Source organism: Garra rufa, chromosome 2 (assembly GCF_049309525.1).
Source record: "Garra rufa chromosome 2, GarRuf1.0, whole genome shotgun sequence".
Classification (NCBI taxonomy): Eukaryota; Metazoa; Chordata; class Actinopteri; order Cypriniformes; family Cyprinidae; genus Garra; species Garra rufa.
Genome location: NC_133362.1, coordinates 72538768 through 72609318, shown reverse-complemented (window position 1 = coordinate 72609318; position 70551 = coordinate 72538768). Strand labels below are relative to the sequence as shown.

At 39.7% G+C, this 70551-nt stretch overlaps 28 non-coding genes across 28 annotated transcripts; all 28 read left to right on the top strand.

The window, feature by feature from the left end:
• The first annotated feature begins 22483 nt into the window (after positions 1-22483).
• On the top strand, positions 22484-22557 carry trnar-ccu (transfer RNA arginine (anticodon CCU)). The gene has a single exon. It is a non-coding gene; the product is annotated as a tRNA-Arg (tRNA).
• Positions 22558-23148: 591 nt separating this feature from the next.
• On the top strand, positions 23149-23221 carry trnar-ccu (transfer RNA arginine (anticodon CCU)). Its single transcript has one exon. It is a non-coding gene; the product is annotated as a tRNA-Arg (tRNA).
• Positions 23222-23671: 450 nt separating this feature from the next.
• Positions 23672-23743, top strand: trnam-cau (transfer RNA methionine (anticodon CAU)). The gene has a single exon. It is a non-coding gene; the product is annotated as a tRNA-Met (tRNA).
• A 160-nt stretch (positions 23744-23903) lies between these two features.
• trnar-ccu (transfer RNA arginine (anticodon CCU)) lies at positions 23904-23976 on the top strand. The gene has a single exon. It is a non-coding gene; the product is annotated as a tRNA-Arg (tRNA).
• Positions 23977-24162: 186 nt separating this feature from the next.
• On the top strand, positions 24163-24234 carry trnam-cau (transfer RNA methionine (anticodon CAU)). Its single transcript has one exon. It is a non-coding gene; the product is annotated as a tRNA-Met (tRNA).
• Positions 24235-25174: 940 nt separating this feature from the next.
• On the top strand, positions 25175-25247 carry trnar-ccu (transfer RNA arginine (anticodon CCU)). The gene has a single exon. It is a non-coding gene; the product is annotated as a tRNA-Arg (tRNA).
• A 1446-nt stretch (positions 25248-26693) lies between these two features.
• On the top strand, positions 26694-26765 carry trnam-cau (transfer RNA methionine (anticodon CAU)). The gene has a single exon. It is a non-coding gene; the product is annotated as a tRNA-Met (tRNA).
• Positions 26766-26925: 160 nt separating this feature from the next.
• On the top strand, positions 26926-26998 carry trnar-ccu (transfer RNA arginine (anticodon CCU)). Its single transcript has one exon. It is a non-coding gene; the product is annotated as a tRNA-Arg (tRNA).
• Positions 26999-27364: 366 nt separating this feature from the next.
• trnai-aau (transfer RNA isoleucine (anticodon AAU)) lies at positions 27365-27436 on the top strand. The gene has a single exon. It is a non-coding gene; the product is annotated as a tRNA-Ile (tRNA).
• Positions 27437-27836: 400 nt separating this feature from the next.
• trnar-ccu (transfer RNA arginine (anticodon CCU)) lies at positions 27837-27909 on the top strand. The gene has a single exon. It is a non-coding gene; the product is annotated as a tRNA-Arg (tRNA).
• A 598-nt stretch (positions 27910-28507) lies between these two features.
• trnar-ccu (transfer RNA arginine (anticodon CCU)) lies at positions 28508-28580 on the top strand. Its single transcript has one exon. It is a non-coding gene; the product is annotated as a tRNA-Arg (tRNA).
• Positions 28581-29666: 1086 nt separating this feature from the next.
• Positions 29667-29738, top strand: trnam-cau (transfer RNA methionine (anticodon CAU)). Its single transcript has one exon. It is a non-coding gene; the product is annotated as a tRNA-Met (tRNA).
• A 160-nt stretch (positions 29739-29898) lies between these two features.
• Positions 29899-29971, top strand: trnar-ccu (transfer RNA arginine (anticodon CCU)). Its single transcript has one exon. It is a non-coding gene; the product is annotated as a tRNA-Arg (tRNA).
• A 1184-nt stretch (positions 29972-31155) lies between these two features.
• trnam-cau (transfer RNA methionine (anticodon CAU)) lies at positions 31156-31227 on the top strand. Its single transcript has one exon. It is a non-coding gene; the product is annotated as a tRNA-Met (tRNA).
• An 826-nt stretch (positions 31228-32053) lies between these two features.
• On the top strand, positions 32054-32125 carry trnam-cau (transfer RNA methionine (anticodon CAU)). Its single transcript has one exon. It is a non-coding gene; the product is annotated as a tRNA-Met (tRNA).
• Positions 32126-32953: 828 nt separating this feature from the next.
• On the top strand, positions 32954-33025 carry trnam-cau (transfer RNA methionine (anticodon CAU)). The gene has a single exon. It is a non-coding gene; the product is annotated as a tRNA-Met (tRNA).
• Positions 33026-33185: 160 nt separating this feature from the next.
• trnar-ccu (transfer RNA arginine (anticodon CCU)) lies at positions 33186-33258 on the top strand. The gene has a single exon. It is a non-coding gene; the product is annotated as a tRNA-Arg (tRNA).
• Positions 33259-34442: 1184 nt separating this feature from the next.
• trnam-cau (transfer RNA methionine (anticodon CAU)) lies at positions 34443-34514 on the top strand. Its single transcript has one exon. It is a non-coding gene; the product is annotated as a tRNA-Met (tRNA).
• Positions 34515-35160: 646 nt separating this feature from the next.
• trnai-aau (transfer RNA isoleucine (anticodon AAU)) lies at positions 35161-35232 on the top strand. Its single transcript has one exon. It is a non-coding gene; the product is annotated as a tRNA-Ile (tRNA).
• Positions 35233-35632: 400 nt separating this feature from the next.
• trnar-ccu (transfer RNA arginine (anticodon CCU)) lies at positions 35633-35705 on the top strand. Its single transcript has one exon. It is a non-coding gene; the product is annotated as a tRNA-Arg (tRNA).
• A 598-nt stretch (positions 35706-36303) lies between these two features.
• On the top strand, positions 36304-36376 carry trnar-ccu (transfer RNA arginine (anticodon CCU)). Its single transcript has one exon. It is a non-coding gene; the product is annotated as a tRNA-Arg (tRNA).
• Positions 36377-37462: 1086 nt separating this feature from the next.
• Positions 37463-37534, top strand: trnam-cau (transfer RNA methionine (anticodon CAU)). Its single transcript has one exon. It is a non-coding gene; the product is annotated as a tRNA-Met (tRNA).
• Positions 37535-37694: 160 nt separating this feature from the next.
• trnar-ccu (transfer RNA arginine (anticodon CCU)) lies at positions 37695-37767 on the top strand. The gene has a single exon. It is a non-coding gene; the product is annotated as a tRNA-Arg (tRNA).
• A 1184-nt stretch (positions 37768-38951) lies between these two features.
• Positions 38952-39023, top strand: trnam-cau (transfer RNA methionine (anticodon CAU)). The gene has a single exon. It is a non-coding gene; the product is annotated as a tRNA-Met (tRNA).
• Positions 39024-39479: 456 nt separating this feature from the next.
• On the top strand, positions 39480-39551 carry trnam-cau (transfer RNA methionine (anticodon CAU)). The gene has a single exon. It is a non-coding gene; the product is annotated as a tRNA-Met (tRNA).
• Positions 39552-39951: 400 nt separating this feature from the next.
• Positions 39952-40024, top strand: trnar-ccu (transfer RNA arginine (anticodon CCU)). The gene has a single exon. It is a non-coding gene; the product is annotated as a tRNA-Arg (tRNA).
• Positions 40025-40622: 598 nt separating this feature from the next.
• On the top strand, positions 40623-40695 carry trnar-ccu (transfer RNA arginine (anticodon CCU)). The gene has a single exon. It is a non-coding gene; the product is annotated as a tRNA-Arg (tRNA).
• Positions 40696-43112: 2417 nt separating this feature from the next.
• trnaw-cca (transfer RNA tryptophan (anticodon CCA)) lies at positions 43113-43185 on the top strand. Its single transcript has one exon. It is a non-coding gene; the product is annotated as a tRNA-Trp (tRNA).
• The last annotated feature ends 27366 nt before the right edge of the window (positions 43186-70551 follow it).

Genomic DNA, 70551 nt, shown 5'->3' with positions numbered 1-70551 from the left:
CATCCTGACGGCGGTGTCCGGGGTAGCGGTCACCTTGACCGGAAGATCAGGATCTGTGGCCAGCGGTGTTAGGCTGAGGAAGCCTATGGAGCTCTGGATGGTTGCCGGATGTTGAGGGCGAGGCAGGCGGTCTGAACGGTTGGACCGGTATGTAGAGGCACTTGGCGTTGGGTGAGCCGGTGCGCGGTACTGTGTTTCTGAGGGGGTTGGACTTCGGATCGGATCGTTATTTTCTATTGGCTCCACCTCGAAAAAGGAGCCATTTAAACAGAGAATAATATTCACCAACTCGACAAACGAAAGATCATGGACAGAGAGATCACAACGAATTGTATCCTCATCCAACCCCAACAGAAACACAATGCCAATGGAGGCGTCGGGCCAGCTCACCCGATGATAAAGCTCAAGAAAATCCTCCACATACCGTTCCAACTCCCGACTGCTCTGCCTCAAGCTCCACAGGCGTTCCTCAGTGCTGCAGTTTAGGTCGGTCATCTTGTTATAGCCCGGTGCTGGTTAGACGAGACGAGAGTCAAACTTAAATGATAGATACTTTTAATCTTGATTTTCAAGGAACAAGACAGGGGTTTTCCACACACTTGCTACATTTAATGACCGACAAAGACAAAACTCAAAAGACAGACTTATAAAGCCGAACTAATCAAGAAACACAGGTGATACAGATAATGAATAGACAAGGACTAATCACAGGGCTAAACCAAATCATTACAAACAGAGGGGGGAAGACAGAGGGAGAAACCAAATGACAAACAGTGTAAAACAAAGGCAAAAGGCAAAAAACATAAGGCTACATATGACACTTACAGCAGTGGCATAAACACGAGTTTAATGCATAAACAAACCTACGTGACCATAGTAACCCAGGATTATCAGAGATAGGTTTATTAATATTTTATTTTGAGTTAAGAAATTATTATATTAATTGTTATAGAAATTAATACAATATTAAATAATTATATAGGCGATGCTGTATATGCCAATGCTGTCTGTGCGCGATTTAGACAGCATTCACAAGTGTATCATGAATAAATATTACCTACTTCAAATTAAATAGAAGAAACAAGAAACATTTCATGCATCCCACACAGTCTTGTCCTTTAACTTAACCTCTTTTTTTCCGTATTATTCGTTTATATTCGTTATTTTCACCTTCATTTTGATCTCTTTACATAACATTCTGGGCTGCATTTCCCGATAACGATTAATCTTAGCGCTTAAGAGCGTTTTCTACGAGTCATTTTGCGAACATTCGTTATTGTTTCATGTGCGTTTCCCAAAAGTGCACTTAACACAATTGCAAATTGCAATTAATAGACAAATCATTGAAGAGTGAATTATTCACGTAGTTTCATTTGGAAATAATTTAATCTTCACATAAAATAGGCCTACATTCCTTCTATTAACTGAAAGTCTTTTTTCTGTGTTTGTATTATAATTATCATTATTATTACTATTAATAATATTATTTTTATTAGCCTGTTATTTTTGTATATATTTTTATTTTCGTTTATATTCGTTTCCCCCCCTTAATTTGGCTCTCTAACGTTCATGTAAATGATTCTGTAAATGCTTGACATATGCTATGAGACAGATTTTCCTGGAATGTAGTTTAAAGGTTGAATTGAACATATTTTATTTTGTTTCGTCTAATTAATAGACTAGACTATATAAATACTAAACTGTTTTACTGAGGAATGAATCATTCACGTAGTCTCATTTGTAAATGAAAACATGCTCATTTATCGTCACACACGGGCATAAATACAATCAAAAACTTTATTGGCATAATTGTCAGGCGTTAAAAATAAATAGCCCTAACCAGTTATTTAAATAATAATAACCTAATAATAATAATAATAATAATAATAATAATAATAATAATAATAACTAAGTGAAATAGAGATAGAGAACTCTACTTTTTTCTTTATTGTGAATCGCTTAACCTAAATAACTTTCTGTATATGCTATTTGCCATATATTTAGCAAATATTGTAAACGACAATTATGCCAATAAAGTTTTGACTTTATGATTGTATTAATGCCCCTGTGTGACCATAAACGATTTACAAATGGAACGTGAATGATTCACTCGACAATGAAACACTATATAGGTTTTAATTAGACAAAAAAAAATGAATATATATATATATATATGTTAAATTCAACCTATAAACTGCATTCCAGTAAAAAGTAAAAATCCCAGCCATATAGGATAATCAAAGCTTTAATGGCATGTCAGTATTTATCATTTAGATTCAGAATGTTAAGAGATCGAAATTAAGGGGGAAATAATGAATATAAACGAATAATAAATTTATTACAGAAAAAAAAGAGGATCAATTAATGGATAAGACTTTAGGATGCATAAAATGTTTCTTGCAGGGCTATTTAATTTGAAGTACTTTATGTAATATTTATTCAGGATAAACTTTTGAATGCTGTCTACATCGCGCACAGACAGCATTCGCATATACAGCATTGCCTATTGTTAATATAATAACTTAATATTGCATTAATTTCTATAACAATTAATTTAATCATTTCTTAACTCAAAATAAAAAATATTAATAAACCTATCTCTGATAATCCTGGGTTATGGTCACGCAGGTTTGTTTATGCATTAAACATAAGGATTTCGTTACCTCGACAAAATGATCTTGTGGCCACGACATAATATGACGTTCCCACGAGTTAATATGGCATTCCCAAGAATTAATATCTTGTGGCAACGACAAAAAGTAATATGACGTTCCCACGAGTTCATATGTCGTGGCCACGACAAACATAAGAGAACTGAAGGTATCCCCTCCAGGTTACCGTACAAAAGAGTCTTTGCAGCGATGTTTGCTGCCGCTCCAGTTCAGTGCGTTACATGACTGCCCCCTACTGATCATGTCTTTCCTGTGTCAGAGCATTTTCTAGGATCCCTCACAATACACCAGCGTCACGCGTGACCACTTTACTTCCCGCGCGCATTTTAAATGGCCAGATCTGTAACTAGCACATCATTTACTGAAACTTAAGCTTAATCATTAAATTCTGTGCTTTAAATGTCCAGTCTGTAGGATGAAGGTTGTAGATTGCAGCCAACTCCCCTCACATCTCCCGTTCCAAATTGTAGTAGAACTACTGTGGCAGACTAGAAAAAGTGAGCAGTCCTATCTAGAGCCAGTGTTTGTTTGTCTGTTGTGGGCTACCTTAGGAACATGGCGGCTTTCGTGAAAGGGGACCATATTTAGATAAGAAACTGCCCATTCCAAAGTAATTAAAGCACAGCATTCTTATTTTCAGGATTGTATGTTATCCCCTAAATGTTACTCAATGGATCTCTGAGTTTCCCGTTTGTAAATCTAAATTGAAATTTTCACATACTTCAATTATCTTTTTTAACATTCATCAAAAAAATTTTTGGGGTGCAGTATATATATATTTTGTATTTATTGAAGAGTGCTGTCTCAAACCTCTACACCTGTACCTCCTGTCCTTCTAGACAGCAGCAAGCTTCGCCACCGCCTACGAAGGAAGACAAAAGGCAGAAGACAAAAGGCTCCTTCTTCAAGAGATAGATAAATACAATGGTCTTGTACTAGACTCTGCCACTAACATTGATGTAGCTGTGGTGGAGCATTCCCTGACTGGAGAGAGCACTGTGTCTCAAATATGGCCGTGGGAGGTTCATAGCAATGGTAGGTCAGTTTTTGACATTAGATGCTTAACAAAAAATTTTTAAGTTCTACTTTATAGAGTACACTGAACGAAGACATGCATGTAACGTATTGAGTGTTGTAATTTTAGTTTGATTTTGAAAAGTACATGTTTGTAGTTACAAAACATTTAAAAGCTATTATGCTCATAAATAGATTGTCTCATGAATACATATAACTGTTTTTGATTCTTAGCAAACATTTCAATGAAGAAAAACTGCATGACCAAGTGATGTTGACAACGAGACTGCAAGAGGAAAAAACATTTTGGTGTTTGAGATGGCACAACACTGCACGTGGTTGTAGAGCCTGGCAGTGGTTATACAAGATAATAAAAGCTCATAGTGGGCGGGATTCGGCCGTCACCATCTTGGTATCATGTCGTTCCTGGATAATCAAAAAATTGCCCTGCTGAAAAAAAAAATAGATAAAACCAGTCTAGGCTAGTTGGCTGGTCAGCAGGCTGGTTTCAGAGGGGTTTTGGACACTTTTCCAGGCTGGTCAGGCTTGGAAACCACCAGCTAAAACAGCTATTTCCAGTTTAAACCAGCTGAGACCAGCCTAGTCTGGTTTTTGCTGGTTTTACATACATTCTAATTCATAAACATCTTAAAGACATCTAATAGATAGGAAAGGTCTAATAGACATATTGCAGATGAGCAAACTACGTCTTACAGATGTAAATGCAGACGTCAAATAGACATCTCTGAGATGTACGTGTGGTATCAGGGTAACGACTTAAATTTAAAAACTTATTTTGGGGTATTTATTTATTTATTTTTTAAAGTATGACATAGGCTGTTTTTTATTATTTAAAATTAACTAGTACTACAATGTGTGGGACAGCAAATGTTCTTTAGTTCATGCAGGCTAATTTGTTACATAAGATCATACAGTCTATAGCGAGCACATGCATTCATTTTTTCTCATATAAACTATATATATTTGAATTGATTGTTGGTTTAATTTTTATCTTTATTTTAGGAGTAGAAATGGCATCACCAAGTATCTCAGCCATTTTAAGCATGCCAGCTTACCTTAACAAGACCTTTGAATCCTGGGGCATTTCAGTGTTTAATGTACATTAGAGCTCATCACTTCAAAATGAAGTACCAATAAACATGGCAATGAAAACGGTGTGCTTAAAAATCAGTGGATGGAAAACTATGTGTTTGTTCTTCATGAAAGAATCACCAAGAACGTGTGCTTCTGTGCTCAAGTTGCAGCAAAGAAAACTACATTAAATCTTCCGAACTTTGAAACAAACACTTGACGAAATAAAACTTTGAGGTATTCCTAACATAAAGCACACCATAGCTTTGTAAATTATAAAAAAATAACATTTAAAAATAAACAACACATCATAAAGTTTCTTAGAAAGGTGATACTGTTAATATTATTATTTTACAATTAGACGGTGGGCCGAGTGGAGATTTCGTGTTTTCAAACGATCTGTGGTGAGGGATAACCCAGTTTTTTATATGTAACCACTACGCTTTTCAACAAAGTAAATAAAAATTGTTGCCACTCACACACTTTGTCCATTACTATAATATCGATAACTTTCTCCAGGTTATTTTCCCGGCGAATAGAGCAAGCAACTACGTGCGGGGTCCGACCTGCATGACGTATTTGATGCCTTCATCCAATAGCGTGCATGGAAAGTGTCGGTGTTGGTGACGCGTTTCTGAACACACTGGCGCGCTTCGCGCCCAGGATTTAAGTTGTGTTATTTAAGATGAGAAATAGTTTGCCTAATTTTGCTACATATTCAGTTTGACACAAAATGAGTACGTAGAGGTAACGTTATCCATTTGTACTGTTTTTATTTTATGTAATCACCTTTTGTCATACGAGGTCCTGTCATTTCTTTGTAATCTTTAATAAATACATCCTTCTGATTTAACACATTTGACAATGGTATTGCTTGGAAACGAGACAGACAATACTCTTTTTCCCGCCCATGTTTACTTGGAAGAAATGGCAAAACATGAAGTGCTGTATGCATATATTTGAGGGAAGTGGTGGACCCACCATTCCCTTCACAGACATAAGTTGGGAGAAATGTATTAAATCAGTGTTTCTGTGGAAAGACCTTGAGGGCAGAGAAGGTATCATTGCAGAAGAGGCAGTACAGGCGTACAAGTTACAAAGCCATGAACCTACAAACCAGTTAGTCAAACCAGCTAACACTGGCTACCACAGGGAGTGCTACAGCCATTTCACAAATATCACGAAGATAAAACGAGCACAAAGGAGAAGAGAGAAGGCAGTATTAGTTGAAGAAACTGCAAAGGAAGGTTGGTATTATATTGTATAGACAGGCGGTGCAATATTAGACATACAGTACAGGTCTAAAGTTTGGAAACATAACTATTTTTAATGTTTTTGAAAGAAGTTTCTTCTGCTCATCAAGCCTGCATTTATTTGTAAAAAAAAATACAGAAAAAATGTAACATTGTTATATATTATTAATATTACAATTTAAAATGATTGATTTTCAATTTATTATACTTTAAATTATTTCTGTGATTTAAAGCTGAATTTTTAGGATCATTATCACATGATCATTTAGAAATCATTCTAATATGATTCATTATCAAAGTTGGGAACAGTTCTGCTGCTATAAAATCAATACTTTTATTCAGCAAGGATGTGTTCAATTGATAAAAAGTGATAGTAAAGATTTATATTATTAGAATTGTTTTATTTATTATTTTGAATAAATGCAGTTCTTTTTAACCTTTTATTCATCAAATATATTAGGCAGCAGAACTGTTTCCAACACTCATAATAAATCAGAATATTATAATGTTTTGTAAAGGATCATGTGATAGACTGGATGTCACATGTGACACTGAAGACTGGAGTAATGATGCTGAAAATTCAGCTTTGCATCACAGAAATAACTTTTTAAAGTATATTCAAATAGAAAACTATTCTAATAATATTTCACACTATTACTGTTTTTTCTGTATTTTTGATCAAATATATGCAGGCTTGATGAGCAGAAGAGACTTCTTTCAAAAACATTAAAAATAGTAATGTTTCCAAACTTTTGACCTGTACTGTACAGTGCAGTATGGACAGTAGTATACAGTTAAGATAGTATGGTTTACAATAATATAAATTAAATATATTATATATAAGAGCAAAATAGATATACAGTATGAACAACATATACAGATATGTGCAGTGTAGTTGCAGTAACAATATAAGATTAGTACAAAAAACTACACAAAATTTGTTGGCAAACTTTTACATTGGCTTGAAAAGGCCTAGCCCGAAAGTAAAATATGATAGTAAATATTAAATAGATATTAAATATGATATTCTACAACGGCTATGGCTACTACTAGTTCGCCAACTGAAACGTTACCGTACTAAAACGACACTAACGAGACGCTTACACACGTTTGAACAACACAGTGTACAAAACAAACATTTTATATAGATATCATATTCTAATTAAATGAATACTTCCAATCACACAAAGAATGTCCTTGACGATGATCAATGCGCTGCTGCTCGTGTCTGATAGCTAAATCATCCGTGTAACAGCTGTTCTAAATAAACTACATCTGATTGGTTAATAATAATCCCGTGTCAATATCTTGCCGCGCTATTGGCTCAACTGATATAGTAGGCAACCGCGTTTGCCTGCATATTTACGGGTCGCGAATTATGATTTCGTGGAAAATGTGCAATAAATGGGAGTGGCAACACTTTTCATATCGTTTAGAATAAAACAACTGTCCCAACTTTACAAATCCAGGTTCTCCCTCCATGGGGATCATCCATTTCGAAAAGTAAAGCAGATACGGACCCTCGGCCCACCGTCTAATAACAAGTCAGCATCTAATCTCAGTCTCACTGTACATTTTCAGTATGCAAACGTCCTAAGCATGTGAACGGTTATTTGTTTAATGTTGGGAATTCCCTGTGCTTATTAAAATGTAGTCTATCTACATTACAGTCACATATATCAGATGAACATGATAAACATTGGACATTAACAAATGTTTACAAAGTGCTCGTTCAGAAATCTGAATCAAGATTTATGCTTTGTATACACTTTGTACAGTTATTCACTGTTTATGTTATTGTGTTATAGTGTTTTTTATTCGTGCAGTAGGCTAACTGCATGTTTCAACAATAATTTCTTTAACGGTGTTCATTTTGAAGCAGGTAATGATTTGTTCGTTAAATTAATCATTAATTGACCATATGCACGGATTATAATTTCAGTAATTTCCGGTCAACTGTTTTGTGCTCTAATAGGAGTGTACTTTGCTCATTTTCTCCACATAATCCATTCACAATCGAAGAGAAGTTTTGTTTGTGAGGACCAAATGTCCATGTATACCGTTTCAAGAATGGCAAACGCAAGTTTTAAAAAATAGGCAAGTTAAACCTGCTGAATATGCACAAGTCCTTGCTATGATCGACAGTAATAACCAGATAAACGTCTGACAAGCTGAAGTCAAAAAAGAGCTGTGCATTAAATGATTCAGACTTAATTCAGAATAACACACCTACAGCAGGAACAAGTTTGTATTGGTTGAATATAGGCTATTTAATAGCTTTTACAGTTCAAGATAAAACTTAAAAGATGTAGTTATTAAATTATATAAAATATTTCAAATTCATATAGATTCATATTGAGTGCATTATTTAATTCTTAAACCATTAATATTTAACTTATTTAATTTGTAGTGAACTATATACTTTATATACAAATAATTCACCCTAATAGGCTGTTTGTGTCTGAGCTTATTTATTTATGTATTTATTTTAATGACTTTCTGCGCTTGCTATACTATATACTTCAGTGCGGTGAAAGTACTACAATTGATTATACTAGTCATTTGATAATAAATCGAAAAGCAAGGGAGAAAAAAGTAAAAAAAACTTGAAAAAACTAGGGAGTTGAAATGGCAGCTTCAGCCAGTGAGTGATCCTCTGCTGCCATCTTCTGGTTATATGAGTAATTTCATGTCATTTTCATTTTAAAAAGACGTTGTTTTCTGTGAAAAGACTTTTTTTTCTGCGTGTTATTGTTATGAATGAATAGTTAATCTTTGAAGTGAATTTTATTGCACAGCTGTAGAGTTTAAAAATAATACAGGCTTTAAAATATTTCTAAATTTTAAAAACTAAAATCAGTTACTGATTATCAAAAATATGATTAAGATGTCCTTGAAGAGAAGTATCGCTAGCTAGCTAACATTAGCCTAAGCACGTTATGATAGTGTTCAGCTGTCAGCATTTAAATGTACAACTATGCAGGTACTCTCCTGGAATTGCCAGACTCTGCATTTAAATGATATGTTGTTAAATAATATGAAACTAAATGTTCATGTCGCTATCATTATTTACTATGTTGCAATTATTATTTTTCTCAGTTTCTGATAAGAACGAGGCAGTGGAGGAGTCTGAAGAGTGTCCACCTGTATATAACACATATAAAATGAGTTTCAGCTAAAGTTTACGAGCTGCTTATCATTATGCGGAAGTTCGAAAGAATGCTCCGTGCATGAGGTCAATTTAACATATATACATTACATTTTACTCACATGGAAACGGTAATGTTAGTAAATCATTAGAATTTGAGTAATCTTTAAGAGTCTGGAATAGATGTTGCTCAATCAGGCACATTAAAAAATACACATCATAACCCTTAGGAATAACGCTGACTACATACAGTATGGACTTAATAACATAAAGCCTCATTTAAAAGATTTGAATTTCAATACAATGAGTAATATCAACGGGGAAATCGCGTGGCGGTGGGACGTGCTTTTACATCAACGAAAGGTGGTGTACAGATGTAACAGTATTAAAGAAGATGTGCTGTTCTGATCTAGAAGCTCTCTTCATTAACTGTAAGCCGTTCTATTCGCCACGGGAGTTTTGCTCGTTCATTCTCGTGAGCGTCTACATTCCTCCGCAAGCGCACGTGAGCCTGGCTTTGCAGAAACTCACTGATCAGATCACCGTGACGGAACAACAACACCCGGACTCTGTTTTAATCATTCTTGGGGATTTTAACAAAGCAAATCTCTCCCGTGAACTGCCAAAATACAGTCAACATGTTACATGTTCAACCAGAGACAGTAATATATTGGACCACTGTTACACCACAATACGGAATGCATATCACTCTGTCCCACGTGCAGCTTTGGGACTCTCTGATCACTGCCTGGTTCATCTTATACCAACCTACAGACAAAAACTTAAATCTGCTAAACCTGTAGCAAAGTCTGTGAAGAGATGGACCAACGAAACAGAGCGGGTTTTACAAGCCTGTTTCGATTGTACTGATTGGAGTGTTTTCGAAGCTGCTGCTACCGATCTGGACGAGCTCACAGACACTGTTACTTCATATATCAGTTTCTGTGAGGATATGTGCATTCCTACCAGGACTCATTTAACTTTCAACAATGACAAACCATGGTTCACTGCAAAACTCAGACAGCTTCGTCACGCCAAAGAGGATGCTTACAGGAAAGGGGACAGTGTCTTGTATAAGCAGGCCAAATACACACTGGAAAAGGAGATCAAAGTGGCAAAGAAGAATTATTCCGAAAAGATAAGGAATCAATTCTCTTCCGGTGACTCTTCATCAGTGTGGGACAGCCTGAAAGCCATCACTAACTACAAGACACCATCCCCCTGCATGTCAGAGAATCAGCAACTGGCAGACGATCTGAACGAGTTCTATTGCAGGTTTGAAAAAACTCCATTCACACCTCCAACAACAGCCCTAACAACACCGCTCTCCCCCACTCTGACAATCCACTTCAGTGAAAGAGATGTTCGCCAGGTCTTCAGACAGAACAAAAGAAGGAAGGCACCAGGCCCTGATGGTGTTACACCAGCCTGTTTGAAAACCTGTGCTGACCAGCTGGCCCCCATTTTCTCACTAATCTTCAATTGGTCTCTGGAGATGTGTGAAGTACCGAACTGCCTCAAACGTTCGACAATCATTCCCATTCCAAAGAAACCCAAAATAACAGGACTCAACGACTACAGACCTGTGGCGCTAACATCTGTCGTCATGAAGTCGTTTGAAAAACTGGTTTTGGCTCATCTGAAGGACATTACCGGACCCTTACTGGACCCCCTGCAGTTTGCTTATCGAGCAAACAGGTCTGTAGATGATGCAGTGAACATGGGTTTACACTTCATCCTGCAGCATCTGGATAAATCAGGGACTTATGTGAGGATCCTGTTTGTGGACTTTAGTTCAGCCTTTAACACAATCATCCCAAACCTCCTTCTTCCCAAACTATCTCAGCTCTCCGTGCCCTTCGCTCTCTGTCAGTGGATTAACAGCTTCCTGACGAACAGACAGCAGCTAGTGAGGCTGGGAAAATTCTCATCCAGCACCCGGACTATCAGCACTGGCGCCCCTCAGGGTTGTGTTCTCTCCCCACTGCTCTTCTCCCTGTATACGAATGACTGTACCTCCAAAGACCCCTCTGTCAAGCTCCTGAAGTTCGCAGATGACACCACACTCATCGGCCTCATTCAAGACGGCGATGAGTCTGCTTACAGACAGGAAGTTAAAGAGCTGGCTGTCTGGTGCAGTCATAACAACCTGGAGCTCAACACGCTCAAGACTGTGGAGATGATCATTGACTTCAGGAGAAACCCCCCTGCTCTCCCCCCACTCACCATCATGAACAGCACTGTTAACACAGTGGAGTCATTCAGGTTCCTTGGCAATACCATCTCCCAGGACCTGAAGTGGAATGTTCACATAGACTCCATTGTGAAAAAGGCCCAGCAAAGACTGTACTTCCTCCGCCAGCTGAGGAAGCTCAACCTGCCAGCGGAACTGCTGAAAGAGTTCTACTCTGCCATCATTGAATCCGTCCTCTGCACTTCAATTACCGTCTGGTTCAGCTCAGCAACCAATTCTGATCTCAGAAGACTACGTCGCATAGTCCGGACTGCTGAGCGAATCATTGGTACAACCCTTCCTACCCTTCAAGATCTCTACTTATCCAGAGTGCGCAAAAGGGCTGGCAAAATCACTCTGGACCCCTCACATCCAGCACACTCGCTCTTTGAACTGCTTCCATCTGGTCGGCGCTACAGAGCACTGAGCACCAAGACGACCAGACACCGGAACAGTTTTTTCCCCCAGGCAATCCATCTCATGAACACTTGTCAGTAAACGTGGAACCTGCAGCACTATTATACACCTTATTAATATATTCAGTATTTATTAATACCTACTTACATCCAAATTTGCACCTAATATACCAAATTTGCACCTAATATACCTGTACATAGTAATGGCATACTCTGTATATTGTGTTTTTGCTATTTTGCACTTTGTCTTGTGTACTTATATATTGTTCTTTTTTATAATCTATGGTTCGTCTTGTCACTGTCACTCTGTTGCACTGTGGAGCTGCTGTCACTAAAACAAATTCCTAGTATGTGTAAACATACCTGGCAATAAAGCTCATTCTGATTCTGATTCTGATATAGTAAAAGAGGCTTGTGTCGTATTATTTATTGTATATTCGAATCAATACCAGATATATGGTTATGGTTATTATTTCCTGAATAATTAGGTACATAAGGAAATATATTTTATGTTAGATCAATTACCTGTGTCTGCAAGTGCACAACAATTCGGGCAGGATAAGCAATAAAGACCATAAACATTCCAGATAACATCTTAAGTAAAAAATGAATGTACATACACATATCCTAAAAATGAATCCTGTGTGAATGATAAGCTTTAAATCGGATAATTTTAAAGTCCCCCTGAAATCAAAATTAGAGTTTTTTTTTTACTTTTAGTATGAATTTATTAGCCTTAGGGTTATCTATAAGCTGTGCTTCAAATCAACGACAAAATTCGGGTTTACAAGATATGGGCATTCAAAACTTACAGTCTCGTCACTTCCGCCAATATGAATGAACGATTTTGATGATATCATCATGCACTTCAGCTTCTCATCAAACGTTCTGTCCAATCAAATGCTCTCTAGAGTCCGTAGTGTCCCGCCCCCTACACAATAAATAGACGCTGAATCTGTGGCTGAGACTGTTCACTTGTTCACAGTGTAAGTGTTTTCTGTTTGGTGAATGGCATGTATTGCGCAATGTAGGCAATAGAGAACGATTCAGACAGTGTGAATGTGCTTTCCATTGGGGAAAATAAGGTCTGGTTTCACTTTGTGTCACGTGAACCGCAGCAGTGCGCAAAGTCTACTCCGGGCTTGGCTCCGGTCCAGAGACTCAATAACACGGAGCAGATCATATGCGCTCATATGTGCGATCTGAATGTATTAAACTACACAGCCTCAGCATGATTATGATCACTATTTTGTTTTAGCAAGTTTCATATTGAATCTGTGGGGTAATTTATTAGTCTTTGGCTGTCATAAGCTTACAAATGCGGCTTTACTGAGCTCAACAGCTCTGGCCTGAGCAGATATTAATGGAACGCTATTGGCTTTTCAAAATAAGTGGGCGGGGCTGGGCAATATGTTTCTGTTTCAGTTAAAAGTACGTCACCACATAGAATAATGCTGCGTGTTTCAAGGCACTTCAGTGGACCTTTAAGTCAGTGGTTTGCATGTGAGACAATGGTGCTCTCTGCTGGTAGGGAATAGTAAGATGGCGGAACGAACACTTCCGGTGGCTTCATGGCATTATATAGATCAGATATAGTGATTTGACCCCTTTGCAAAACATGACTTAGTACTTGGTGGCAAAACCCTTGTTGGCAGTTACAGAAGTCAGACATTTCTTGTAGACGGTCACCAGGTTTGCACACATCTCAGGAGGGATTTTCTCCCACTCCTCTTTGCAGATCCTCTCCACATCATTAAGATTTCGAGGCTGACGTTTGGCGACTCGAACCTTCAGCTCCCTCCACAGATTTTCTATGGGATTAAGGTCTAGAGACTGGCTAGGCCACTCCACTCTCATTTTAATGTGCTTCTTCTTGAGCCACTCCTTTGTTTCCTTGGCCCATGTGTTTTGGGTCATTGTCAAGCTAGAATACCCATCCATGACCCATTTTCAATGCCCTGGCTGAGGGAAGGAGGTTCTCACCCAAGATTTGACGGTACATGGCCTCGTCCATTGTTCTTTTGATGCAGTGCAGTTGTCCTGTCCCCTAGCAGAAAAACACCCCCAAAGCATAATGTTTCCAGCTCCATGTTTGACGTGGGGATGATGTTGTTGGAGTCATAGGCAGCATTCCTCTTCCTCCAAACACAGCGAGTTGAGTTGATGCCAAAGAGCTTGATTTTGGTCTCATCTGACCACCACACTTTCTCCCAGTTCTCTTCTGAATCATTCTGATGTTCATTGGCAAACTTCAAATGGGCCTGTTGAGATCCTCCTGTGTAGTTTTGGGCTGATTCCTCACCGTTTTCATGATCATTTAAACTCCACGAGGTGAGATCTTGCATGGAGTCCCAGACCGAGGGAGATTGACAGTTATTTCGTGTTTCTTCCATTTCTTCCATCTTCCATTCTTCCAACTGTTGTCACCTTCTCACCAAGCTGCTTGGCGATGGTCTTGTAGCCCATTTCAGCCTTGTGTAGGTCTACAATCTTGTCCCTGACATCCTTGGACATCTCTTTGGTCTTGGCCATGGTGGAGAGTTTGGAATCTGATTGATTGATTGCTTCTGTGGACAGGTGTCTTTTATACAGGTAACAAACTGAGATTAGGAGCAGTCCGTTTAAGAGAGTGCTCCTAATCTCAGCTCGTGACCTGTATAAAAGACACCTGGGAGCCAGAAACTTTTTTGAAATGCATTTTTCTGGATATTTTGTTGCTGTTGTTGTTTGTTATTCTGTCTCTCGCTGCTCAAATAAACCTACCATTAAAATTATAGACTGATAATTTCTTTGTCAGTGGACAAACATATAAAATCATACAGATTAGCAGGGGATCAAACATTATCCTCACTGTATGCTGCAAAATCACAGTACAGACTGTTCCTCTCTCAAATTTTCATTTTATTTATTTGATGGTGTGGTGGGAGAGATATTTTTTTAAATAAAGTTATTTTTTTATTTATTTTTAGTAATATGTCAGTGGCTATAAATAAATCAATGCTTTCAGTTAAATAGTTTGTCTTGTTTACATTTTATATTTTCATTCTCTTATTCAAGGTTCATATCAAATGGCTATTTTATTGACACACAGTTGATGTCAGCGTGAAACAGCTGAATTAAACTTACTACTTGAGAACAACAGTACAACAGTAACACAGTATCAGTTTCACTTTGGCTTAAAGTGGCTAAAGTCATAACCAGTCTTGAAGAAGTTAATAAAAAATAGATGACTAACTTGCAAGACTAGAAGCCTTTATGCAACCAACTACAGATTATTACAAGCGGTGCTTAGATTTAAATTTTTTTTTGATTTTTGATTTTGAGTGATTGATTTAAATTGTAGTCAGTCATCGTTTACAGATACTATAAAATAAATAAATAAAACTAAATTCTCTAACAATAAATTTGAATAAAATTCAAAATTAAATTCTTAAAAGACTTCTCTTATAAAAGTTTATTTTAAAGGTCACATATTTTACACATTCCTGGAGGTTCATTTTAGTTGTTGATGTCCTTAAGAATATACATTTGCAGTATAAGTGCCAAAATCCATCTCAGTATATTTTTACAGCTCCTTTCTTAGGAGCTCTATCAAGAACAGGGCTGCGTTTCCGATAACGATTGATCTTAGCACTTAAGAGTGTTTTCTACGAGTCATTTTGCGAACGTTCGTTATTGTTTCACGTGCGTTTCCCAAAAATGCACTTAACACAATTGCACGTAGCCCTGCTTTAAGTGGTACTTAGGAGTCGCTATCCGTTGGTAAAGTGCTGAAATGTCACATGCTGTTATAGCAATCCATCTAATTTTTTACTTCCGATTCTTCTTCTACTTGTGTGAATGTGTATTCAACTTGAATAACATAAAAAGTCCTGTGATTTCTTCTTGAGCTTTGTTTAAAAACATAAATTAACTGGAAATGTACTGTAAAAACACTGTCTTGCTCCAGTCTCGCATAAAACAAATTCAGTCCTTGCCGGAAATGACATCAGCATAATTTTCGATATTTATATGAAACCTTAATTATTTAAGTAGAATTATGTATCAATTTCTTTATCAACAATTGCTTATCTCACATCAAAATAAATAAATAAGTAAATAAATAAGCTCTTACATTTATTTTTGAAAAGTTTAGCCTAATTATCTTTAATTAGGACAAAAAATTAAATTAGCACATACCTAGGAGTGGAGACACTAGCAAAATGGCTGAAACCAAAAAACAAAGAAAAGACATTTTTCAATAAGAAATTAATATTATTTTAGAGGAGGTGGAGCTACAAAAACCTCCTAGGTTTACCTCCTATTGACAGACACTTACCATAAAGATAAGATTTGAAAGTTGATTTTGATGATGCAAGCATTATTATTATTATTATAGTTCTTTAAATTTGTATTTGTCTTATAAAAATTATAAGTTTATTTATTATCATTATTATTTTTATTATTATTAATAGGATTATAGTTCTTTTAAATTAGTATTTATATCTTATAACAATTATAAAAGTTTAGATTATTAGTAGTAGTAGTATTATAGTTCTTTAAATTTGTATTGATGTCTTATAAAAATATAAAGGTTATATAATTATAAAATTGTATATGTCTTTATAAAAGGTAAATTATTATTCAGATTATTATCATTATTTACATTGTTTACATATAACTTTTCCATTGTATAAAGGTCAGATTTAAAGGGTGGTTTTTATTATGCAAGTTGTATTGTAACAGTTCTTTACATTTGTATTCATGTCTTATAAAAAAACAATAGATTTTAGCTTTTGGAATAAATTATTTTTATTTAGTTTTTTATTTTGTTTATAATTTTCATGTGTATATATTTTGTTCTTAATATTAAACTCTTTGTGGTAGTAAGATGCAAGGTTATTTTCGTAAACGAAAACTAAAACTAAGACGAAAACTATTGATCAAAAAACATTTTCGTAAACTGAAATAAAATCAAAATGTCAAAATAAATGAAAAACTAGAACGAAACGAAACTAACAACTTTTATTGAAAAACTAACTGAAATAAAATAATAATTATAAAAAATAAATAATCGTTTTCGTAATCATTATCACCCCATGGCGGAAAAATAAAGACTGCGACATGAACAGCACCTGAATTAAATCTAGGCTACTGCATCAGTTTTTATTGATTTAAGTAACACAAGCGATAAACCAATATACTGGAGCTTCTTAATCGTTAAATGATAGAGATTCAAACATGTCTATTAAACCTTTGAAAAGTCTTACCGGAACATTCAAATCTATATTTGCACTGCCGCTGACAGAGAGAGCGGTCATCATGTTTATGTATAAAAAAAAAACAGCTTCACAAACAGTCTTTTCAAATACCCAGTCATTCATATTATCACAGCAATATTCTGATTAAAGGTCATAGTTTGGATATAAACACTGATGTGATGTCTATGGTAGAGATCAAAACAGAGCATGTAATTTTTTGAAAGTAATTGGCGCTTCAAGTAACATTTGTGTCGATTGCTTTGTTTCGCCACTAGATGGAAACAACTGTTAAAAAATGTATTTGTCATTGACTACTAGAGATTGATTCAAAAACACAGATTCATCCAGTTATGTTTTTGTGAGCAAATCATTTATTCATTCAAACCACTTTTTCATAAATTTAATATAAAAAGTTGGTGTATTAAATATATTCTATTTTAAATATTATGTATTAAATTATTAATAATTCATTCAAATTAATTGAACACTTTTTAATAGACTGAAGCAATTAATGTTTTGTGTTCTGTATTATTTTGCTTAGTTTAGAATTGCTAGGAAATCGGGATCTCTATTTAATCTCTAAAAAACTAAAACTGAAACTAAACTATATAAAAACTAAATAGAAATGTGTTCACAAAATAGAAACTAAACTAAAACTAACAAAATTGTTAATGAAACTAATAAAAACTAAACTAAGTTTTATTGCAAATTTGAAAACTATACTAAAATAAAACGAATTTAAAAAAGCAAAACTAAATTAACCTTGGTAAGATGATTATATATGACGATTTCAGTTTGTTTATATATTCTTATATTCGTATATATATTTCTCCAAATTCTGGGTTTAAGATTTTTGAAAAGGAGCATATAATGCATATATAGAGTACAATTTGTCATATGTCAATATTTGAGCTTTTGAAATAAACCGTATTTGTGGAAATATGTTTTTGTATGTTTTATTATTTCAATTTTACAAAATTGAAGTTATTTTGTGATTAGGTAAAATATGTAGAAATATTGACTTTTCTGTAATTTGTTAAAGTAAGTTAAAGGGTAAAAAAAGAGGGGGTTGGAATTCCAATAAATTTTCCATTTTTTTCACTTCCCCTTTATTTTTTTAATCATTTTCCCCTTGTTTTTTCTCATTTTTTCTTTTCCCCCACCCATAGCAGTCCCTTTTGCCCTGTTTTCTTTCTTTTTTGGACTCTTATGGAAGGCACAGGGCTTGAAATGGTCTCTATCAAGCGACAACAATCTGGCCACTGGGCAAGTGGGGCAGTGTTGGTGAATGTATGCCTCTTCACGCTCTCCAATCCTGAAGTGAACCTGTGTCCAGCCTGCTCTGGTGTCTGGCAGCAAACATCACTCTCTTCTTATCGTAATCCAGCAGGTTCTGCCAACTATATTGCTCACCTAATGCCGAGTTCAGACTGCACGATTTTCAAAGCAATCGCGTCACAGATGTTTTCACACTGCATGACTATCTGGGGTAGCATTCCGTCGCTGCTGTGTTCACACTGCACGATGGATCGGCGACAGGGGGTTTCACACTGCATGACTTTACAATAGGAATAATCGCCGACAACTTTGTCTCGGTCCACAAACAACCAAACAAACGCGAGAAGTGACATGCAAACAACGCGAGGTCAGGCATGCAAGTTCTCACGCGAGACTGGTATTATTATAAAAAAATGGTAGCCCGCAAGAAGCCTGTCATACAAATTGCATGTGCACTCATTTTCAGCGAAAAGAAAAAAAGCCGAAACTATTCTTGTTGATATTGTGGTCTATACCTTCGTAACTCCTCCCCTAACTTCCCGCTGGTCTGGATGTTGCTGTCTCATTGGCTGTAGGTAATCACCGATGTGATTTTCAGTCAGATCACCTTTCACACGGCATGATTTTGAATCGCCGTCAGGTCCAGATATTAAAAAATCATGCAGTCTGAACTCGGCTTAAGCAGAGAGAGCATATAAAACATGGCAAATGAGAAAACAAAACAAGTGGTAGTGTTAACATATGACAGGTCAAGAACAGAAACTGACCTGATGGTTGGTGAGAGCCAGAGCTCCACAAGATACTCTGCAAGGCTGTCCACTTTGTCCAGCACACCAGCACTATCCGAAGCCTGGGAGAAAAATACTAAAAAAAAAAAAAAAAAAAAAAAAAAAATGAAATGAACGACATTATGAGTACAGTGAAGTGGGACAAAAAAAAATAAAATAAATATATATATTTCTTTCTAGATGTTTTTTTGTCAACTTCAGACAAAAAAGCTACAGGTCAGCACAAATTATTATTTTTCCCTATAAATTTAACAATAAAACATAATTACCTACATACATTAAATTAGATATTTACATACCACAGACTCGTCAGGAGATGCTGAGGCACCTGGTGTGAAGGAGGCATCAGGCTGAGTAAAGGAAGGCACAGGCTGGGTGGAGGACAGAGAGAAGCTTGGGTCATCGGTAAGACTTGACACAGTAATGTCAAATGTTTGGTCCTCCCTGAAGCCCTCGTCTTCTTCATCCTCACCTTCATCCACATCCTCCAGCATGTTCTCTGTCTCTTCGGAGTCAGGGTCCACTACCAGGGGCTGTCCAGTCTGACCCAGGAAGTAGTCAACACCAAGCAGCTCTCCTATGAAAAAAATAATAATAAAAGAAAACACAGAAATACAGGATCAGTCAAAAGTTTGGACACATTACTATTTAATGTTTTTGAAAGAAGTGTCTTATGCTCATCAGTCCTGCATTTATTTAATAAAAAATACAAAAAACATGAATAATATTATTAAATGTTAATACAGTTTAAATTTACAGTTACATATACTTTACATTTAATTTATTCCTGTCATCAACGCTGAATATATTTAGCAATCATTTTAGAAATCATTAAAAAGTTAAATAAAGAACAGCATTAGAAATATAATAGAAAATCTTCTGTAACAATATACAGTACTGTTCAAAAGTTTTTTGTTTTTTTTAAGAAATTAATGCTGTTCTTTTTAACTTTTTATTCATCAATGAATTCTGCAAAACGTATCACAGTTTTCATTAAAAAATAACAAAATAAATACAAATATGCAGTACAAATTATATTGCTGTTTTTACTGTCATGATCGGGGCTGTGGGTCTCCCCTCAGCCTCCTGAGGTCGCTGTTCACACTGCACCTTCTGATTGCATTCACCTGTCTTTGTCATTAACACTGATTCACTCACAGCTGTTCACTATCATCTGGTCTTTAAAAACTCTCACCTTTCACTTCTCCTTCATGGTGGCATTGTGTTTTGTCCTCAGTGTTTTTGTGTCCTAGATCTCAGCCCCTGACCTTGTTCTTGTTTTGTTCTTTGAGTTTAGTTATATTCTTGATCTTGTTTTATTTTGTGTTTGAGTTATGTTCAGTTGCGCCGTGTTGGCCTTTTGCTTTGTTTGTTTTGTTATTTTCATTAAAATACTACTTACCCGCATTTGGACCCAGACCCCCTTATTCTTCGTGACAGATACTATATTTTTGATCAAATAAATGCAGGCTGAATGAGCAAAAGACACTTCTTTCAAAAACATTAAACACAGTCACGTGTAAAAATGTTTGACAAATAATGTACACATTCATATTCTACAATAAGATACAGGTAACTTTACCTTCTGATAGAGGTTGTACCACTTCCGCCGCCGTGGTGCTGGTCTGTTGCCTCCAGACGGACAAAACCCCAGAGCTGGCAAAAGTCCTCAACCTGGCCATCCACTCGCCATCACCCATGACCTTGTGGCTCTTTGGCTTAGTGCTCATCTAAATATAATAGGAAAATAATAGTTAGTAATGTGCATTTTGCAGGTATTGGACAACTACACAAATGTTTTTAATTTATTTATAAAGATATAACGATATATATTCAAGCTGACTAAATAATGGCACCCATTACAACAATTAAACATTATTTTATTGCTAATAAAGCAAAACAAGGTTACACATTCAATTAAAGATGTTACACTACAATTATACATATAAGTATTTGAATATGAAATTACTACATGCAGTTACGATAGGGATAAGATTATTGTTTTGTTTGGTTTACAGTTAGTTGCATCCAATTATGCATAATTTACTGTTATTACTATAGTAACTACATATAGCATGTATTAATGACAATGTAAAATAAAGTACATTGTTAGTTAAAAGCTGTGGTTATACATATGATAATCAATCTGAGAAAAAAAAAAAAAATTTAATTCATTCATTAATTTTTGTAAGGGATGTCTATATAACATTGCATTTTCATTTAAATTATTATTTGTAGCACTTGCATCTGTTTATATAAATAGTAATCCATCTGCAAACACAAAACTTGATTACTACATTCACACAGCAAAATCACATTAAATGTTAATTAGAAATGACAATGTCTACAACTAAACATATTTTTTAAATCCAAATCAAACTTTAAATAGAATAGATGTGTTTACTATGCAAAATTACAGGCAAATTGTGTTTTATATGTGAGATTATAGGCAAATCATGGAAACAAAACATGATTACTACACTTTCACTATAGTAAAAGCATGGTAAATGACTTGTTTTTTTTCATTCATATTTTTATTTATAGTAAGACTGTGTTTACACTTAAAGAACGAGTAAACTGAGTTTAATAAGTACCATTACAGGCACAATTGTGTTTAATATGTGAGATTATAGGCAAGTAATGAAAAGAAAACATGATTACTACACTTTCACTATAGTAAAGCCATGGTAAATGACGACAAACACAAGCACGTTTTTTGTTGTTGCTGTTCATTCAGATTTTCATTTATAGTAAGACTGTGTTCATACAGTTGTAATCGATCAGCCAAAAACACAACATGGTTACTACGCTTTTACTATAGTAAAAACAAGGTAAATTGTCATAAGGGATGACTGGACTTACAGCTGAAACGCGTTTTTCCCCCATTTAAATCGAACTTAAGAACGAGTAAATGGACTTTAGAAAGTTAGATTACATTTAAACAGTGTTTCATTATGGGCAATTGGTGAGTCAAAAGTTTGTGAACACCAAACACGGATGAACGACGGACGAAAACGTAACGAGTTACCAATTGAGAACATTGTAAACAGAGAGGAAGAAAGTAGAAAACATGTATTACTTACTTTGAAAAGTTATCCTATATTCCGTTCGTCTGATTTTTGAACCTGACTTAGAATGAAACTAAGCGCGGTGAGTGGCTCTCAACAATGGAGCTCGAGCGATGCGATTGGCTCTCGTACATTCTCACAATGGACCGCGAGCGACGCGATTGGCTCTCGTCCATTCTCACAATGGATGGCGAGCGACGCGATTGGCTCTCGTCCATTCTCACCATGGACGTCGAGATCGGCGATTGGACAAGGAGACGGCCGCGGAAAAAGACGATCCTGCTCCAGGTAGCCTAATGGATAAGGCACTGGCCTCCTAAGCCAGGGATTGTGGGTTCGAGTCCCATCTGGGGTGACTTTCAGCAGAGTGGCGCAGCGAAAGCGTGCTGGGCCCAGAAGTCGATGGATTGAAACCATCCTCTGCTAAGATTGTTTCACTTGTATATGTGCTCAGGTGCTGCAAGGCAAGTTAGAAATGTGTGCCAGAATCAAGTGATGTTGAAAAGACCAGTGTTCGGGCTCTACATCAAGGTGAGCAGAGTGGCGCAGCGGAAGCGTGCTGGTCCCGTAACCCAGAGGTCGATGGATCGAAACCATCCTCTGCTAAGCTTGTTTCACTTTTATATGTGCCCAAGTGCTGCAAGAAAAGTTAGAAATATGTACAAGAATCATGTTATGTTGAAAAGACCAGTGCACGAGCTCCACATCAAGTCAAGCAGAGTGGCGCAGCGGAAGCGTGCTGGACCCATAACCCAGAGGCCGATGGATTGAAACCATCCTCTGCTAAGACTTCTGAGCTTGTATATATGACAGAGCCCCCAAAAAAGAGAAATGTGCAGAGCCTGTTCGTGAAAACCTAAAGTCACTTGGTCCTCTCACAAAAGTTGTTCATCCAGAAGCTGAATGAGATGAAGAACTAAAAGAAAAAGTAAACAGCTGCGTGACAGCCCGAGTGGCCTAATGGATAAGGCACTGGCCTCCTAAGCCAGGGATTGTGGGTTTGAGTCCCATCTGGGGTGACTTTCAGCAGAGTGGCGCAGCGAAAGCGTGCTGGGCCCAGAAGTCGAAAAATGTTGAAAAGACCAGTGCACAGGCTCTATATCAAGGCAAGCACAGTGGCGCAGCGGAAGCGTGCTGGGCCCATAACCCAGAGGTCGATGGATTGAAACCATCCTCTGCTAAGCTTGTTTCACATTTATTTGTGCCCAAGTGCTTCAAGACAAGTTAGAAATTTGTGCAAGAATCATGTTATGTTGAAAAGACCAGTGCACGAGCTCCACATTAAGTCAAGCAGAGTGGCGCAGCGGAAGAGTGCTGGGCCCATAACCCAGAGGTCGATGGATTGAAACCATCCTCTGCTAAGCTTGTGTCACTTTTATATGTGCCCAGGTGGACCAAGACAAGTTAGAAATGTGTGCAAGATTCAAGTTATGTTGAAAAGACCAGTGCACAGGCTCTACATCAAGACAAGCAGAGTGGCGCAGCGGAAGCGTGCTGGGCCCATAACCCAGAGGTCGATGGATCGAAACCATCCTCTGCTAAGACTTCTGAGCTTGTATATATGACAGAGCCCCCAAAAAAGAGAAATGTTTAGAGCCTGTTTGTGAAAACCTAAAGTCACTTGGTCCTCTCACAAAAGTTGTTCATCCAGAAGCTGAATGAGATGAAGACCTAAAAGAAAAAGCAAGCAGCTGCATGACAGCCCCAGTGGCCTAATGGATAAGGCACTGGCCTCCTAAGCCAGGGATTGTGGGTTCGAGTCCCATCTGGGGTGACTTTCAGCAGAGTGGCACAACGAAGGCGTGCTGGGCCCATAACCCAGAAGTCGATGGATCGAAACCATCCTCTGCTAATCTTGTTTCACTTTTATATGTGCTCAGGTGCTGCAAGACAAGTTAGAAACGTGTGCCAGAATCAAGTGATGTTGAAAAGACCAGTGTACGGGCTCTACATCAAGGTGAGCAGAGTGGCGCAGCGGAAGCGTGCTGGGCCCATAACCCAGAGGTCGATGGATCGAAACCATCCTCTGCTAACCTTGTTTCACTTTTATATGTGCCCAAGTGCTGCAAGACAAGTTAGAAATATGTGCAAGAATCATGTTATGTTGAAAAGACCAGCGCACAGGCTCTATATCAAAACAAGCAGAGTGGCGCAGCGGAAGCGTGCTGGGCCAATAACCCAGAGATCGAAGGATCGAAACCATACTCTGCTAAGCTTTTTTCGCTTTCATATGTGCCCAGGTGCTGCTCAAAGAAACGACGATGCAACTGGTAAACTTGTTGTAATTTGCAAAAATATTCATACATAATAGACTAGTTAGAAATGTGTGCCAGGCTCAAGTGGTTTTGAAAAGACCGGCGTATGGTTTTCTCATCAAGGAAAGCAGAGTGGCGCAGCGGAAGCTTGCTGGGCCCATAACCCAGAGATCGATGGATCGAAACCATCCTCTGCTAAACTTGTGTCACTTTTGTATGTGCCCAGGTGCTGCAAGTCAAGTTGGAAATGTGTGCAATATTCAAGTTATGTTGAAAAGACCAGTGCACAGGCTTTACATCAAGACAAGCAGAGTGGCGCAGCGGAAGCATGCTGGGCCCATAACTCAGAGGTCGATGGATCGAAACCATCCTCTGCTAAGCTTGTTTCACTTTTATTTGTGCCCAGGTGCTTCAAGACAAGTTAGAAATTTGTGCAAGAATCATGTTATGTTGAAAAGACCAGTGCACAAGCTCTACATCAAGTCAAGCAGAGTGGCGCAGCGGAAGCGTGCTGGCCCATAACCCAGAGGTCAATGGATCGAAACCTTCCTCTGCTAAGACTTCTGAGCTTGTATATATGACAGATCCCCCAAAAAGGAGAAATGTTGAGAGCCTGTTTGTGAAAACCTAAAGTCACTTGGTCCTCTCACAAAAGTTGTTCATCCAGAAGCTGAATGAGATGAAGACCTGAAAGAAAAAGTAAGCAGCTGCATGACAGCCCCAGTGGCCTAATGGATAAGGCACTGGCCTCCTAAGCCAGGGATTGTGGGTTCAAGTCCCATCTGGGGTGACTTTCAGCAGAGTGGCGCAACGAAGCCGTGCTGGGCCCATAACCCTGAAGTCGATGGATCGAAACCATCCTCTGCTGATCTTGTTTCACTTTTATATGTGCTCAGGTGCTGCAAGACAAGTTAGAAACGTGTGCCAGAATCAAGTGATGTTGAAAAGACCAGTGTACGGGCTCTACATCAAGGTGAGCAGAGTGGCGCAGCGGAAGCATGCTGGGCCCATAACCCAGAGGTCGATGGATCGAAACCATCCTCTGCTAATCTTGTTTCACTTTTATATGTGCCCAGGTCTTGCAAGACAAGTTAGAAATGTGTGCAAGAATCAAGTTATTTTGAAAAGACCAGTGCACGGGCTCTACATCAAGGCGAGCAGAGTGGTGCAGCGGAAGTGTGCTGGGCCCATAACCCAGAGGTCGATGGATCGAAACTATCCTCTGCTAAGCTTGTTTCACTTCTATATGTGCCCAGGTGCTGCAAGACAAGTTAGAAATGTGTGCAAGAATCAAGTTATGTTGAAAAGACCAGTGCATGGGTTCTACATCAAGGCGAGCAGAGTGGCACAGCGGAAGCGTGTTGGGCCCATAACCCAGAGGTCGATGGATCGAAACCATCCTCTGCTAAGCTTGTTTCACTTTTATTTGTGCCCAAGTGCTTCAAGACAAGTTAGAAATGTGTGCAAGATTCATGTTATGTTGAAAATACCAGTGCACAAGCTCTACATCAAGTCAAGCAGAGTGGCGCAGCGGAAGCGTCCTGGGCCCATAACCCAGAAGTCGATGGATCGAAACCATCCTCTCCTAAGCTTTTTTCACTTTTATTTGTGCCCAAGTGCTTCAAGACAAGTTAGAAATGTGTGCAAGATTAATGTTATGTTGAAAAGACCAGTGCACAAGCTCTACATCAAGGCGAGAAGAGTGGCACAGCGGAAGCGTGCTGGGCCCATAACCCAGAGGTCGATGGATCGAAACCATACTCTGCTAAGCTTGTTTCACTTTTATATGTGCCCAAGTGCTGCAAGAAAAATTAGAAATATGTGCAAGAATCATGTTATGTTGAAAAGACCAGTGCACAGGCTCTATATCAAGGCAAGCACAGTGGCGCAGCGGAAGCGTGCTGGGCCCATAACCCAGAGGTCGATGGATTGAAACCATCCTCTGCTAAGCTTGTTTCACATTTATTTGTGCCCAAGTGCTTCAAGACAAGTTAGAAATTTGTGCAAGAATCATGTTATGTTAAAAAGACCAGTGCACGAGCTGCACATTAAGTCAAGCAGAGTGGCGCAGCGGAAGAGTGCTGGGCCCATAACCCAGAGGTCGATGGATCGAAACCATCCTCTGCTAAGCTTGTGTCACTTTTATATGTGCCCAGGTGGACCAAGACAAGTTAGAAATGTGTGCAAGATTCAAGTTATGTTGAAAAGACCAGTGCACAGGCTCTACATCAAGACAAGCAGAGTGGCGCAGCGGAAGCGTGCTGGGCCCATAACCCAGAGGTCGATGGATCGAAACCATCCTCTGCTAAGACTTCTGAGCTTGTATATATGACAGAGCCCCCAAAAAAGAGAAATGTTTAGAGCCTGTTTGTGAAAACCTAAAGTCACTTGGTCCTCTCACAAAAGTTGTTCATCCAGAAGCTGAATGAGATGAAGACCTAAAAGAAAAAGTAAGCAGCTGCATGACAGCCCCAGTGGCCTAATTGATAAGGCACTGGCGTCCTAAGCCAGGGATTGTGGGTTCGAGTCCCATCTGGGGTGACTTTCAGCAGAGTGGCGCAACGAAGCCGTGCTGGGCCCATAACCCTGAAGTCGATGGATCGAAACCATCCTCTGCTGATCTTGTTTCACTTTTATATGTGCTCAGGTGCTGCAAGACAAGTTAGAAATGTGTGCCAGAATCAAGTGATGTTGAAAAGACCAGTGTACGGGCTCTACATCAAGGTGAGCAGAGTGGCGCAGCGGAAGCGTGCTGGGCCCATAACCCAGAGGTCGACGGATCGAAACCATCCTCTGCTAATCTTGATTCACTTTTATATGTGCCCAAGTGCTGCAAGACAAGTTAGAAATATGTGCAAGAATCATGTTATGTTGAAAAGACCAGCGCACAGGCTCTATATCAAGACAAGCAGAGTGGCGCAGCGGAAGCGTGCTGGGCCAATAACCCAGAGGTCGATGGATCGAAACCATCCTCTGCTAAGGTTTTTCGCTTTCATATGTGCCCAGGTGCTGCTCAAAGAAACGACGATGCAACTGGTAAACTTGTTGTAATTTGCAAAAAAATTCATACATAATAGACTAGTTAGAAATGTGTGCCAGGCTCAAGTGGTTTTGAAAAGACCGGCGTATGGTACTCTCGTCAAGGAAAGCAGAGTGGCGCAGCGGAAGCTTGCTGGGCCCATAACCCAGAGGTCGATGAATCGAAACCATCCTCTGCTAAGACTTCTCAGCTTGTATATATGACAGAGCCCCCAAAAAAGAGAAATGTTCAGAGCCTGCTCATGAAAACCTAAAGTCACTTGGTCCTCTCACAATAGTTGTTCATCCAGAAGCTGAATGAGATGGAGAACTAAAAGAAAAAGTAAACAACTGCATGACAGCCCCAGTGGCCTAATGGATAAGGCACTGGCCTCCTAAGCCAGGGATTGTGGGTTCGAGTCCCATCTGGGGTGACTTTCAGCAGAGTGGCGCAGCGAAGGAGTGCTGGGCCCATAACCCAGAAGTCGATGGATCGAAACCATCCTCTGCTAATCTTGTTTCACTTTTATATGTGCTCAGGTGCTGCAAGACAAGTTAGAAACGTGTGCCAGAATCAAGTGATGTTGAAAAGACCAGTGTACGGGCTCTACATCAAGGTGAGCAGAGTGGCGCAGCGGAAGCGTGCTGGGCCCATAACCCAGAGGTCGATGGATCGAAACCATCCTCCGCTAAGCTTGTTTCACTTTTATTTGTGCCCAAGTGCTTCAAGACAAGTTAGAAATTTGTGCAAGAATCATGTTATGTTGAAAAGACCAGTGCACGAGCTCCACATCAAGTCAAGCAGAGTGGCGCAGCGGAAGCGTGCTGAGCCCATAACCCAGAGGTCGATGGATCGAAACCATCCTCTGCTAAGGCTTCTGAGCTTGTATATATGATAGAGCCCCGAAAAAAGAGAAATGTTCAGAGCCTGTTCGTGAAAACCTAAAGTCACTTGGTCCTCTCACAATAGTTGTTCATCCAGAAGCTGAATGAGATGGAGAACTAAAAGAAAAAGTAAACAACTACACGACAGCCACAGTGGCCTAATGGATAAGGCACTGGCCTCCTAAGCCAGGGATTGTGGGTTCGAGTCCCATCTGGGGTGACTTTCAGCAGAGTGGCGCAGCGAAGGCGTGCTGGGCCCATAAGCCAGAAGTCGATGGATCGAAACCATCCTCTGCTAATCTTTTTTTCAGTTTTATATGTGCTCAGGTGCTGCAAGACAAGTTAGAAACGTGTGCCAGAATCAAGTGATGTTGAAAAGACCAGTGTACGGGCTCTACATCAAGGTGAGCAGAGTGGCGCAGTGGAAGTGTGCTGGGCCCATAACCCAGAGGTCGATGGATCGAAACCATCCTCTGCTAATCCTGTTTCACTTTTATATGTGCTCAGGTGCTGCAAGACAAGTTAGAAATGTGTGCAAGATTCATGTTATGTTGAAAAGACCAGTGCACGAACTCTACATCAAGTCAAGCAGAGTGGCGCAACGGAAGCGTGCTGGGCCCATAACCCAGAGGTCGACGGATCGAAACCTTCCTCTGCTAAGCTTGTGTCACTTTTATATGTGCCCAGGTGCTGCAAGACAAGTCAGAAATGTGTGCAAGAATCAAGTTATGTTGAAAAGACCAGTGCATGGGCTCTATATCAAGGCGAGCAGAGTGGCACAGCGGAAGCGTGCTGGGCCCATAACCCAGAGGTCGATGGATCGAAACCATCCTCTGCTAAGCTTGTTTCACTTTTATTTGTGCCCAAGTGCTTCAAGACAAGTTAGAAATTTGTGCAAGAATCATGTTATGTTGAAAAGACCAGTGCATGAACTCTACATCAATCAAGCAGAGTGGCGCAGCGGAAGCGTACTGGGCCCATAACCCAGAGGTCGATGGATCGAAACCATCCTCTGCTAAGCTTGTTTCACTTTTATTCGTGCCCAAGTGCTTCAAGACAAGTTAGAAATTTGTGCAAGAATCATGTTATGTTGAAAAGACCAGTGCACGAGCTCTACATCAAGTCAAGCAGAGTGGCGCAGCGGAAGCGTGCTGGGCCCATAACCCAGAGGTTGATGGATCGAAACCTTCCTCTGCTAAGCTTGTGTCACTTTTATATGTGCCCAGGTGCTTCAAGACAAGTTAGAAATTTGTGCAAGAATCATGTTATGTTGAAAAGACCAGTGCACGAGCTGCATATCAAGTCAAGCAGAGTGGCGCAGCGGAAGCGTGCTGGGCCCATAACCCAGAGGTCGATGGATCGAAACCATCCTCTGCTAAGACTTCTGAGCTTGTATATATGACAGAGCCCCGAAAAAAGAGAAATGTTCAGAGCCTGTTCATGAAAAGCTAAAGTCACTTGGTCCTCTCACAAAAGTTGTTCATCCAGAAGCTGAATGAGGTGAAGAACTACAAGAAAAAGTAAACAGCTGCATGACAGCCCCAGTGGCCTAATGGATAAGGCACTGGCCTCCTAAGCCAGGGATTGTGGATTCAAGTCCCATCTGGGGTGACTTTCAGCAGAGTGGCACAGCGAAAGCGTGCTGGGCCCATAACCCAGAGGTCGATGGATGGAAACCATCCTCTGCTAAGCTTGTTTCACTTCTATATGTGCCCAGGTGCTGCAAGACAAGTTAGAAATGTGTGCAAGAATCAAGTTATTTTGAAAAGACCAGTTCACAGGCTCTACATCAAGGCGAGCAGAGTGGTGCAGCGGAAGCGTGCTGGGCCCATAACCCAGAGGTCGATGGATCGAAACTATCCTCTGCTAAGCTTGTTTCACTTCTATATTGGCGCTTTTCCACTACACAGTACCAGCTCGCCTCAGCTCGCCTCGGCTCGACTCGACTCGGCTCTGTTTGGTTTTCCACTGTGTAAAAGTTGTACCTGTACCGGCTTCCAGGTACTTTTTTTCATACCACCTCCAGCGAGGTTCCAAGCGAGCTGAGGCGAGCTGAGGCGATACTAAATGTGACGTGAAAACACAGCAGACTGCTGATTGGTCAGAGAGAATCGTCACTATTCACTGCGTCGTCATTGCACGCGCCAGCAAAAGTATCCAGAATAACCCCACCATTTTTAAAAAGTTTGGCCAGAGATTGCGTGACATATCCAATCCATTACATATTATGGCAACTCGGAAGAATACGCCGTGGTCAAACGAGGAGGTGCAGACAGCGGGTGTGTGTCGCGTAGAAGATTACGTCACGGCAGTTTCCTGCAGCGTCGCTATGACAAACCAGGTACTATTGTAGAGGTACAGGTACAACTTTTACACAGTGGAAAACCAAACAGAGCCGAGTCGAGCCGAGCCGAGTCGAGTCGAGCCGAGGCGAGCTGGTACTGTGTAGTGGAAAAGCGCCATAAGTGCCCAGGTGCTGCAAGACAAGTTAGAAATGTGTGCAAGAATCAAGTTATGTTGAAAAGACCAGTGCATGGGCTCTACATCAAGGCAAGCAGAGTGGCACAGCGGAAGCGTGCTGGGCCCATAACCCAGAGGTCAATGGATCGAAACCATCCTCTGCTAAGCTTTTTTTCGCTTTCATATGTGCCCAGGTGCTGCTTAAAGAAACGACGATGCAACTGGTAAACTTGTTGTAATTTGCAAAAAAATTCATACATAATTGACTAGTTAGAAATGTGTGCCAGAATCAAGTGGTTTTGAAAAGACCGGCGTATAGTACTCTCGTCAAGGAAAGCAGAGTGGCGCAGCGGAAGCGTGCTGGGCCCATAACCCAGAGGTCGAAGGATCGAAACCTTCCTCTGCTAAGCTTGTGTCACTTTTATATGTGCCCAGGTGCTGCAAGACAAGTTAGAAATGTGTGCAAGATTCGTTATGTTGAAAAGACCAGTGCACAGACTCTACATCAAGACAAGCAGAGTGGTGCAGCGGAAGCGTGCTGGGCCCATAACCCAGAGGTCGATGGATCGAAACCATCCTCTGCTAAGCTTGTTTCACTTTTATATGTGCCCAGGTCTTGCAAGACAAGTTAGAAATGTGTGCAAGAATCAAGTTATTTTGAAAAGACCAGTACACGGGCTCTACATCAAGGCGAGCAGAGTGGTGCAGCGGAAGCGTGCTGGGCCCATAACCCAGAGGTCGATGGATCGAAACTATCCTCAGCTAAGCTTGTTTCACTTCTATATGTGCCCAGGTGCTGCAAGACAAGTTAGAAATGTGTGCAAGAATCAAGTTATGTTGAAAAGACCAGTGCATGGGTTCTACATCAAGGCGAGCAGAGTGGCACAGCGGAAGCGTGTTGGGCCCATAACCCAGAGGTCGATGGATCGAAACCATCCTCTGCTAAGCTTATTTTACTTTTATTTGTGCCCAAGTGCTTCAAGACAAGTTAGAAATTTGTGCAAGAATCATGTTATGTTGAAAACACCAGTGCATGAGCTCTACATCAAGTCAAGCAGAGTGGCGCAGAGGAAGCGTGCTGGGCCCATAACCCAGAGGTCGATGGATCGAAACCATCCTCTCCTAAGCTTTTTTCACCTTTATTTGTGCCCAAGTGCTTCAAGACAAGTTAGAAATTTGTGCAAGAATGATGTTATGTTGAAAAGACCAGTGCACGAGCCCTACAACAAGTCAAGCAGAGTGGCGCAGCGGAAGCGTGCTGGGCCCATAACCCAGAGGTCGATGGATCGAAACCATCCTCTGCTAAGCTTGTTTCACTTTTATTCGTGCCCAAGTGCTTCAAGACAAGTTAAGAAATTTGTGCAAGAATCATGTTATGTTGAAAAGACCAGTGCACGAACTCTACATCAAGTCAAGCAGAGTGGCGCAGCGGAAGCGTGCTGGGCCCATAACCCAGAGGTCGACGGATCGAAACCTTCCTCTGCTAAGCTTGTGTCACTTTTATATGTGCCCAGGTGCTGCAAGACAAGTCAGAAATGTGTGCAAGAATCAAGTTATGTTGAAAAGACCAGTGCATGGGCTCTATATCAAGGCGAGCAGAGTGGCACAGCGGAAGCGTGCTGGGCCCATAACCCAGAGGTCGATGGATCGAAACCATCCTCTGCTAAGCTTGTTTCACTTTTATTTGTGCCCAAGTGCTTCAAGACAAGTTAGAAATTTGTGCAAGAATCATGTTATGTTGAAAAGACCAGTGCATGAACTCTACATCAATCAAGCAGAGTGGCGCAGCGGAAGCGTACTGGGCCCATAACCCAGAGGTCGATGGATCGAAACCATCCTCTGCTAAGCTTGTTTCACTTTTATTCGTGCCCAAGTGCTTCAAGACAAGTTAGAAATTTGTGCAAGAATCATGTTATGTTGAAAAGACCAGTGCACGAGCTCTACATCAAGTCAAGCAGAGTGGCGCAGCGGAAGCGTGCTGGGCCCATAACCCAGAGGTTGATGGATCGAAACCTTCCTCTGCTAAGCTTGTGTCACTTTTATATGTGCCCAGGTGCTTCAAGACAAGTTAGAAATTTGTGCAAGAATCATGTTATGTTGAAAAGACCAGTGCACGAGCTGCACATCAAGTCAAGCAGAGTGGCGCAGCGGAAGCGTGCTGGGCCCATAACCCAGAGGTCGATGGATCGAAACCATCCTCTGCTAAGACTTCTGAGCTTGTATATATGACAGAGCCCCGAAAAAAGAGAAATGTTCAGAGCCTGTTCATGAAAAGCTAAAGTCACTTGGTCCTCTCACAAAAGTTGTTCATCCAGAAGCTGAATGAGGTGAAGAACTACAAGAAAAAGTAAACAGCTGCATGACAGCCCCAGTGGCCTAATGGATAAGGCACTGGCCTCCTAAGCCAGGGATTGTGGATTCAAGTCCCATCTGGGGTGACTTTCAGCAGAGTGGCACAGCGAAAGCGTGCTGGGCCCATAACCCAGAGGTCGATGGATGGAAACCATCCTCTGCTAAGCTTGTTTCACTTCTATATGTGCCCAGGTGCTGCAAGACAAGTTAGAAATGTGTGCAAGAATCAAGTTATTTTGAAAAGACCAGTTCACAGGCTCTACATCAAGGCGAGCAGAGTGGTGCAGCGGAAGCGTGCTGGGCCCATAACCCAGAGGTCGATGGATTGAAACTATCCTCTGCTAAGCTTGTTTCACTTCTATATTGGCGCTTTTCCACTACACAGTACCAGCTCGCCTCAGCTCGCCTCGGCTCGACTCGACTCGGCTCTGTTTGGTTTTCCACTGTGTAAAAGTTGTACCTGTACCGGCTTCCAGGTACTTTTTTTCATACCACCTCCAGCGAGGTTCCAAGCGAGCTGAGGCGAGCTGAGGCGATACTAAATGTGACGTGAAAACACAGCAGACTGCTGATTGGTCAGAGAGAATCGTCACTATTCACTGCGTCGTCATTGCACGCGCCAGCAAAAGTATCCAGAATAACCCCACCATTTTTAAAAAGTTTGGCCAGAGATTGCGTGACATATCCAATCCATTACATATTATGGCAACTCGGAAGAATACGCCGTGGTCAAACGAGGAGGTGCAGACAGCGGGTGTGTGTCGCGTAGAAGATTACGTCACGGCAGTTTCCTGCAGCGTCGCTATGACAAACCAGGTACTATTGTAGAGGTACAGGTACAACTTTTACACAGTGGAAAACCAAACAGAGCCGAGTCGAGCCGAGCCGAGTCGAGTCGAGCCGAGGCGAGCTGGTACTGTGTAGTGGAAAAGCGCCATAAGTGCCCAGGTGCTGCAAGACAAGTTAGAAATGTGTGCAAGAATCAAGTTATGTTGAAAAGACCAGTGCATGGGCTCTACATCAAGGCAAGCAGAGTGGCACAGCGGAAGCGTGCTGGGCCCATAACCCAGAGGTCAATGGATCGAAACCATCCTCTGCTAAGCTTTTTTTCGCTTTCATATGTGCCCAGGTGCTGCTTAAAGAAACGACGATGCAACTGGTAAACTTGTTGTAATTTGCAAAAAAATTCATACATAATTGACTAGTTAGAAATGTGTGCCAGAATCAAGTGGTTTTGAAAAGACCGGCGTATAGTACTCTCGTCAAGGAAAGCAGAGTGGCGCAGCGGAAGCGTGCTGGGCCCATAACCCAGAGGTCGAAGGATCGAAACCTTCCTCTGCTAAGCTTGTGTCACTTTTATATGTGCCCAGGTGCTGCAAGACAAGTTAGAAATGTGTGCAAGATTCGTTATGTTGAAAAGACCAGTGCACAGACTCTACATCAAGACAAGCAGAGTGGTGCAGCGGAAGCGTGCTGGGCCCATAACCCAGAGGTCGATGGATCGAAACCATCCTCTGCTAAGCTTGTTTCACTTTTATTTGTGCCCAAGTGCTTCAAGACAAGTTAGAAATGTGTGCAAGATTCATGTTATGTTGAAAAGACCAGTGCACGAGCTCTACATCAAGTCAAGCAGAGTGGAGCAGCGGAAGCGTGCTGGGCCCATAACCCAGAGGTCGATGGATCGAAACCATCCTCTGCTGATCTTGTTTCACTTTTATATGTGCTCAGGTGCTGCAAGACAAGTTAGAAACGTGTGCCAGAATCAAGTGATGTTGAAAAGACCAGTGTACGGGCTCTACATCAAGGTGAGCAGAGTGGCGCAGCGGAAGCGTGCTGGGCCCATAACCCAGAGGTCGACGGATCGAAACCATCCTCTGCTAATCTTGATTCACTTTTATATGTGCCCAAGTGCTGCAAGACAAGTTAGAAATATGTGCAAGAATCATGTTATGTTGAAAAGACCAGCGCACAGGCTCTATATCAAGACAAGCAGAGTGGCGCAGCGGAAGCGTGCTGGGCCAATAACCCAGAGGTCGATGGATCGAAACCATCCTCTGCTAAGGTTTTTCGCTTTCATATGTGCCCAGGTGCTGCTCAAAGAAACGACGATGCAACTGGTAAACTTGTTGTAATTTGCAAAAAAATTCATACATAATAGACTAGTTAGAAATGTGTGCCAGGCTCAAGTGGTTTTGAAAAGACCGGCGTATGGTACTCTCGTCAAGGAAAGCAGAGTGGCGCAGCGGAAGCTTGCTGGGCCCATAACCCAGAGGTCGATGAATCGAAACCATCCTCTGCTAAGACTTCTCAGCTTGTATATATGACAGAGCCCCCAAAAAAGAGAAATGTTCAGAGCCTGCTCATGAAAACCTAAAGTCACTTGGTCCTCTCACAATAGTTGTTCATCCAGAAGCTGAATGAGATGGAGAACTAAAAGAAAAAGTAAACAACTGCATGACAGCCCCAGTGGCCTAATGGATAAGGCACTGGCCTCCTAAGCCAGGGATTGTGGGTTCGAGTCCCATCTGGGGTGACTTTCAGCAGAGTGGCGCAGCGAAGGAGTGCTGGGCCCATAACCCAGAAGTCGATGGATCGAAACCATCCTCTGCTAATCTTGTTTCACTTTTATATGTGCTCAGGTGCTGCAAGACAAGTTAGAAACGTGTGCCAGAATCAAGTGATGTTGAAAAGACCAGTGTACGGGCTCTACATCAAGGTGAGCAGAGTGGCGCAGCGGAAGCGTGCTGGGCCCATAACCCAGAGGTCGATGGATCGAAACCATCCTCCGCTAAGCTTGTTTCACTTTTATTTGTGCCCAAGTGCTTCAAGACAAGTTAGAAATTTGTGCAAGAATCATGTTATGTTGAAAAGACCAGTGCACGAGCTCCACATCAAGTCAAGCAGAGTGGCGCAGCGGAAGCGTGCTGAGCCCATAACCCAGAGGTCGATGGATCGAAACCATCCTCTGCTAAGGCTTCTGAGCTTGTATATATGATAGAGCCCCGAAAAAAGAGAAATGTTCAGAGCCTGTTCGTGAAAACCTAAAGTCACTTGGTCCTCTCACAATAGTTGTTCATCCAGAAGCTGAATGAGATGGAGAACTAAAAGAAAAAGTAAACAACTACACGACAGCCTCAGTGGCCTAATGGATAAGGCACTGGCCTCCTAAGCCAGGGATTGTGGGTTCGAGTCCCATCTGGGGTGACTTTCAGCAGAGTGGCGCAGCGAAGGCGTGCTGGGCCCATAAGCCAGAAGTCGATGGATCGAAACCATCCTCTGCTAATCTTTTTTTCAGTTTTATATGTGCTCAGGTGCTGCAAGACAAGTTAGAAACGTGTGCCAGAATCAAGTGATGTTGAAAAGACCAGTGTACGGGCTCTACATCAAGGTGAGCAGAGTGGCGCAGTGGAAGTGTGCTGGGCCCATAACCCAGAGGTCGATGGATCGAAACCATCCTCTGCTAATCCTGTTTCACTTTTATATGTGCTCAGGTGCTGCAAGACAAGTTAGAAATGTGTGCAAGATTCATGTTATGTTGAAAAGACCAGTGCACGAACTCTACATCAAGTCAAGCAGAGTGGCGCAACGGAAGCGTGCTGGGCCCATAACCCAGAGGTCGACGGATCGAAACCTTCCTCTGCTAAGCTTGTGTCACTTTTATATGTGCCCAGGTGCTGCAAGACAAGTCAGAAATGTGTGCAAGAATCAAGTTATGTTGAAAAGACCAGTGCATGGGCTCTATATCAAGGCGAGCAGAGTGGCACAGCGGAAGCGTGCTGGGCCCATAACCCAGAGGTCGATGGATCGAAACCATCCTCTGCTAAGCTTGTTTCACTTTTATTTGTGCCCAAGTGCTTCAAGACAAGTTAGAAATTTGTGCAAGAATCATGTTATGTTGAAAAGACCAGTGCATGAACTCTACATCAATCAAGCAGAGTGGCGCAGCGGAAGCGTACTGGGCCCATAACCCAGAGGTCGATGGATCGAAACCATCCTCTGCTAAGCTTGTTTCACTTTTATTCGTGCCCAAGTGCTTCAAGACAAGTTAGAAATTTGTGCAAGAATCATGTTATGTTGAAAAGACCAGTGCACGAGCTCTACATCAAGTCAAGCAGAGTGGCGCAGCGGAAGCGTGCTGGGCCCATAACCCAGAGGTTGATGGATCGAAACCTTCCTCTGCTAAGCTTGTGTCACTTTTATATGTGCCCAGGTGCTTCAAGACAAGTTAGAAATTTGTGCAAGAATCATGTTATGTTGAAAAGACCAGTGCACGAGCTGCACATCAAGTCAAGCAGAGTGGCGCAGCGGAAGCGTGCTGGGCCCATAACCCAGAGGTCGATGGATCGAAACCATCCTCTGCTAAGACTTCTGAGCTTGTATATATGACAGAGCCCCGAAAAAAGAGAAATGTTCAGAGCCTGTTCATGAAAAGCTAAAGTCACTTGGTCCTCTCACAAAAGTTGTTCATCCAGAAGCTGAATGAGGTGAAGAACTACAAGAAAAAGTAAACAGCTGCATGACAGCCCCAGTGGCCTAATGGATAAGGCACTGGCCTCCTAAGCCAGGGATTGTGGATTCAAGTCCCATCTGGGGTGACTTTCAGCAGAGTGGCACAGCGAAAGCGTGCTGGGCCCATAACCCAGAGGTCGATGGATGGAAACCATCCTCTGCTAAGCTTGTTTCACTTCTATATGTGCCCAGGTGCTGCAAGACAAGTTAGAAATGTGTGCAAGAATCAAGTTATTTTGAAAAGACCAGTTCACAGGCTCTACATCAAGGTGAGCAGAGTGGTGCAGCGGAAGCGTGCTGGGCCCATAACCCAGAGGTCGATGGATCGAAACTATCCTCTGCTAAGCTTGTTTCACTTCTATATTGGCGCTTTTCCACTACACAGTACCAGCTCGCCTCAGCTCGCCTCGGCTCGACTCGACTCGGCTCTGTTTGGTTTTCCACTGTGTAAAAGTTGTACCTGTACCGGCTTCCAGGTACTTTTTTTCATACCACCTCCAGCGAGGTTCCAAGCGAGCTGAGGCGAGCTGAGGCGATACTAAATGTGACGTGAAAACACAGCAGACTGCTGATTGGTCAGAGAGAATCGTCACTATTCACTGCGTCGTCATTGCACGCGCCAGCAAAAGTATCCAGAATAACCCCACCATTTTTAAAAAGTTTGGCCAGAGATTGCGTGACATATCCAATCCATTACATATTATGGCAACTCGGAAGAATACGCCGTGGTCAAACGAGGAGGTGCAGACAGCGGGTGTGTGTCGCGTAGAAGATTACGTCACGGCAGTTTCCTGCAGCGTCGCTATGACAAACCAGGTACTATTGTAGAGGTACAGGTACAACTTTTACACAGTGGAAAACCAAACAGAGCCGAGTCGAGCCGAGCCGAGTCGAGTCGAGCCGAGGCGAGCTGGTACTGTGTAGTGGAAAAGCGCCATAAGTGCCCAGGTGCTGCAAGACAAGTTAGAAATGTGTGCAAGAATCAAGTTATGTTGAAAAGACCAGTGCATGGGCTCTACATCAAGGCAAGCAGAGTGGCACAGCGGAAGCGTGCTGGGCCCATAACCCAGAGGTCAATGGATCGAAACCATCCTCTGCTAAGCTTTTTTTCGCTTTCATATGTGCCCAGGTGCTGCTTAAAGAAACGACGATGCAACTGGTAAACTTGTTGTAATTTGCAAAAAAATTCATACATAATTGACTAGTTAGAAATGTGTGCCAGAATCAAGTGGTTTTGAAAAGACCGGCGTATAGTACTCTCGTCAAGGAAAGCAGAGTGGCGCAGCGGAAGCGTGCTGGGCCCATAACCCAGAGGTCGAAGGATCGAAACCTTCCTCTGCTAAGCTTGTGTCACTTTTATATGTGCCCAGGTGCTGCAAGACAAGTTAGAAATGTGTGCAAGATTCGTTATGTTGAAAAGACCAGTGCACAGACTCTACATCAAGACAAGCAGAGTGGTGCAGCGGAAGCGTGCTGGGCCCATAACCCAGAGGTCGATGGATCGAAACCATCCTCTGCTAAGCTTGTTTCACTTTTATTTGTGCCCAAGTGCTTCAAGACAAGTTAGAAATGTGTGCAAGATTCATGTTATGTTGAAAAGACCAGTGCACGAGCTCTACATCAAGTCGAGCAGCGGAAGCGTGCTGGGCCCATAACCCAGAGGTCGATGGATCGAAACCATCCTCTGCTGATCTTGTTTCACTTTTATATGTGCTCAGGTGCTGCAAGACAAGTTAGAAACGTGTGCCAGAATCAAGTGATGTTGAAAAGACCAGTGTACGGGCTCTACATCAAGGTGAGCAGAGTGGCGCAGCGGAAGCGTGCTGGGCCCATAACCCAGAGGTCGATGGATCGAAACCATCCTCTGCTAAGGTTTTTCGCTTTCATATGTGCCCAGGTGCTGCTCAAAGAAACGACGATGCAACTGGTAAACTTGTTGTAATTTGCAAAAAAATTCATACATAATAGACTAGTTAGAAATGTGTGCCAGGCTCAAGTGGTTTTGAAAAGACCGGCGTATGGTACTCTCGTCAAGGAAAGCAGAGTGGCGCAGCGGAAGCTTGCTGGGCCCATAACCCAGAGGTCGATGAATCGAAACCATCCTCTGCTAAGACTTCTCAGCTTGTATATATGACAGAGCCCCCAAAAAAGAGAAATGTTCAGAGCCTGCTCATGAAAACCTAAAGTCACTTGGTCCTCTCACAATAGTTGTTCATCCAGAAGCTGAATGAGATGGAGAACTAAAAGAAAAAGTAAACAACTGCATGACAGCCCCAGTGGCCTAATGGATAAGGCACTGGCCTCCTAAGCCAGGGATTGTGGGTTCGAGTCCCATCTGGGGTGACTTTCAGCAGAGTGGCGCAGCGAAGGAGTGCTGGGCCCATAACCCAGAAGTCGATGGATCGAAACCATCCTCTGCTAATCTTGTTTCACTTTTATATGTGCTCAGGTGCTGCAAGACAAGTTAGAAACGTGTGCCAGAATCAAGTGATGTTGAAAAGACCAGTGTACGGGCTCTACATCAAGGTGAGCAGAGTGGCGCAGCGGAAGCGTGCTGGGCCCATAACCCAGAGGTCGATGGATCGAAACCATCCTCCGCTAAGCTTGTTTCACTTTTATTTGTGCCCAAGTGCTTCAAGACAAGTTAGAAATTTGTGCAAGAATCATGTTATGTTGAAAAGACCAGTGCACGAGCTCCACATCAAGTCAAGCAGAGTGGCGCAGCGGAAGCGTGCTGAGCCCATAACCCAGAGGTCGATGGATCGAAACCATCCTCTGCTAAGGCTTCTGAGCTTGTATATATGATAGAGCCCCGAAAAAAGAGAAATGTTCAGAGCCTGTTCGTGAAAACCTAAAGTCACTTGGTCCTCTCACAATAGTTGTTCATCCAGAAGCTGAATGAGATGGAGAACTAAAAGAAAAAGTAAACAACTACACGACAGCCACAGTGGCCTAATGGATAAGGCACTGGCCTCCTAAGCCAGGGATTGTGGGTTCGAGTCCCATCTGGGGTGACTTTCAGCAGAGTGGCGCAGCGAAGGCGTGCTGGGCCCATAAGCCAGAAGTCGATGGATCGAAACCATCCTCTGCTAATCTTTTTTTCAGTTTTATATGTGCTCAGGTGCTGCAAGACAAGTTAGAAACGTGTGCCAGAATCAAGTGATGTTGAAAAGACCAGTGTACGGGCTCTACATCAAGGTGAGCAGAGTGGCGCAGTGGAAGTGTGCTGGGCCCATAACCCAGAGGTCGATGGATCGAAACCATCCTCTGCTAATCCTGTTTCACTTTTATATGTGCTCAGGTGCTGCAAGACAAGTTAGAAATGTGTGCAAGATTCATGTTATGTTGAAAAGACCAGTGCACGAACTCTACATCAAGTCAAGCAGAGTGGCGCAACGGAAGCGTGCTGGGCCCATAACCCAGAGATCGATGGATCGAAACCATCCTCTGCTAAGCTTGTTTCACTTTTATATGTGCCCAGGTGCTGCAAGACAAGTTAGAAATGTGTGCAAGAATCGCTTATATAGCAGACGGAAGGGGTGGGTGGGGTGTTAGTGTTGTTTTGTTTTTGTTTTCTTTTCTGTATGTTGAAATAGACACTTTTATATGTATATTCAGGTTGTATATGCTTGTATAGTAAGACCAAGAACACTGTATTGCATGATAATATATACCTGTGTATACTTAATATTTGCAGATGTAGATAATTTTTGTTTAACCTTGTATGTAAAAAATATGGAGGACCTTTTGATCTTTAACAATTGTGTATTACTGATATTTCTCCAATAAAAAAAAGAAAAGAAAAAAAAAGAAATGTGTGCAAGAATCAAGTTATGTTGAAAAGACCAGTGCACGGGCTCTACATCAAGGCAAGCAGAGTGGCGCAGCGGAAGCGTGCTGGGCCCATAACCCAGAGGTCGATGGATTGAAACCATCCTCTGCTAAGCTTTTTTCGCTTTTATATGTGCCCAGGTGCTGCTTAAAGAAACAACAATGCAACTGGTAAACTTGTTGTAATTTGCAAAAAAATTCATACATAATAGACTAGTTAGAAATGTGTGCCAGGCTCAAGTGGTTTTGAAAAGACCGGCGTATGGTACTCTCGTCAAGGAAAGCAGAGTGGCGCAGCGGAAGCTTGCTGGGAGCTATCGAAGGCAGGGTGACACAAAAGGTGGCTTAAGCAGGAAACACCGGATAGGTTTGTGATGTCTTGGGGTATAACGGTAGCATGGCTGAATGCAGATCAGACGGTTGCATGTTCCAATCACATCAGTTGATCTCTTCTTGACATCCATAGTATAAAGTCTACAGCCCTTTACCGTGACTGATTTGCAAATTGAATCAAAGCAATTAAGCAAGGAACGCCGACTTGTTTTCTCGACCTCGTGGCCGAGAAAACAGAGTGTGCCTGACCCCTGATCGGGAGGTTGCGTGTTCCAATTATGTTGAGGTCAAGCGATCTGTTCTTGACTTTGTGAGTGTAAAGACTAGCTGATTTGCATAGTTTATCAAAGTGCTTAAGCATGAAACACTAAATAATTTTTCCGCTATCTTGTAGTGCAACGGTAGAGTGCTTGGCTCCAAATCACCTTGAGGTGTCGATCTGTTTTTAATCTCCTGAGTATGAAGTCCAACATCAAGAGTGTTCCTTGAGCACCGTATATTTACTGATTTGCATTCTGTGTCAAGGCGGTTAAGCAAAATACATCACCTCTGGGTTCAGGACCTCGTGGCGCAACGGTAGCGCGTCTGGCCCCAAATCACCTTGAGGTCAGACGATCTGTTTTTGATCTCCTGAGTATGAAGTCCAACATCAAGAATGTTCCTTGAGCACCGTATATTCACTGATTTGCATTCTGTGTCAAGGCGGTTAAGCAAAATACATCACCTCTGGGTTCAGGACCTTGTGGCGCAACGGTAGCGAGTCTGGCCCCAAATCACCTTGAGGTCAGACGATCTGTTTTTGATCTCCTGAGTATGAAGTCCAACATCAAGAATGTTCCTTGAGCACCGTATATTTACTGAGTTGCATTCTGTGTCAAGGCGGTTAAGCAAAATACATCACCTCTGGGTTCAGGACCTCGTGGCGCAACGGTAGCGCGTCTGGCCCCAAATCACCTTGAGGTCAGACGATCTGTTTTTGATCTCCTGAGTATGAAGTCCAACATCAAGAATGTTCCTTGAGCACCGTATATTCACTGATTTGCATTCTGTGTCAAGGCGGTTAAGCAAAATACATCACCTCTGGGTTCAGGACCTTGTGGCGCAACGGTAGCGCGTCTGGCCCCAAATCACCTTGAGGTCAGACGATCTGTTTTTGATCTCCTGAGTATGAAGTCCAACATCAAGAATGTTCCTTGAGCACCGTATATTCACTGATTTGCATTCTGTGTCAAGGCGGTTAAGCAAAATACATCACCTCTGGGTTCAGGACCTCGTGGCGCAACGGTAGCGCGTCTGACTCCAGATCAGAAGGTTGCGTGTTCAAATCACGTCGGGGGTCACGTGATTTCTTGTTGACTTCTAATGTGAAAAGAGGTCCTGTCATTGTGTGCTGCAGTGGTTTCCAATCCCACCGTTCTGTATGTCTCCCTTATTAAACACACCTGATTCAGATCATTAGCTCGTTAGGAGAAAAGCTCCATGAACTCATCTGGTTGTGTCAGAAAAAGGAGACAGACAAAATATGCAGGGCCGTGTTTTCCAGAGTCATCGTAACCCTAAGTTGATTGTAACTCTATTGGTTTCAATGCGTCTACATTGTATTAAGTATTGCAATGCTTTTGGGAAACACAGCCCAGAGCAGGGGGTCACCAGGATCAGGATTGAAAACCACCGGTGTACTGTGATAGATTTGTATCTTGACCTGTTATTTTTATTAAGCCTGAGATCTCATGTAATAAGCATTCCTGTCATTGTGACAGATCTGCCTCTTGATGTGTTACTTTTTCATATCTTGCCTTGCAATCTCTGAAGAAATCGTGGAAACATCTACGTGCCGAATTCAAAAGCCAGCTCCTTCGAGCCGGAATCGAACCAGCGACCTAAGGATGGCCAATGTATCATATACAGTCCTCCACTCTACCAGCTGAGCTATCGAAGGCAGGGTGACAAAAGGTGGCTTAAGCAGGAAACACCAGATACGTTAGTGAGCCTGACCCCGCATCGGGGGGTTGCGTGTTCCAATTATGTTGAGGTCAAGCGATCTGTTCTTGACTTTGTGAGTGTAAAGACTAGCTGATTTGCATGAAACACTAAATAATTTTTCCGCTATCTTGTAGTGCAACGGTAGAGTGTCTGGCTCCAAATCACCTTGAGGTCAGACGATTCTTACCATAGTCTGTAACTACTAATATATATGTTTTACCTGCTAATTCTAATAATAATTATTATTATTATGGAGTTCAAGCTCGATTCAGAAGTCCACTCCTTCATCTTAAAAACATATTAATTGCTAAAATTCGATTACATTGCAATTAGCACAAATTGGGCTACAATAATATTTAAGCAACATGAAATGTACATTTGTGTTTTTGAGAAAATAACGTTTATGCGTGGTAAGTGAAAAACTAAAGTTTTGAAGTCACTGAAATAAGGCCATGAAACACATACAGAACATTAGTTCACACTACTTTTAAGAATTAGATGTCGTAGGCTAGATTTTTGTCAACCAAATGATGTGAAATTATCTTGTTCACTCGTTCATAGAAAACAATATATTGATATACATTTTCTAAAACATGTTTTGTGTTTGAAAGGGAATATTCAAAGGAATGGCAATGAGCCATGAATATTTAGCAATTCACACCTGAGAGACAAAGAGCCCTGCCCTAATGGCCCATTATTACTACTGTTAGTATTAGGAAAGGAACAATGTGAGAAGATTCAAAGAATGGAGTATTATATTATTTGTATTTATTTACAACAAAGTATAATCAAAACATGCATAATGAAGGTCAAAGAAACATTATTGAGCACCCTGATCTAACCACAGAGATGTGGAAAACTTCTGAAAACTTTTTCTGAGTTCTGTTCAACAAATGAAACAAATAAATGATATTTAACTGATTGAAAAACTCATCAGTAGTAGTCACTTGTTTTTACACTAGAATACCAGTGTAGTTGAACATCTGAAGTTGGTAAAGCGCTCTCAGAGAAAAACAGTTTGAAGAGACTCAAGTAAACATCAGCAGGATTCATCTGTTGAGCAGGTTTCAGATCACTAAAAAAAAAAAAAAAACATCACCCCTCTGCCTTATGCTGCGTTCACACCGCCCCAAATGTCAAGCGTCAGTTGCGGCAAGATTACATCTAAAGTAAATGGTTGAGTCCGTCAGAGGCTCTGCGTTGCGTTGTGTCCGTTGGATCCGTCAACTTTTCAAGCGTTACCTGCGTTTCAAGCGTCAACGCAGCAAACGCAAGCAACGCAGAAGTTCAGCTAGCTGAACTTTTGACGGACTTGACGCACTTGACGCAGTGCTTCAACCAATCAGAGCGTCTCACTGTAGCGACGTCACCACACGTATCTTGAATGAAGCGGGAGCAGAGAAAAAATCATTTTCAATTTAATTATATTACATATATATAGTGCTCATTGTAGCCGTCTGCAATCGCAGATAATTGTATGATCCGCCCTCATGGTTGTATAAAGACAGGAATGTAAAGGAACTTGCTTGGATGAAGATCGCTGAAGAGATCGGGGATGTCGGCGTTATCAAATCTTTTCTCAACGTAATTATTTCCCATTTCGTTAGCTAGGGAAACATGGTCAACAGAGGATCCCAAAATGTCCAGTCCCAATAGTTTGCTATGGTTTATTTAGGGGAAGTGTGCAAAAAACTAGATGCGTTGGGTGCGTTGCCTGACGTGTGCGGTGTGAACGCACCAAAAAGCAAGCGTTGCCAGCTTCAACGTACATGCGTCAAACTAGATGCGTTGGGAGCGTTGCCTGACGCAGACAAAGTGTGCAGTGTGAATTTACCATTAGTCCCCACAGCCTGTCCTCAGCCTCTGTCATAATTTTATTGGTGCTGTCTTCTGTTACGGTTGCTGGGAATGAAGAGTCAGAGGGAATGACAAGGAGCCCAGAGTAACAATTAAACAGAGTATTTAATGAAATAGGAATGCAGGGTACATACTGCCTTGTACTGTCAAAAAATGACAGTACAAGGAGAAGAAACACTAGGAGACATGTAACAACCTCCTCCTATATAGGTACGTGATGTACTTAAAGGGGCCACCGTACTACACATGTATATTTGACGGTTTTGATATACAGTATGTAGATGTCACAAGTACAAGGAAAGAGTTTATATAAATGCTTTAATGTGAGGTTTGTTTCATATTTAGGTACAATAGTGCAATTTATTTTCCATATCTGTTTAGTTTAGTTAATTGATTATTCCCTGCTGCACCTGAGTTTAATTATCCTGTGTATTTAGGTTCCTGCTTGGCCCTTCCTTTTTGTCCAGTTTTAAATGTCTTTGTGTTGTGTTGGATGTATGTTCCTGTCTGGATTACCCTTTGTGGATTTTATTAAAGAACTTTCAATGAATTCTCATCTCTGATACTATGAAGGTAAAAATGATATAAGGCTATAAATTGAACAAAAAGAAGTGGACCACGTGACGAAATCAATGCGAAAGCTGATATGTTCTTAAAGTACTGACTTTGACTGAGATTGTAGGAGCTGAAAGTGCAAAGAGTGAAGAGTTTTTTGTTTTTGTGTGTGTGTGTGTGTGTGTGTGTGTGTGTGTGTGTGTGAAGGGGGTCGCACACCGAACGCGCAGCGCCGCGTCGCGTCGCGCCACGTCTTTAAAATTCGAACACATAGTTTTCTATGAGCATACGCACACCGGCGGCGCCATTCGGCGTCTGTCCGCGGCGCCCAGCTACGACTCAGGAAGCTGTTCAAATTTCTGCCGCGCCACAGAGCGCCATCTGCATAGTTTTATATTAAATAACATCATATTTGTCTCAAATCGTCCTATTAGATTAAAAAAAACAAGATACCACTGCTGCAAAATACTAACGTTACTTACATTAGGTTTACAGCTTGAAAAAAATGTAAACCTATATAATTAATTCATATTTTATTTTCTCGAGACATTTTTACATAGGCTACGCAAAATCTAAAGTCCTATGTAACATTTGCCTGTCATTATTATATTCACTGTCTTTGACTGCCATCTATTGGATTTACAAGGTCACAACCGTCATTCAGGTCATTTAAATAACGGTGTAGCGGAGCGCGATGGACGACGAAAAACTGATCAAGGAAGTAGGGAAATAGAAATAGCCAGAATTATTTGCAACAAATCATAGATTCAACATAAGGAATTCATCAGCTTGGAGGAAGATTACCGATGTCATCGGTTTTTCAGGTAAGAATGTTCAATTTTGTTTATGTACGATCTGAGGTAAAATTTATAGTGAGCAACTGTATGTAATTGTACAGTACAATCATAAAATAATGTACAGTACAGGCATTGTCATTTCATGTCCTTAAAAATATCAATACTGTTGACCACAAAATGACAATTATTTTATTTTAAATACAAACCCTCATGTTGAATTTAGACTCCAATAAACTGCCTCAACAACAATACGATTATAATTGAAGTTTACAAAGAAATAAGTATACCTTACACAACAAAATAGCATGTAGTTTTTTATTGAGCAAACAAATCATATTACTAGCTACAGCATAAGGAATGTTGAAATTGCTTGTAATAATACAAAATGCTACTAATTGATGAATGGGAATCTAGCCTAAAAATGAGCTGGCGCGTATAGAATGTGCGCGTCCGGTGTGCGATACCTCCAGCTGTCCTCGACGCGACGCGACGCGACGCTGCGCTTCTCGTTCGGTGTGCGACCCCCTTGAGTAGTCTGTGTTAAAAAATGCAGAACCTTGTAATTTGGCAACAGAAAAAATGCTGTACAAATAGAATTCCATGAAGTGTTTGATGTATGTGCTAAAAGTGATGAGTTGTAAAATGTAGCTTGGCTGGGTAGCCAACAAAAAAATAAATATAATGGGTTGATAAGAAGCTATTTGTGCATAGACAGAGGAGGGGTATGAAAATGTTACTGTTGAGTACAACTATTTAATAATTTTTTTTAAACACTTTTTTCAATGTATAATTAACAAAAAAATTAATGAAGGCCAGCTGCTTAGGATTGTTTATTGTAGCAAATTAATCTACTGTACATCCAGGCTAATGGAAGCACAACAAAGAATGAACTGTGCAGATTATAAAAAAGACCTGCACAAACTAGAATAATATTTTCATGCTTCTCCTAATAAAGTCCATAAACGTAAACATATTACAACATTAAATTGACTAAACAATAAGCTAGAATACATTTAACATCAATGGGAACATGTCATTTTGTTCAGTTTATGTCAATTCATTTATAATCTTCCAGTTACATTGTTGCTTTTCCCAGCAAGGTAAAAGTTTGACTAATATTTTGATTCATAGAAATCCACACATGGAATAGAGTGACATGATTGTTCTGTAAGTCTGGTGAAAAACAACATTTTAGTACTTTGACTACAATTGAATGTATTTCAAAATGATTGTGTAGATGATTGTACAAATTGCTCCATTTTCTAAACCTCTTCTTGCATAAAAAAAAACGGAAGTTTCTTTCCCGAATGAGTTTGCAAATGACGGATCAGGCTGCTTTGACGTGTGAAACTCTTCTCACACTGAAGACACTTTTTATTATTATTATTATTTCCTTTATTTAGCCAGGAGATCACATTGAGACAGTACTATCTCTTCTTCCAGTGAGACCTGGTCAAAACAGCAGCACATAAAGTTTCACAAAGAAGATCAGAAAACACAATACCACCAAAATTACTAAATCAGATCATAAAAAACAATTACATGTATCCTTTAAGACATTATACAGAAGATGTTTAAAAGTACTCAAAGTTGGAAGGTTGTCATCATTCCAAGCCTTAGGAGCATAAAAGGAGAAAGTACATTTGCCAAGATTTGACGTTACCCTTGGGACTATTAACCGAATACAGGAACCAGATCTAGTGCGTTGATTATTTGGGTGAAATCTTAACAAATTAGAAAGATAAGATGGTAGTTTACCTAAAAGAGCCTTTAAAATAAATAAATACAAATGTAATTTTCTCCTTTTGATATAAAGATAACCAGTCTAAGGAATTGTACAAAATACAGTGATGCGTCCGTGAGTCTGCACCTGTGACAAAGCGTATTGCTGCATGATAAACAGAATCTAGTTTTCTCAATAAAGTAACAGATGCATGCATATATATATATATATATATGGTCACCGTAATCAAGTATAGACAAAAATGTACTCTCTACTAATTTCTTACGAGCCTTACAAGGAAAACATTTTTTAACCGATATAAAAAACCTAATTTCGGCCTGAGCTTTTTTAGTAACTTGTCAATGTGTATATCAAAGGTTAATCTCTCGTCAATCCAAATACCTAGGTATTTATAAGAGCTAACTCTTTCTATTGATATACCGTTCGAAAATATGATTTCACTTGTACGGTTTCTCTCCAGTGTGAACTGTCATGTGAATCTTAAAGTTTACTTTATACATGAAACTCTTTCCACACTGTTCGCAGGTGTAAGGTTTCTCTCCAGTGTGAATGCTCATGTGGACAGTAAGGGTTCTTTTCCACATAAATCTCTTTTCACACTGAGAGCAGGTAAAAGGCTTCTCTCCAGTGTGAGTTCTCATATGGACAGTAAGGTTATATTTATTTGTAAAACTCTTTCCACATTGAGGGCATATTAACAGCTTCTTTTCAATGTAAATTTCATGTGAGTCTTAAGATCTCCATTTCGTGAGAAACTCTTCCCACACTGTTGGCAGCTGTAAGGTCTCTCTCCAGTCTGAATTCTCATGTTAGAATTAAAGCAGCCTACTCCTGCAGCTTAGCTGGCAACCCCGAGTCAGGGGGGAGCGGGAGGGGATACACCGTTCTACAGTTTTTTGAAAGTGATTGCAGTACCAGTTTTGGCCACAATCTTACATACGGTTCCTTTAAGGTTTGTACTTTGTGTTTTTTTTTCTGGTGAGAAAGTCTTTTTATTCTGTGAGCAACTAATTGATTTTTCTTCTGTTTTAAAATTATGTTTCTCATTTTGATATTTCTCTCCTGTTTCATTGAGTTCTTGACTTTCAGAGTCATCAGGTCTGAGGTGAAATAAGAAAAAATTAATAAACAGCAGTTTAATGGCACAAAGCAACAGACAACAAAAATTTAGACTAGTGCTGTCAATCAATTAAAAAATAACTGACAATACTAATTTGACAATAGTTTCACATTGAATCTCCAAATTAATGTAAAACAACTTAATCATTGTACATTTAAAATATGGGGCTTATTGGCATCTTTCACCAAGTAGCCAATTGTTAATGAAGACCAGTCTCACTGATACAAATACTGCTAATGATCTGTCTCTATTAAATGCATTTCCTTCCAATTTTAGCCATTAATTATAGCCATAATTAAAAACAGTTATTTGTAACACACACACACACACACACACACACACACACATGTGTGTGTTACAAATAACTTTTTATACAAATATATGCTTTTATCACAACTACCATATAATTATAAAAAAAATCAGCTCCTTAAAAAACAAAAAAACAAAACATTATCTGCCATGTTTATCTTCACGCTAGAGAATTTAAAAGCAGAATTCAAGTAAGAAAAATTTTCTAATTAAATCTACATTTTTGGTTTCTATTTAATTATTTGGCTCCAGGGTTGGGGAGTAACAAAGTACATGTAACATAATTTCATATTTAAAATACAAAATATGAGTAACTATTCAATTAGCAACCTGCACTGCTAGTCAGGACTCCCAGGAGGAAATCAGAAAGCCGAGCATTATGGAAATACAAATACAAAATTATGTAACATCATAGTCCAATTAAATTTTTTGTTTACTTGCAACTTGTCTCTCCGATCGGCTTTAAGGCACAATCTTATCTTGAAAAAGCATCTCAGTCTTTGAAAACCAGTGCTGTCAACTATATTTTCTATATTTATAACATATGGTGTGTTTAAGCAACTCTTAAAGAAGAAATGTCCTGTTTTCCTGAATATTAGCACAATTGCAAATGTGATGCTGACTTTATTCAGTTCAAAACACCTAAGACTACTTGAGAAAGGGGCATAACAGGTCCTCTTTAACTCCCATCACAGCACAAAAATTGTGCTCAACAAAGTTGCATTTGTATTCTAGTGCTATAAGATCTATTTAGAAACCAATTTTTTTTTTCCTAAAAGAGCTTGAAAATGATGTTGGCATTTGTGGACAAGAATAAGCACCATTTAGTTCTTGACCATCTGACCAACAACACTCAGTATTCACTCCTCTGCTTTTCTCATTGCATATGATTCCCTTGAAAGACATCTTGGATGCCCTGGGGGTAAGCAGATAAACATCAAATTTTCATTTTTGGGTGAACTATCCCTTTAAGCTCAGTCAAACACAATATAGCTAGTTGGCACTGTAAAGTGTACCATGGACAAAACACATTGCTTTAAAGTGTGAATTAGAATTGATATCATTGTAGGAGCCCTGTATAGGATTCTTATTGGAATCCTTTAGGATTGTTTTGACAAGGGTAATATAAACTTTTGACCTCAACTGTAATCGTGGTTGAAACAATGTAGTTGCCAAGAAACAAAGAGGTGAGGTCATAGAGTAATTTACAACAGGTTTGATTGTGGCCAATCAGAATCAAGGACCGGAACTGTCCTTTCTAGACATTTTGTTTGAAACTCTGTCCATGCTAAGGGGATCTTTTAGGCTTCTTTTCAATGTGAATCTTCATGTGCCTGTTAAGGCTTCCTTTTTGACTGAAACTGTTTCCACACTGGTTGCACGTGTAAGGCTTCTCTCCAGAGTGAATTCTCATGTGAATGTTAAGGTATCTTTTATGAGTGAAACACTTTCCACATTGTTGGCAGGTAAAAAGGCTCCCTGTAATGTGAATTGTCTGGTGAACTTTAAAGTTTCCACTTTCATTCAACCTCTTTTCAGACTGAGGGGATCTGTAAGGCTTTTCTCTATTGCACATTTTCATGTGACTTTCAAGGCCTCCTCGTTGACTGAAACTCTTTCCACACTGTTTGCATGTGAAAGGCTTCTCTCCAGTGTGAAATCTCATGTGTCTGTTAATGCATCCTTTACGAGTGAAACTTTTTCCGCACTGTTTGCATGAGTAAGGTTTCTCTCCAGTGTGAACTCTCATGTGCATTTTAATGTATCCTTGTTGTTTGAAACTCTTTCCACACTGTTTGCATGAGTAAGGCTTCTCTCCAGTGTGAAATCTCAGGTGTCTGTTAAGGCATCCTTTACGAGTAAAACTTTTTCCACACTGTTGGCATGAGTAAGGCTTCACTCCAGTGTGAATCCTCATGTGCCTTTTAAGGTGTCCTTGTTGTTTGAAACTCTTACCACACTGACAGAAAATTAAACTACTCATAGTTCCTGTCTTTTGTGCTCTTTCTTGTTTAGAAGTCTTTTCAGACTCTAAGAAACAAAAAGACTTTTCTCCAGATACAAATTGAAGATTTTCAAACTGATCTTTCTCTTCAGTTTCATTCAGTTCTTCTCTCTCCTCTTTCAGCGCTGTTAGGTCTAAGGTGGAAATACAAAAATTTAAAAGTTAACCTCAGTTTAATGGCACAAAGCAATTAACATCACAACTTGTAGATATGTAATGCATGAATGCTAGATGCTACCAGGGGCGTCCAAACCTGATCCTAGTTGGTCGGTATCCTACAGAGATTAAGGTGGCTGTTATACAATTAAATAAATCTCGGAAATGTATATAGACTGCTCTCAACTATTATATACCCATTTGATGTCTCCTGGGGAGACATTTAGAGAGAGGCTAGGAAAAAAGAAAGAGGAGAAACTCCCCAAATTATATTTTATTTACAAGGTTCGGGAGGAGCACAATCAGATAATCAACCAATTCATTTCAAATTTGATATTTAATAAGCCAAGCTTTATCATTTGTTTCTCTGTATTATATACATTTTTTTATTTGTTGAACATCAGTTAAATTGTTACTCTTAATTTGGTTTGGGTGTTTTTTTGTATTTTCTAGCTCGAGGAACAGACACATTCTCTATAGTGTGATATCTAGGTAAAGGGATCTCTCCTGAGACCCCGCCCATTGACTTATGTCCTCTGTAGTGGACATTGTGTTTTCATGCATTTTCTTTGAATTTTTTGAACTACTCTGTCAAGTCCTGTTGTACTGTGCAGAGGACATCCTGGGCTTTCTAGTGATATGTCATTTGATTGGCTGGCATGCTAGGAACCACTTCTTACACTGAATCCAAAATGGCCGGCATACAAATGAGCACATTTTATGGGAAGGAGAGAGATATGTAAAATTTTGCTTTTTTACATGTTTTTTACTATTATTATCACATATATATTTGTTTATTAAAGTGTCAGTAACAATACATTTAGCTTTCAAAGCTGTTAAATTGTTTATGATTCAAAATCTCATCCTTTTTTAAATGTCAACTATAGTGGACATCAGGACCATCTTAATGTAATTAATGACTGCATGTTGTATGAGGCAGAACTGAAGCAGAGAGGATTTTTATAAGATAGTTGAGGTAGACTCTGACTTAGAGCTGTCAGCTGAGGATAAATTTGAATGTAACATACAAGAAGATGTTGAAGAAGAGGTAGAAATTGCAGGAGACTCAGATGAGCAGACTGAGACAGACACAGAGACAGAAAAGGAAGAACAGGAAAGGTGCCGCACTCTGTGGTTCTGCAGAAGGACAATGCACACCAGCAAATTCACTTCTGAATGGTTGAAGAAAAACAAAATGAAGACTTTGGAGTGGCCTAGCCAAAGTCCTGACCTGAATCCTATTGAAATGCCCACAGCATGACCTTAAAAAGGCGGTCCATGCTCGAAAACCCTCCATTGTGGCTGAATTACAACAATTCTGCCAAGATGAGTGGGCCAAAATTCCTGCACAGCGCCGTAACAAACTCATTGCAAGTTATGGAAAATGCTTGATTTCAGTTGTTTTGTTTTTGTTACATAAATGTTGGATTAATATCCCTTTACAGCCATATTCTGTACAGTTTTGTTGTCTGAGTTTGGCTGTCGTTTCGAACTAAAATTGTCCTGTGGTCCACTACAGTGGACATGCTGTAAAATTAAAGATAAAAACAAAACGTAAAAACTCTAAATTGTAGAATTCTTTTTTAACCCAAAGGATGTAGGAAATCACAAAAAAAACAACAAAAAAGAGACACTTTTTTTCTTTGGTTCTCTGGAGGATATGCTGAGAATTATCTGATTTCTGATGTGAGGTGGCTAGCAGACGGTCGGTTTAGCCAGTCTGTCTGCTTCCTGACCTGCGCCCTAGTTAGTCAAGTGCAAACTCTAAGACACGGAGCACAGGGCAACTAATACTGTTCCGTTTTCTTCCCTCGGAAAGGGCAACCCCGTGTACAAAGAGGATATTACTCTGTATTCCACATTTGTTTGTTTATTTTTAGCTCAAAAAGGATAACCAGTAATAAACCTGAAAAAACAAGAAATGCAAACGTTTCAATTTCCATGTACATACTACAACCAGCCCCTTGTTTAACTCAACAGCCCAATAACAATAAATAACATTAATCAAAATACAAATATAAATAATATTAATATACTATAATAATAAAACTAATTTCATAATTTAAACGTACACAATTCACACTTCAAACATTATGCATCAACTCAAGTCCTACCACAACTCTATGCAAAATGCATGCAATCGGCAAACCAGGAAGTCCGCGATTCCTACTTCATCAAACATTATAAAACTAAATAAAGTAAATACAAATGAACACGTATAGTATAGTAATGTTATGAATCTAAATGTTAATCCCACGGCTTCGCCACCACGTCTATCTCTATCAGTAAACAAATCTGCTTTGATCTACCGGAGAATTGTGAAATAGCGTTATCTTTAACGTGCAACGGACATAAACACAATACAACAACATAGCATTGCGACAGCAGACAACATAAAGCATACATCATTAAAGTAGACAAGAAAACATTTGAGATTAAGAGAGTTTACCAAGTGGCTGCACACCGGGTTGAAAGTTATTACAAACTGAATGAATCTCACGCTTCCTTTTTACGTAGTAAATACCGGTCACATGTGCTCACAGCACACTCCTCTCTTAAAGAGGCACTACAATATTGGGCTGCTAAAGTGTAACTTGCAAATTTGGTAGCTCTAGTTTAAAGTAAATTTAATCATTAAACATTTAATTAAACATATAAATAACAAAACTCCACAGAAATCACAACAAATACCGAGTTCAGACTGCACGATTTTCAAAGCAATCGTGTCACAGATCTTTTCACACTGTATGACTATCTGTGGTAGTATTCTGTCGCTGCTGTGTTCACGCTGCACGATGGATCAGCGACAGGAGGTTTCACACTGCCTGACTTTACAATAGGAAGAATCACTGACAACCTTGTCCCGGTCCGCAAACTACGTCTCACAACCAAACACTCACGAGAAATGACATGGAAACAACGCGAGGTCAGTCGTGCAAGTTTTCACGTGAGACTGGGATTATTATTAAAAAAAAAATGGCAGCCCGCAAGAATCTTGTCATACAAATTGCATGTGCACTCATCTGCAGCGAAAAGAAAAGAAGCCAAAACAATGCTTGTTGATATTGTGGTCTATACCTTCGTAACTGGTCCCCCAACTTCCCGCTGGCCTGGATGTTGCTCTCTCATTGGCTGTAGCTAATCGCTGATGTCATTTTCAGTCAGATCACCTTTCACACGGCAGGTCCAGATAGCATGCCAAATATCTCATGGGTGTCGGCGACTCGTCTGCGATTCTCTCAGATTGCGTCTTTGATAGTTCACACGGTGTGATTGTCACTCGCGTGAACGAGCACGAGATTTGCCTCTGATTTTGGGCATTTGTCTGCAATTTCTCAAAACCTGTCGGCGAGTCAAAATCGGGGCTAAAATCATGCAGTCTGAACTCGGCATAATGCTGTTAAACTAACCTGGTCCAAAGGCAAACAGACAGGCTAAGCTGAGTCCTTTAACAATGACCAATAAGAATGCACTGATTTTACAGCCTTTCTCTCTGGTTTTATGACAGCTGTACCCTCTATCTCCAGTCTTTGAAAGACTAAATTAAAAATGAAATGATAGAAAACAGCCTACATTTTAACTGGGAAGAGGAAAATACATTTATTCATTTGAGGAAGTAATTAGGACTGTATTAGTCAGCTTACAATTGATTTACATTTATTGCAATGATAAAAATTACACTTACATTATAGTTTATAATACATGTCACATTTAATGTCCAACAACACATATTTTAACCAAATGTATGTTTTTCTTCAGAACTTACTAAACTACTATTATATTGTGTCAGCACTTGTTTACATGTGTATACCTCGTCCACTCCTAACAACAAAGTGGATGGTTGTATGACTTTCTAACATTTACATATTCTTATGAAGAATATACACTGAGGAAAACACAACATCTCAAATATATATAATGGTACAAATATATTTGCCATGGTGGATCAATTTGATCTATAATTGACACTAGGGACTGCTTCAGAAGCATGCATATTAAATTATCTTGACTAACTCAACCTGGATCAAATTAGTGAGATAGTTTATTAGTCACTAATAACCTAACTTAAATGGTCATTTTTGGTACAACTTTAACCCTGATTGATTTGTTAGATTTTTTTCAGATCACGTTTTGGACTTAAATCCCAGGTTTTCTGAATGTCTCTTTTGAAACAGCCCCCAGAGCTCAACATTAAGCCTTGATATGTGCTTGTCCTTTGGACACCTAAATCAATCATCCATTTGTCCAAGTAAAAAGTTTGGCTACATCCACACAATGTCAGAGCTTTCTCTATTCAATCTTTTTTTCCCCCTCATCTCAAGAAATATCTGCGACCACATGAAACTGACACAAAACTATGTAGTATATATGCCAGATAAATATGTAGCGCATTAATTCTGCCACTGAGATACACTAAAAATTGAAAAGAAACTTTTGGCAGTGCCCATAAACCTTGCACGCAGTATGCAAAAAAAAATAAAAACATGAAACAATACATTTATTAATCTGTGTTAATGTTAGTAAATAAAAAGACAATCATTCAATGTTTGTTCATGTTTTTGTTATGTGAAGTAGCGGTGTCTGACTAGGGGCGAGACATTGGCTGATGACATTATCATTTTAGAAAATATACAGATTCACTGTACACACGAAACCACATGAGTGTCATTTTCTTATGTTTCCACTCAGGGACCCGGTTTAAAGGTGCCATAGAATGGAAAACTGAATTTACCTGGGCATAGTTAAATAATAACAGTTCAGTACATGGACATGACATACCATGAGTCTCAAACACCATTGTTTCCTCCTCCTTATATAAATCTAGTATTTGCAAAAGACCACCGAAAAAAAGGTCAATTCCAACATAACACCGACTGTTACGAAACTTTCCTGGGATCGTTAATAGTTACGCCCCCAACATTTGCATCGCCCAATCATCAGTATCGTCAGCACATCAGTAAAACAAGGCAAGCCACTGAAGGGACACGGTTAGCTTAATGCTAGCGCTAGCCTGTTACATTGCAATACATAGGATTTCACTTACCACATAAACATACATGACTGCGCTGATGATGGTGAATGATGGAGAAATAACTGCCTGATGATGGCGAATGATTTACAGATCTTGAGTATCACTGACATACAGCTGAACGTGTGTGGTAAGAAGCACTCTCTCTGCATGATAACTTTACACAGAGCACATGCATCACAGTAATCAGACTAAGATTCAAAACGGCAGATTCAACAAACCACATATTAAAAGCGGCTAGAGCTCCTAATTAAATATAGTGTACCCGCTATAGAGATGAGCAGCTCTGTGAAACAGCCAATCAGAGCAGAGCTCATTAATATTCATGAAGCTTCCAAATAAGCCAATAACAGAGCATTTCATTCTAGGTACCTGTTAAATATAAAAAAAATCTAAACTGTTTTTCGTTTGTTTGTGTATGCGGGACGCCGGCCAAATGGGTGTCTATTAGGTCTGTAAATTTTTGAAACGCATGTGACTTGAGGCTGCGCTCTGATTGGCTTGTTTCAGATTGTCCTCGGGGCGCAGAGCACTGCGCCCCAGACCCTCCCACTTTAGATCTTAGCCAATCAATCTTGTTTTTATATATTTTGTCCTCATGGGATTGGACCGTTCTCGACTGTCAAATATGTGCAATATCTTTTCCGATATGAAAGTAAATTTGATTTTATCTTTCACAAGCCGTTCAAATGAAGAAAAAAATAAAATAAAATAAACTTACGAATCATGGAGCTTGGATAGAGTTTGCTTGCTAGATGCCATGTAAGTCATGCCTTTTATTGTTTTCATTGTTTGTTATTTCAAAGTCCTGTCACCGAAGCGTTGTGGGCAACTACACAGAAAGTAACGTAAACTGTAATAATGCAGATTAACTCAATCGTCGGGGTACAAGCAAGGGTTTATGTAGATGTCTTTTTTCAAGTAAATTGTGAGTGTTTATGTTAGTATTATTATAAGCACAATATTAAAATAGATATATATATATATATATATAATATAGTGTTCCTTCTTTAATTGGACATACAAATATATTGTCAATAGCATTATAATTACTTATTATATTGGACTATATATAACTTGATGGAAATTAATTTATATTCAATGTTTTATTACAAATCAATTTATTTTCTCTGTCTTTGAGATTTATCCTGTGGCTCCCTCGTGTGGATAACATTAGTACTATGGCCTTTATCTCTGAATCACATTAAAATAAATGGCTAATATTTTTTGGGATGATTACAAATGTTAAATGATTACTTTACTGATAATAAAGCCTGTATTAACAGTGTGATTCATTTTGTGTGTGCCCCCCTAAAAATTTTTAGCACCAGCCACCACTGGTTGTAAATGGACCTGTAAAACCGTTTCTGGAGATTTTTTTTGCCCTTTCCTATGCCATATACCTTCTATGTAGATATCAGAGAACAACTTAAAATATTTTCTAAATGCATTATGCACCTTTAAATACATATTGGTTTTACTCTCCCAAAACGCCAGATCCGTCAATAAAAATATACAATTTTGCATATACAGCTAATCTCTGTGTGGACAAGGCCTTAGATGCATGTAAGATTTGTTTTTATTTTTTTGTTAAAGTAATTTATTCACAAGCAATATTCTCATCACAGTTTTATCAGCTCAATCAGGCAAGGCTCCAAAAAGTACCTAGGACCTAACAACATGATAAAACAAAAGATGATGGCAGCATGCTCATAATTGACCTTATAATGAGCACAGAGGCCAGTTAAGGAAAGGCCCAAGGCTGATGATACACTGGGCAACTTTTTGAGCAATGTTGCCGGTCAACTTTGGCAAATGTTGCCGTCAATGGGCAACCAGGTGAGATACAGGGCTCACGATTGATCTAAATTATCCAGATAGAAATCTGTTACCCATTTTCAATGGTAAAGTGCCCAAACAATATTGCAAAAAAAAAGTTGCCCGATAAAATTGCTCAAAAAGTTGCCCCATGTATCATCAGCATAATACACCTGATATGATTGCCTCACGAAGCTCCATGGGGCAGAGGACTTAACTCTCAGAGATGAGAGGGGGACCCAGACACTTTTCCTGGCTTGCTCATAGGAGAACCTCAAGAGTCTGGGAAGCACTGCCAAGCAGAAGCAGCCTAAAGGTGCGTTCACACCGGACGCGAATGAAGCGGCAAGCGCGAGTGATTTACATGTTAAGTCAATGCAAAGACGCGAATAGCCATCCTGCGGCGCGAAACGCGCGAATGAGGCGGCGCGAAACGCGCGGCGCGCATTGAGCGTTTCAAGCGATTATCGCGCGAGTTCAAAAATCTGAACTTCGGCGGAATTCCGCGCCGCGGTAACCAATCAGGAGCTCGCTGTAGTGGTGACGTGATCAGTGAGTGGAGGCTGAATAAAAAGGATCTTGCTTGGAAGAAAGTGAGTGAAGAGGTCGGGGAAACTGGTAAGTTATAAAAAAAATTCTTTATTCATTATGCATATTGAGACTACAAGTTAGCTAAAGCCGGCATATTGCAGTATTTTTAAATTTCCCGCTGACCAGTCCGTGTGTTTATTCAGAGGAAGTATGCAGGAAAAAATGGAAGTGTCTGAGGGACACTTATTTAAAGGAGAGGAGAAAGGAGATGGAGAAGAGGAGTGGGTCAGCAGCAGGGTCAGGAAAAAAGTGGCGGTACTCTGCGGTCCTGTCTTTCCTCGATCCCTTCGTTTCCCCACGGGAAACAAGCGGGAATATGGAAAGGGGGGATGAGGAGCAGGCCGCAGAGGGCGAGACAGAGGCAGCAGCAGGGACAGGAGGTTTGTTGACAAGTGTAGCAAGACAAGAGGGCATAGACTTTTTTTGTAATGAAAAGTTTAAAATAATTTATCTTTGATTGGTGCAATGTGCAGTGTTTTTAATGTTGTAATAATACTTACTATTTTCTTGACAGAGATGACTTTGGACTGCAGTGAGCCTGGGTCACCTCTGCCTGAACCTGCTGCTTCTGCTGCCCCTGGCAGCCCTTCCACACCTGCTGCTGTACCCACAGGTGTGTACAGGCAATAATGACCATGTGTACATGCATGTTATATTAACTAATAGCCTCATGCAACTGAAGGATTATGGATGAGTTTAATCCTTGTCTGCATTCTAATTGTAAAAAATGTGTTATCATTTCAGTGACACCAAGAAGAAGGGCTCGGCGAAGGCCCAGAGAGGAGCCATCAGAGGTGGAGCAGCAGCTCCTGGAGGCACTCAGGAGCCGTCCTGTTGCTCCACCGCCGCCTCCACGCTCCGAGGATGAGCTCTTCCTCTTGAGCCTGGTTCCTTCCCTGCAGAGGTTGCCGCCTCAGACGAAAGAATTCGTCAAATTTCAAATCCATAAATTAATTTATGAAAGCAGCACAGTTGTGCTTAATTTGGAACATTTGGAACATGCAAACTAGTTTAAAAAAAGGCAGCAATCTCTGCAGGGAACGAAGCAGATGTTCTCTCCTTTCTCCTCTCTTTTATCTAATCCCTCATTCTTCCCCCTTCCAAGCAAGATCTTTTTTTATTCCTGAATGTAAATAATGTTAAATGTTTAGTGTATATAGTTTTGTGTAAAATTTTATAAAAATGTATTGTAATGTGATTATTTTTTATAAAGAATTTGTTTATATAATGACCAAAGGTTTTGATGTTTTACTTTGTGCACAACATGATAAATCAAACATAATAAATCAGACATTATATCTATGGCAAAAATTTGTACATTAATTCTAATTGCAAATCCACTCAGAGTAGTATAGTCAAAAATTATTTGTGACTGGACCAGTGTTTTGTGTAGACAGATTACATTCGGAGGCTGGCTCCATTTATTGTTTAAAAATTAGAAAATTATAACAATATAAACTTAAACAAAAAAGATTTAAGGGTGAAAAAACAGTAATATTTACAAGTGAGGTTCAAAAATATGTGAATATTTACAATATATAAAGGGTATGGTATTATTTATTTATCGCCATGTCAGCAACAAATGACTATCTTCAGGGCAAACAATGTGTGATATTGCATATTTACAAGAGTTAAACATAAAAGACATAAAACAGCACAGGATATAATAAACAAAAACAATAATAAACAAAATACTAAAACAATTACTCGGTCGGTTGCCATGGGACCGCTCCTTCCTCAGAAAAGTGAGCCATGAAATTCTCCCTGACTCTGACAGCCTCTCGCGCAGAATTATTGGCTGCAACCCGACCGAGACATTGCAGCGAGTCCTCTGACCCTGGAGCCATTCCCCTCACAGCAGGTGCCTCCGCAGCAGATCTCCTCATGAAGTTGTGGAGGACACGTCGCCTTCACACACCTCTCCACAACATCAGGCTGAACTTCTATGAGGCGACGATACATCCTCCACTGTGAGGACAGGATCCCGAACGCATTCTCCACCACCAGCCGGGCTCTGGAGAGACGATAATTAAACACCCGTTTCTCTCTTGGAAGTGTGCGTCCAGGAAAAGGCCTCATGAGGTTTTTCCGGAGGGGAAAAGCCTCATCTGCCACAAAGACATGTGGCAGGGGTCCTCTGTGGTCAGCACCAGGAAGAGGACGGTCAGGTGGCAGATGGAGGGTGCCATCCCGGAGTGCCTGACCAAAGGCTGAGTTGGCCAGAGTCCCGCCATCACTCGTCCGCCCATATCCCCCGACGTCAATCACCCGGAAGCAATATTCAGCATCCACAACAGCAAGGAGAACTAAGGAAAAAGTTCCCTTGTAGTTGTAGAACTGGGATCCGGTGTTGAGTGGTGCCTTTATGAGGACGTGCTTGCCGTCCAGTGCTCCACAGCAGAGCGGGAAGTTCCACCTCTCCTCAAAGCCCTCTGCGATGGTCCTCCATTCATCAGCGGACGGCACAGCCATGAACTCCTCCACTAAGCTGTCCCAGATTGCAGTCACCACATCTGGGACAATCTTGCACACCGTGGAGACACCAACACGGAAGCTGCTGGCGATGGTCCGGAAGGAGTCTCCAGTGGCAAGATATCTTATAAGAGACTAATGTTAGACTAAAGATTAAAATTATTAATTATAAATATGTATAATACTACTGTTTGTAACATCATTCCTTGATAATATTTTACCTTTATTTACCATTTGCCCTGTTTTTTAGCCAAGCTACATTGCAAAAACAGACTATTTCTGAATATTATAATATTCAATAATATTTCACACACACACACACACACACACACACACACACACATACATATATATATATATATATATATAAACACACACACACTAGTTGTCATTTCATTGAAGTGCTGTATTGTTAACTGCGTGTTCAGTAGACTATATATGAATAAAAGTTATTCATATTTATAATTAAAATTATTAATTATAAATATGTATAATACTAATGTTTGTGACATCATTCTTTGATAATATTTTACCTTAATTTACCATTTGCCCTGTTAGCTAAGCTACATTGCAAAAACAGACTATTACTAAATATTATAATATTCAATAATATTACACACACAAGTTGTCATTTCATTTATGTGCTGTATTGTTAACTGCGTGTTCAGTAGACTATATATGTATAAAAGTTATTCACTTACCGGAGGCAGATGGACAGGCGCTCTGCAGGTGGAATAGAGCGCCTGTAGTTGGTGTCTTGGAGGGAAATCCTCCCACCGACACGGGACAGCAGGTCATCAAACTGGGACCGGCTCAATCGGAAGTACCGCTGAAACCGGCCGTCATCCAGGCGCAGCTCTTGGAGGAGTCGGTGAAACTCACCAAGCTGGGTACGCCTCTGAAGGATCTGATGGACCCAGAAACGACGCCGAACAACTTTACGACGTTTTTCAGCCTTCCACAACAAATAAAGCGCAGCTACTCTCTCAACGAAATCCATGTCAGCCATTTTGCAACGAACAGACTGGCGGCCAGGCAGCAGAAGCCCCTCCCATGACGCGAATTCGCGTCTGTTGTGAAGTTGTTTGCACGCGCGAATGACGCGAATTTTACCGCGCGAATAGCGCGAGTAAACTCAAATGTTCAAGCGGTCAACTACGCGCGAATAGCGCATTTTTTTCCGCGCAAGTCGCGTCCGGTGTGAACGCACCTTAACAGGGAGGCAAAAAAGGCCTAAGAACCTGATATGACTGCGCACAGAGAAGAGAACAGAGTCCTTAGCTCACATGTTCCATCTGAGACTGGTAGCTTTATCAGGCATTATTTAAAGAAAATTTTCTAAAGAAGGTTCTGAACCTTCTAAAGGTTTCCTTCAGAGAAACAGTGATATAAAAACTTTGATTTTGAAATACACAGTGCTCATGTTTGTTTAACAAAGTCAAAGCCTTTTGGAAAATCTATTGGTTGTGGTCAGTTTTGATAATGTAGTGACGATGTATGATATTTGAGTCACCACAAATAAATCAATGCATGGGAAACACCTCAGCACAACAACCTGAGCCCAATGTATGCCTGCTCATCACCTTAACCTTAAGTTGGGGTAGAATTAAATTAATGCCAATGCTCAGCCTTTTGTTTTTTTGAACCCCCTCCATCACCTCACGTACCCCAGTTTGAGAACCACTGGTTTATACCGTTCTCATGTTAAAATACAGTACCTTGGTGTAAGTTTGACCTATGCCTCCTGAACAGTGGTCATCTATTGATTTACTTGAATATATTGATATTATTTTAATAATTTTCTTCATTTGCTCTCTTTAACCAGTAATTTTCTTTATATATTTTCTTCTTCTTTCCCTTTTTCCTCATTTTCCTCCTTATTCGCTTTTTTTTAACTTTATATACACACAAGATATAATTATTTTTGTGTTTGTTTTATTGTCAGACTTGCTTTATATTTACAACACTGTTTTGTCCCATTTTGTACTGTTTTTCTGTATGTCCTACATTGTCTTCTTCTACAAAAAAATGGTAAATTAAAGGAAATTTGCATGAAAAAGTATCATCTGTTCCATTTGTATAGTCTTAGGTGTGAGGTGAATTAAATGTTTTCTGACATTTCAGTGTGGATGAGAAACTTTTGAAAAATGCTTGAAAACGCAAGTGTGGATTCATATAGTTGTAGCCTAAGTGTTTTTCCTTGTTTTATTTGCTTACCAAATACTTTAAATGAACATGTAGACAGCATGCAGTAGCCAAATGTAATTACTCACATTTCAAGGTTTGCTTTGTGCCAAATATTTTTTTTTCTTAGTACTTTTGCATAATTAGCCAAAGTGCTATAAATCAATGGTTTTAATATTAGAAGCAGATAGCCTACTAGGTTTAATGTTACAATGATTGGTTAAGGCTAATTCCATATTATTGTTGATTTAAATGCATGATGTCATAATAACAAATGCTCTGAGAATAAAAACCAACCTGTTTGTTCCTCAGTATCTTCATGTTTGACTCTAAATGTTTCTTCACTCATGTCTTCACTCTCCTCTTTAATAAACACCATCTGTGTTTGTTCCTCAGTATCTTCATGTTTGACTCTAAATGTTTCTTCACTCATGTCTTCACTCTCCTCTTTAATAAACACCATCTGTGTTTGTTCCTCAGTATCTTCATCTTTGACTCTAAATGTTTCTTCACTCATGTCTTCCATCTCCTTTTTAATAAACACCATCTGTGTTTGTTCCTCAGTATCTTCATGTTTGAATGTTTCTTCAATCTTCATGTCTTCACTCTCCTCTTTAATAAACGCCATCTTTATAAAAGTGTGTCACATGGATCTCTGTTGATTCTCCAGGAGTTTTTTCTGTTTGAACACTTTGTCCTGTTTAATATAAGAATTATTAATAGAAAGAACAATCAATGCAAACTAAATCTCTATCTGTATCTAAAACAGCTGCACTAGTAAGACAGTCAGAGTTAAAAGACTTCTATATAAAATTTATAATACAAATTACACCGGTTTATATTCAAGTAGACGATTTTGATCTTTATTTATTATATTACAGTCTCATGAAATCATTCTCGGTTGTGATTCACTCGTTTGTGTTTGTTGTTGTCGTTTGTAGTCCGCGTGCCGCTGAATCGAATCACTGAATCATTTCACAAATGATTCGATTCAAATGATTCGGATTCTGAGTCTCTAGGTGCGTTCGACTTCATGCAGCGCTGCGCAGACCGATCGGCGGCTGACTTGAAGTAGTGCATGCCGGTTAGAAATTTTGTCCGACTTGAACCGGCGCCGACGCCACGTGACGTTCACGTGTGGCATCAAAGTAACGCGAGAGCGTTTCGAGAACAGCCGGCTTGCTCAGCCAGCGCAACATTTCAGAAGGGACTGCGCCAGGCTGTGATGACGTCACAACTTCTCATGATTGGCCACATTCACCACATGACGATGATCACGTGTGTTTCGTGCATAACAAATCAATTTGCATGCCATTTCGTAAATAGTTTACGATCTTTTGACTGCAGTACATTTTATTCCCTTAAATTCTTTATATTGGATTTATGCATAAGTTTATTATTGTACTTTTTTCATACAGACCACTTATAGTATTCAGCTGCATATTTAAGTAATATTTTTTATGGAATAACTAAAATGTCACAGACATTTAATGTAATGTGGTCAACACTGATTGATGCTGAAATCTGTAGTTGCTGCTTCACTTGCATGTGCTGCATTTCTTCCAACAAAAAAGGTATTTCTATAGCTTCCAATTCATCTGCAATAAAGTAGACAAACGCCACGTGATCTGCCATGTTTGAGAGAGCAACGAGATCTCCAACTTGTCCGACTTGACGGCTCCGTTTTCAGCTCCTCCCCGACTGCTTTCGGCTAATCTCGCCGATCGGTCTGCGCAGCGCAGCATGAGCTCGAACACACCTTCTCACTTCTTATCATCACACGATTGATTCATGATATAGAGAGCGAAACGGAACGCACTTCTGTTATTAAAGGCTTACGTTTAAGTTACACTAAATAACGCATGACAACGTCATATTTGATAATGATGCATTTATTTTACACAGCTTATAAAAACGCTTTCAACAGCGTGCATTGATTTAAAAACGTTAAAACCACAAACCTTTCTTCTCTTGAAAAACAACAGATGAGGAGCGCAGCGCATCTTTATGACGTCACATCATCCGAGCAAAATAAAAGTCCAATTTGTGCACTTCTCTCTAGAATCACAAATATATCATAGAAATGTTGATTGTAGAACAGAATTTCGTACCCTTATGATGATGCATTTCTAAAGTTAATAACATCATAAATCTAGAATTAGTTTTCTCTATTTTTAATGTGCATTTAAAACACTATACTTTCTTATACAGTATACCTTGACATTAAATTCACATTAATCTATTCAATGCTGCCGTGTAACTGTTACAAAGGGGTTGTGATGGCAAATTTGATCTATCACTCTTTTGACTATTGTAATCAATCTCTTGTTATTTTGTTTGTTTGTGTATTTATTTATTTATTCCTCTTTTGGAAAGTTACTGAAACACTGTCAGGGATTTTATTTTTATTTTGCTATCGAGGCAAATGAGGACACAAAAATATATATGTGTCGCAGTTTCTATTTACTACTACAAAGGTTTATTTATTGTGAATGTTATTGAAATATGATTAAAATTTCCAAAGATTGTCTTTTTTTAAATGTGCATATAATCTGTGCTAAAATTATTATATAAAATATATATAAATATATTTTATATATTAATTATATAAATATTATTAGATATAAATGATAATATGGTCTGTATTTGATCTTACTTATTTCAGTGGTAATGTTCTTTTATGTTAGCAATTTTGTTTAAAAAAAAATTTTTCCAGTGTAAAGGAATATGCTTCATTGATTTTTACCTTTTCAGTTTTTTTAATTGGCACAAACATGCAAACATATTCAGCTGTTACTCCATATCTTCTTTTATCAACAGTGAAAAGTTCAGATAATAAATACACAAACAGTTTATTAGCAACTTTACATAAGTACATCTATCAGAAAAAAAGTATGTTATGTTGTTTTGATGTTATGATTTTAGTGAAGATATATGTTTTGAGAACAAAATACCTTCAATACATCTTGATAGAGCTGGGGCCTGATGTATAACGTTGCGTACGCACAAAATGGGCATAGAAATATGCATGCAAATTTTTCCACGCACATATCGGGATTTATAAAAAATAACTTGGCGTAAATAAGTGCGCAGCGTAAGGATGCTCTTGACCGTGCATGTGAGTGTATGTGTTTTGGCGACACCAAATGGCCCAAATAGCAATAACGACTTGCTAGTCATGTTAAAATCATGCTAGCGACTTGTTAGTCATGGTAAAATCATGCTAGCAACTTGCTAGTCATGCTAAAATTATGTTATCTATTTTCAAACTATTTATATCTATCTAGCCTATCTATCTTCAAACTTTATTAATCAAACTAAAACTATTTCAAACTGAAAACCTTTAAACTTTCTTTAAACTAAAAGCTTTTAAAACTACTTAAAACTTACTGGCTAGGCTTTCTCAAGCCAACTTAAAGTTTGCTAACAAACTTTTTATCTAGTTTTTTATTATTGATTGACAGACAGCACCTTTACCTTTTATAGATGTTGGTTTTGGTAATATTTGTACAAATTAGTGAATATGAATTTCAATATAATTGTATACGCCCCCTAGAAAAAGATCGGGACGGCCCCCATCCCCTTGGCCCGCTTCAAATTTCCAGTTCGATAATCCGGCCCTCAAGTGGATCTAATTGAATAGCCCTGAACTACACCATTAACCATCCTCTACAAGAGAGAAACACAGAATAACTAATTAAACTCAATTAAGAAAAAACATTGACGTTATCATGTGACCAACGATGTTATAACAATTGCAACAACTTAACATATAGCGACAGGTTTAATTCATCTTTCTATAAATATTTTGATATTGATGAAATTTGTTCATTTTGTGGTCATGTTGAATTAACAGCTGTTCTTTTATTGTGATTGTAGTAAAACGGATACGTTTTGGGTTCATTTAGGTTTTTGTATTTTTTTATTCTTAAAGAAATATTTTTTGTCAGGAAAACCCAAATTCTTTATTTTTTGAAAAAGTTATTTCTTTTGTTTTGTATTAAAAATTGTTTATCCACACACAAAAATAGTTTAAATTGTTGAATTTCTCTTTTCATCCCTGAGGCTTATCAATAACAAAAATAAATCCAATTTTTGATAAACGATGATGTGAATATTTTGATTATTCAGAGATATTTAATCATATTTCCCCGTGTATATAATTGCATACTAATAGTTGTTTTTAGTTTTTCTCATTATGATTGTTTATTGTTAAAGATAAATACCATCTAACCCTGAGCCTGTAATTGTAAGTTAGGTAGTATTAGTAATAAAATGAAAATAAGCACAACAGCTGCTCAAACACCTCATAGCATCAGTAACACAACAACCCTACCTAGTACATCTTCCTCCATGTTTGCAATATCTGCACAAAGAAGAAGTGGATCAGCTGCTTGAAGATCTTGTGTTTGGAGGTGTTTTTTGAGGATTTTACACTCAAAAAAATGTAAGTATTACTACTTAGAAATTAAGATTACCTCAGAATGCACTGCTTATAATAATGATAAATGCTGACCTATAATTATTTATATTTTTTAGTAAAACAAGCATGTTTTTTTAATCAAGTAATTAATTAATACATATGTTAATGAAACTTATATTTTATTTACTGATAACAACATGGACATATGAGTAAAATAATAAAGTAACCATGAACTTAAATAAAGACACATGGAACAAAGCTTTATTCAGACATATTGGTATTTTAGTCTTTCTCTAGATGCTCTCGCTGGCTCTTTGGTCTCTGAGGATGAAGAGACCACAGCAACATCTGGTCCAGATGAGAGACAAAGGGCAGGTGGAGTGATGGAGGGTCTCATCGATGGCACTCGACCATTTCCAGGATGCTGCTGTGGACTTCCCTTTTCTCGATGCACACACCAGTTTGCAGCAGATATTTCAGATCATACAAAGATGTACAAATACAATACAAAAGTTGTCATTTTAACAGCACAATCTCATTAGATCTCTGTATAAGAATTAACAAAATTACCAAACTTTATTTTAAGTTACAGATTTTACTTTTTTGATTTTTTTTTTCATTTTACAAATGCTGCTGTCACCTTTCCTTTCAGGTCCTGCTCCACCGCAAAATATCTGCAACAAAGGCACAGAAATCTAGAATCAGAAAAGTGATTAAAGTTTTTTTTTATTATTAATAAACTGCAACTTAAGGTTTAAATAGATGTCTGTAGTGTACTCACTCAAAGCCTTTGATGGCAGCACTGCTTCATCAGTCACTCTTCACCGGACAAACATACTTGTCTCATCTGTCCCTGAAACATCCACACAAGATTCAGTTCCCTCTGATTCATGTGCTCAATACTACATTTATGAGGTAGCTGTTTTGTTCATTGGCTTTTTATCCAATACAAATGCTCCTGAATTTATAAACAGTACTATTAGACAAATTAAATAGATAACTCATGTTTAGTTACTATATGTACATGTGTTTATTTACATTACATTAATCTAAAGCAGTGTTGACAACAGTGAACTCTACATAAACTCACATAACGTCCGTCACTCGTTTAGATGTCTGTTTGGTGTTGTGATGCGCTCATTTAATTCTCTCAGAACATGTTCCTGTCAGTTGTTAAACATTTAGTAATCATCTTTGAGATGTCTATGGTCGCTATACGTAATAAAAACGTGTTTTACAGAGAAATCACAAATATACTTCAACGTTACACGTATTGACACCTTATGCTAATCAGCAGTTTACGATACAGTAGCTCAACAAATACGATTTTAAGACAGGGAACCGTGTTTTGGTTTGTAATACTCACATGTGTAAACACTCTCGTTGCGGTTCCCAATCACGTTCGATGATGACGTTTTGGCCTCCTGGGATTGAAAAGTATCCATCAGATGAACACTTCAGAATCTGGGCTGAAGCAGTAGGACATCCGGGGATTTCTCGCCTACTCTTTTATGAATACTGAGGTTTCGAACGTACTTCTTTCTTCACGTATTTTTTTTTCCTACTAGATAGTAGGTAAGTAGGCATATTCGAACGCACTTTAAGTAGACGTTCGTCCGAATCTCGCGAGAATTAGTGCACTCGCCTACTGATTCTCGCCTAC